The 70,274-nt window shown below is 27.0% G+C and overlaps 4 protein-coding genes across 10 annotated transcripts; 1 reads left to right on the top strand and 3 right to left on the bottom strand.

Annotated features, from left to right (window-relative positions):
* Window positions 1-12,072: 12,072 nt before the first annotated feature.
* On the bottom strand, window positions 12,073-35,404 carry LOC107457526 (uncharacterized). Of its 6 annotated transcripts, none has more exons than XM_016075690.4 (11): window positions 35,223-35,404; window positions 34,855-35,088; window positions 31,504-31,615; window positions 28,106-28,228; window positions 26,600-26,886; window positions 23,772-23,957; window positions 22,977-23,093; window positions 17,652-17,836; window positions 15,051-15,263; window positions 14,252-14,360; window positions 12,073-13,121 (listed from the first exon to the last, which is right to left on the bottom strand). In XM_016075690.4, exons 2-11 carry the CDS (start codon window positions 35,056-35,058, stop codon window positions 12,951-12,953), a joined length of 1,707 nt encoding a protein of 568 aa, XP_015931176.1. In that variant the 5' UTR covers window positions 35,059-35,088; window positions 35,223-35,404; the 3' UTR covers window positions 12,073-12,950. The 6 variants fall into 6 exon arrangements, with proteins under 6 accessions (XP_015931176.1, XP_071039725.1, XP_015931177.1 ...); XM_071183624.2 differs by having other exon boundaries at window positions 23,772-23,927; window positions 35,223-35,401; XM_016075691.4 differs by having other exon boundaries at window positions 35,204-35,380.
* A 227-nt stretch (window positions 35,405-35,631) lies between these two features.
* Window positions 35,632-45,477, top strand: LOC107457528 (NADPH-dependent quinone oxidoreductase VAT1). Of its 2 annotated transcripts, none has more exons than XM_016075697.4 (7): window positions 35,632-35,805; window positions 37,169-37,422; window positions 40,806-41,016; window positions 42,052-42,222; window positions 42,311-42,400; window positions 44,034-44,278; window positions 45,216-45,477. In XM_016075697.4, exons 1-7 carry the CDS (start codon window positions 35,799-35,801, stop codon window positions 45,324-45,326), a joined length of 1,089 nt encoding a protein of 362 aa, XP_015931183.2. In that variant the 5' UTR covers window positions 35,632-35,798; the 3' UTR covers window positions 45,327-45,477. The 2 variants fall into 2 exon arrangements, with proteins under 2 accessions (XP_015931183.2, XP_015931184.2); XM_016075698.5 differs by lacking the exon at window positions 35,632-35,805 and adding an exon at window positions 36,045-36,171.
* A 6,378-nt stretch (window positions 45,478-51,855) lies between these two features.
* LOC107457524 (mitochondrial translation release factor in rescue) lies at window positions 51,856-62,129 on the bottom strand. The gene is made up of 4 exons (XM_043049419.2): window positions 61,908-62,129; window positions 58,046-58,219; window positions 53,842-54,103; window positions 51,856-52,176 (listed from the first exon to the last, which is right to left on the bottom strand). The coding sequence occupies exons 3-4, from the start codon at window positions 54,050-54,052 to the stop codon at window positions 51,950-51,952; spliced, it is 438 nt and encodes a 145-aa protein (XP_042905353.1). The 5' UTR covers window positions 54,053-54,103; window positions 58,046-58,219; window positions 61,908-62,129; the 3' UTR covers window positions 51,856-51,949.
* LOC107457529 (uncharacterized) lies at window positions 59,694-61,914 on the bottom strand. The gene is made up of 2 exons (XM_043049418.3): window positions 61,388-61,914; window positions 59,694-60,729 (listed from the first exon to the last, which is right to left on the bottom strand). The coding sequence occupies exon 2, from the start codon at window positions 60,727-60,729 to the stop codon at window positions 59,854-59,856; it is 876 nt and encodes a 291-aa protein (XP_042905352.2). The 5' UTR covers window positions 61,388-61,914; the 3' UTR covers window positions 59,694-59,853.
* Window positions 62,130-70,274: the final 8,145 nt, after the last annotated feature.

The following is a 70,274-nucleotide window of genomic DNA, read 5'->3' as shown; positions in this document are numbered from 1 at the left end:
ACACTGGTTTATGACACCCCTGTTGACAATGCTGAGGAGCTGGTTGCAAGAATCGCAGTAGCTGCCGGAGAAATTCGAGATATGCCTGGAGTATTGCGGAATATACTTTTCGGAACACCGATCACCTTACATTCTACGCGAAGTTTGCAAAACGCCGCGTTGGTTGAATATTTCCGTCCCGTATGCTCTTTGATCCTCTAATACTCGCCTCTATGTGGATAAATATTAAAAAAATAGTATACTCTGATTCCCTCAAAAATTCACATGGTTTTTTCCTCCGATCATTTTCGCATTTTTATATAGCTTAATATTATGGTTACGAATGATGTTGTTACGACACAATTATGAACTCGTTTAAGCAATTGCGACGATTCCGTTGTAAACCGACAACAATTTCTGACTTCTTTCGGAAATTTCCACACGCTTTTTCAAATTCGAAATTTCGTATTTGAGTGATCACTTTTATCCGAATCGCCCTCTCCTCCTCTTTTCAGTTGCATAGGAATGTACTACGATAATTTCCCTTTTCTTAATATTTTTCCTTTTTATGTAATAAAAATATTTTTTAAAATTTCTATGATACTTTTCTTTAGAACTATGTTTAATGTAGTTTTCAGTTCTATATAGTTTTTTAAGTTAAAAGATTTTAATCTATGTGAAAATCAAGAGAGAAACTAACGTACTTCCTTCCTCTATGACTTTCCACAGGCTAATGGGGAAAGCATGTGAAGTGTTGCCATAGGAAAAGAGTTCTGCTCTACGCCACCTGCAGCCCATTTCGATCGCCAATTATTAGTAAACAAAATAAAAAATATTTACTAAAATGTATTTTTTGCTTGGAATTATTTTTGGACTAACGAATTTTATAATTGTGTGCAAAAAACTTTCAATGCACTTAAAATTTTTTCGAGATATAGCGAAATACGCAAAAAATTTTATTAACATTTCCAGAATTCGTACCCCTCTTCTGACGAAACTATCAGGACAATATTTTCCAGATTGAAGCTATCCCCGATATTTTGGGGTCAAAAATCCGAATCTGAGGAAAAGAAGTTATGTTTATTTAGAAAAAGTTGGTTTTGTGCCTGATATCGTAACTTAAATTATCGTCTGCACTTATTGGCGATCGAAATGGGCTGCAGGTGGCGTAGAGCAGAACTCTTTTCCTATGGCAACACTTCACATGCTTTCCCCATTAGCGTGTGGAAAGTCATAGAGGAAGGAAGTACGTTAGTTTCTCTCTTGATTTTCATATAGATTAAAATCTTTTAACTTGAAAAACTATATGGAACTGAAAACTACATTAAACATAGTTCTAAAGAAAAGTATCATGGAGTATCAAGTACCTTTCTTTAGAACTATGTTTAATGTAGTTTTCAGTTCCATATAGTTTTCCGACTTAAAAGATTTTAATGTATATGAAAATCAAGAGAGAAACTAACGTACTTCCTTCCTCTATGACTTTCCACACGCTAATATCGAAAGCATGTGAAGTGTTGCCATAGGTAAAGAGTTCTGCTCTACGCCATCTGCAGCCCATTTCGATTGCCAATACTTGTGATCACGTTTTGACGCGCTTGAATCGTTACGATTCCGTAAAAATCTCCAGTTTTCCGGTAACTTTCCCAGCTATTATCATTTTTGACAATTTTCACGTGGTTCTTAGATTATTTATATTTAAACATCATGTTAGAATACGTGAATTTCGAATTACAGTTATCACTTTCTGATGCGCCCGATTTGCAACTATGGATGGTGTTTTCTACACTTGGGAAAGCTGCAAACTCGGTACTGCCTAAATTTCCGGGTTACTGTTTCAATTGTATTTTAAAGCCATTTGGCATCATTGTGTTTTGAGATTCTTGTAAACAATGTATTTGATTACTTATGTTTACAATGCTAACAATACTTGTGTTTACAATGCTAAAAGTGTTAACACTAACGTAAGATGGTGCACAGCTTGCAACACGAACAAACAGTAATAAACAAATGGAAAGAGGCCAAATCAAGACTGCCAAAAAAGCGAGTTATTCAAAATCTAGCGACCATATCACCTTTTTTAATAATAAATAACAAAATAACTAAAACAAATTTTCACTCCAAACTCCCCAGAATTTCATAATAACATTAATATTTTATGAAATACGGCAGATTTGAGCTCAGAAATTATCTAATTTATTTCTTTTATTGAAAACAAAATTATCCGTTTGAAAACATCGCCTATCAGAATAACATGTAGTAAGCAGCTGCAAACTATTTAACCGGAACTAGAGTAGGTTCCGAGCTCGAGATTGTTTACGTTTCTTTTAAAAACACCATCCATTCCATTGAAATTCGCATGCTTCTTTTTCTGATCATTTATTTGGTACTTATTAATCGGTTTTTAAATTTCAATATTTACAATACGATATTATAATTACAAGCGATTTCAAACCATCACTTTTAACACAATCAATTAACGACGCTATTTTTCGGCAGTTATTGCTTTTTTGACCATTTCCTTAGTTTCTCAAATTCCGATAGTTTTATAAATAGCAAACCACCTGTTAGACAGCAATTTTTTTTTCTCCTTTTAAACAGTCGCCATTTTTCTAAAAATAACTGCTTTTAACTGTTTTGTGAAAAATAGAAGCAAATAGTCGAATTTTTGTCATCAGTAGAGACCCTGCTGATTCCGTAACTTTATTAACAATTGGTGATCGCAACACTCGAATACGCCATCTGGCCCTTCCCTCTCCTCCTCTTTTCTTAATATTTTTCCTTTTTATTTAATAAAAATATTTTTCAAAATTTCCGTGATGCTTTTCTTCAGAACTATGTTTAATGTAGTTTTCAGTTCTATATAGTTTTCCAACTTAAAAGATTTTACTCTATATAAAAATCAAGAGAGAAACTAACGTACTTCCTTCCTCTATGACTCTCCACACGCTAATGGGGAAAGTATGCAAAGTGTTGCCATATGTAGAGAGTTCTGCTCTACGCCACCTGCAGCCCATTTCGATCGCCAATAAAAAATTAGCCTATTTCAGGTCATCTCTTTAAGCCATTAAAATTGGAACCTATGTAATGAAAGAGCCAATAATTTGGGGCAATAACTTTTTTATTTTAAGCACTGTACTTATATCAAAAACTAAATTAACATGTTAGAAAAGATCCAAAAATTAGTTCATCACAAATTTTATTATTTTTATTTAGACCAAAAACTTTAACAAACTTTGAAACTACAGAAAGAAATTAAAGGCACAAAATATGTTACAAGAAGTGTTGAACTCGTAATCGTGTGTTCTGAGAAGATTGGGGAAAAAATTATATGTAAATGTCAAATAGTAAATTTTGAGATGCTGATTGGTATGAACAGTGCTAGGACATATTGCAAAAACAATTAATCAATAATATAACATTTTAATAAATTTTCTGAAACTATCAATCTTATTTCTTTATATTGGCGACACAAACTTTTTTCAATTCTGGTTTTTACTTGTCCAAACAGAGGGTGATATATACATCAACAATTTGAAGGACAAAAATCAGTGGCCATGGAGCTTAATGTAATTTTTTCCGAAAATATAGGTTATTTTCAAGGTACTGGTAACAGCTTGTGCCATTGGATACATTGTCAGCACCATGCTAAAACATAAATTTTTATTTATTTATTAGTTTTTTTTCTAAGTTTGAATAACAAAATAATTCACATACAAAAAATGCCTGATAGTTATAGTTAATGTGTCAGTTTATATTAAAAATGTGTAATGGTTTTTTTACCGTTATACACTATTGACGAGGAATATTTTAAGTTAAATGTAAACTTCTATACATTAAAAAAAAAAAAAAAGAAAAACATTGTTGCTTTCGTTTCTATAAGTCAGATTTTTTTTCTTCTTTTTATGAATTATTTTTTCTAATTTAACTTGTTTTTAAAGATATACATTTGACAAAAGGAGAGTATCTAGGAAAAACATTAAACCTAATTAAGCTAATACATTTCTTTTTGCGTTTCAAAATGCTTCTATGTGTTTATTAATGTTTTTGAAATTAAGAGGTACAACACCTTCCTTAATAAATAATTCATATATTACAAGAATTCAACAAACAGAAGTCATAGTGAAAATTCCTTGATTGAATTCTCATATTGTCAACACAGAAATTATTTACATTTAAATCTTTCACGAATTAAGACTTTAATAATTACATTATAACTCTAAAATTATGAATTTTATTTAGTGGCAAATTATTGAAAAAATGCAAAATAAATAAACCTTGCAAAAAGAAATATGGCTCCAGAAATATTGCAGTAGTAAATTTATAATCAGAATAATGCTATTGATATAACAATTACGAGCATTAAATAATTAACATTTAAAAAAAATTACCATAGAAGTTGCAGACTAGAAAGTATTCTAATATAAATAACAAACATGATTTCTCAAAATATCACGAGCATAAAGCATATAAAAAGCTCCGAGCATACAGTTATGTATGTACATGGTTTAGGTTTAATTGTCAGAAGCAATTACATTAACATATAAATGACGCTAAACAGATCTTGATGACAAATAGGATTTTAAATGCATATTAGAGCATTTCTCAAAGTATTCTAATAGATTATTAGAATTTTAAAAGGATTTCATAGTTTTTTCAAATAATTGAAAATGTTTTTAATTTTTTTTACTTATTTATTTTATACTTTTTATAATTCACCAGGAAAAGGTTACGTTTTTTTGAATTCTTAACATGCATAAAATGGAAAGAGAAATAATAAATTTTTTAAACTGTTATTAATATACTGACCTTGATGTAGTCTTTAGTTAACGTAATTCAATTAATCACAAAAATTAAATTCGAATTGTAATTTAACACTACACGTTTAAATGGAATCAGTTTAAGTAGAGACAAGCTAGATCAGGTACAAAGCATAATTTTATTACGAATGAGTAATGCTGATTTATGCCCAATTTCATCCTAAATATGTGTGCAAAAGTAATTACAGTCATTTATCACTAAGAATTCTGTTCATTATTAATAACAAAAAAATAGTTTGCAAATTTGAAATAGACGTTTTTGTGATCAATGACAACTGCTAAATTTTTCATTATTTGAAGTGAAATAAAAGTGCATTACTGCAAAAAAATTTTTTTTTATATAAACATAGACTCTTGGGGAATATTTTTATAAACCTATCAGAAGTATCTGATGCTTCATGACTAAATAAAGCATTTATTGGCGATATTATACTAGCAGACAATGTTAAAATGCTTTTAAAGTTCAAAAATTATAACCAAAATGAAATATAAAACAGGGCAGATAAATTGTTTTCTTAACAGTTGGTATTTTTACAACTCTGTAACCATATATATAATATGTATGTATATATATGTAAGTATATATATATAGATACAGTAATACCTCGCTAACTTGAACTCGGTTCCACAAGCTTTCTCATAACTTAGAGAAAATATTTTGGCGATTTCCTGTTGCTTTTCCCCCCGTGATAATGTTAATTTTTTTTTTTAAACTGATACAATAATTTTTTAAATAAAATTTTAATTGAATTTCTTTTTAAGATTAACAAAAACCAATAAAACTGACATTTTCAAAATAAATAAATAATAATAGAAAAATTGTTCAAAAATATGCTATGGAAACTCTTTGTAGCTTTTACTTTTAAAGGAAGGATCACAAGAAAACACTCAAGAGGGAAATTTTAGTTTTTGTTTATTTCTCCCTTACCTATCTTCAGTCAGTTGCAATAAGTATGCAGAGACAACTCGCTCTTTCTACTGCTTTTTATTTTCCAAAGTTATGCCGGTAATGAAATGAATATGAATAAAAAGGGTAACTTGAACTGAATGATAGAATGTTTGTTAAGAGAGTAAGCTATTGCTGGAATACTTTATTTAAACTTTTGCAACTAGAGGTGAAACAAACATGTGAATTCATGTCTATGTCTCCTTGTATTCAAGCTATCTAATTCATGTCTATGTCTCCTTGCATTCAAGCTATCTAGTACCAATCCTGCAAAGTTAGAAATTATTTTAAAACAACATTCTAAAAAGGAAAAATCCACTATGAATCTTTAGTTTGAAAAGGCAAAAAAATGATAAGTGGAAACTCTTATTATTGAAGCAAAGTAAATTATCAATTAAGTGTAAAAGAGGTTTAAAAAAAATTGCTATAGAGAATTGTCAACGTTTCTAAATATAAGGAAACGTTGTTTACTGTGGCTTCTTTAAGAAAAAATCTTCTATCAGCAAAAAATGATGGAATCTTCTTTAAAATAGTTTTTTTTAATGCTAAGTGTTTGTTTCAATATAAAATTGGTTTCTTTTTTACAAAAAGTACGTAAAAAAGATTTTTTCTATATTCGATAATAATAATGTTCTTTCACTTTATTTGATAATAAAGTAGAAGATCTAGATAACAGAATTCTATAAACCGTATTAATTTTACTACATCTCTTGCGTACCAATTTTGTTGAAATTGTTGCCTCTTTACTCCCAATAATTTAATTTTTTCATGTGAATAATAAATACTTAAGTGCTTATTTTTGTTTTAAACTAATGGTATTTAAAAATTATTTCAAATCTAGCTGATCAGAAAAATGATTTAACATTGATCTATTCCAGATATATAATGTCAAGCTTGATAAGTAATTTTAGTGATATGCGAAACGATCTATATAACACAAAATTCTTTATAATCCAAAGCTTCAAGTTTCAGGACTTGCACTATAAATATTTTCTGCTGCAATAATGTTCATCACTTTAATTTTTTTCTCCTTTTAAGCTCGAGATAACAAGGTTTGACTGAGATTCATTATTTGAGAAATAATGTGAATTATACTTTTGAATTTTAAATATAACATAATTTTTCTCTATGTAAGATAGTAACAACAAATAAACAACATTAAAAAATTGAAACCAACATTTTTCAGTAAGTACTTCAATGATATTAGCAAAGACTGTTTGCTTCTCGAAATTAAAGTTAAAAATTCTTTTTTTAGCTAAGACTTCAATTACAGAACTTAAACTGCTTGGATTTAATCAATTTTAATTTTAACCATTGCGTTTATTTTAATTAATAATTTAGTAACTAAATATAAAATTTCCTCTTAAAAAGGAAAAATAAAAGAATTTTTGTTGCATCTTTATTAATTCCAAGTCAGATAAATTTATAAATTTTAAAAAGGAATGAATTTTCTTTCAATCATAAAACTTCCTGAAATTACTTAGTACAAAACGTTATGATGTTCTGATTCTATTGTTTTTTTTAGCTAAGACTTCAATTACAGAACTTAAACTGCTTGGATTTAATCAATTTTAATTTTAACCATTGCATTTATTTTAATTAATAATTTAGTAACTAAATATAAAATTTCCTCTTAAAAAGGAAAAATAAAAGAATTTTTGTTGCATCTTTATTAATTCCAAGTCAGATAAATTTATAAATTTTAAAAAGGAATGAATTTTCCTTCAATCATAAAACTTCCTGAAATTACTTAGTACAAAACGTTATGATGTTCTGATTCTATTGTTTTTTTTAGCTAAGACTTCAATTACAGAACTTAAACTGCTTGGATTTAATCAATTTTAATTTTAACCATTGCATTTATTTTAATTAATAATTTAGTAACTAAATATAAAATTTCCTCTTAAAAAGGAAAAATAAAAGAATTTTTGTTGCATCTTTATTAATTCCAAGTCAGATAAATTTATAAATTTTAAAAAGGAATGAATTTTCCTTCAATCATAAAACTTCCTGAAATTACTTAGTACAAAACGTTATGATGTTCTGATAAATTACTTTGTTTATAAATAGTTTTAGGATATTTCAAATAATTTTTGTGCCATCAAGATCTGCATTTGTAATATACATAATATATGTAAAATTTGAGCATTTAAAAATAGTGCAGCAAGAAAAACATTTACTATTTCTTATGAAGAAACACATGGATATAAATAAACAGTGCATTAAGCAAAAAACAATTGCATGAAAAAGCTTTGAAATGCTCTCATAACAATTTTTCTTTCACTATAATCAGCTCTATATTGTTCACTATTTACTACCAATATTAAACTGATCTATTAATAAGATTTCTTTTTCTTAAAAAGTTTTAATTTCTAATTATAACTAATATTGTAAATGCGTCATTTTCATTGATGCAATAGCAGCCCATTCCACAATGCTCTGTTGCGCATAATGAAGCTCATTGTACAGACTATAAAAAAATGTATTGCTTTAGAATATAACTTTAATTCACTTAAATTTTAAAAATTTACAAAATATATATATTTATTGAAACTTAAGATAAATGTTTAAATTGTCTCATTAAACAATAAGTGTTTCATAAAATGAAGTATCTCATTAATCTACAGCAAGTAAAAAATTTGCGTAAATACAGGTAAATAGTATAATATAATGTGAAAATAATAAAAATGCCAATCAAAAAGAAAAAAAAAATGAACATGTCTGCCATTTTTATTGAGAGTATATTAATTTTCTTAATTTTTAATATGATCAAAATCTCATTTTTAAAAAATATTTCACTTTTATTGTTAAATTATACTTTAATACATAATGTGACTTAATTACAAAAGTTCATGCTAGACTAGATTTAGATACAGTAAGAATTCTGCATCAATGTGAATAAAGAGGAATCTGACTTAAATAACTTTTATATTTTTAAATGTTATATTATTAAATAACTTATATATTTTCGAAACAACTTTTGCAACCACTTGGTTTACTTATTTTCAAGCTTAAGATGAGGCAACAAAAAATTGCTGGAATTTGGACAGTTTTTTAATCCCCTCTCACACTTTTAAATTTTATGCAATAGTTAAAATAACGAAATATTTGTTTCCCAGTATAAATTATATTTAAAATAAACATAAAAAAGAATATTTCTTTCTCTTCACAACAAGTTTAAAAATATAATAATTTCTTTTTTTCTAAAAAAAAAAACATAGTTATTAAGAAAAGAAAATACACATATCACTTTATATTAAAAATCGTAAAGGAGGACACTATTGTTTTGAGTGTTCAACTTTTAAGTTATATTTTGTTTTGGAGCACAAAATATAAGATACTTATAAAAACTTGACAGGGTTTATAATCAAAAAGAAGATTTTGTTTTTCTGTGATTTTTTCAGGCAGATTTACTAAGATTTCAGGATTTTGTTTCTAAAAAAAATAGGAATAAAATTGTAAATTAAAAATAAAACTGCAGCTTTAAGAGAGCATTAATAAATTATTTTTATTTAACAAAATATCAGGTGATTTAAAGAATGGTAACTCAGATTAGAAATAATAATGCGTCAGAACAATAAACGTGAAGGGAAAATAAGACTAAGGGAATTTACTGAGCAATATAAAAAAAAACTAATTTTTTAAATAAATATAATAAATAGTATGGGTATAATTGTTTAAAATCATATTTAATAAACATAAAATCTTTTTTTAAAACAAAAATGTAATATATTAAAACCTAATATATATTATTAATAATATAATATATAATATTATTAATAAAAATATTATACAAATAATCTGTATTTAATTGAAATTTAATCATATTCAAACAACTGACGAATGTTTCTAGGAATCTAGTTAAGATTTTCTATTTAAAAAATTTATAGTAAAATAAGATGAATACATTAAATAATATATTAAAACCTAATATATAAGCATCAATTAAAAAATTAATAATTAGAAGGATAAGCACAAATAAGATTGAAATAAATAAAGAATGATTGATAAATACAGAATCAAAATGTAATATTTTTTATTTTTAGTTGTAAAATAAATAAATAAAGAAATTATCCTAAAATATGAAACACACTAGAATGCTAGAAAATGAAAAAAGTACAAATTATTAATCAATAAAAGAAGAACTTTTCAAAAACCAAGTTATCCTAAAAAATAAAAAAAAAAATAAATTAATAAAAATATTATACAAATAATCTGTATTTAATTGAAATTTAATCATATTCAAACAACTAACGAATGTTTTTAGGAATCGAGTTAAGATTTTCTACTTAAAAAAATTAATAGTAAAATAAGATGAATAAATCGATGGAAAATATAAATTATGATGGTAAAACCGCGAAATTAAATAAAAGAAATATTTAAAAAAATCTTATTTTAATGATAAATACCAAGCAAACACAAAAGGAAACAAACAATACTATAAATTAATTGATGTTATTCATTTAATTAAAGATAAGTCAAATTATGATAAAGTAAAGATTATTGAAATCAGTAAATTAACTAATACAAAACAAAATTGATGATTAAAAATTGCAATATATTTCATATCTAATTATAAAGAAAATGATAAAAAAACAAGGAAAACTTAGTAATCAAATTAAATCTTAAAAGTTACCAAACGGAAACGATAGTTCAAAGAAGAGCTAACATAAATATTAAAACCCGGGTCAAGGCTATAATGAAATCAACTGAATTCAAATCTTTAAACTCATGGATAAGAAGAACTAGTTTATTGAGTACAAAATTTATTGTGATCAGAAAAAACACTCAAAATATAGTGGAATGGAATGTATCACTTGTAAAAAGAGAAAGATGCAATCTGCTTTATCAAATAATCATCTGCTTCAAGTAAAAAATAATTGTATGCTTATATTAATAAATAAACAGTCCTCTGCTTTTATTTATATATAAAAGCAAATGACTTTTAATGAAAGCAGAAGTGATTACACATCAGGTAAAATTTGCAAATGATACTGCACCTCTGAGAAATCAGAATTATAGTTCAATTAAAAAAATATTGTTTCTTTAATAGATATCAAATAAACATACAGATGATAAAAAAGGCGTTTTGTTCCTATAATTGATGCATTATACGAAATTATAAAACAATAATTTGTGGTAATAAGATATCAAAAATTAAAGAACAAAACTGGATTTTTTTTTCCAGGAAAAAGAAATCTGACAATACTCTCAATGCAAAAGTTTCAAGTTCCTAAGTCAGACATCAAACTAACAACACTCCAGAAACGCTTAAGAATAATAGAATTTTGAGAATACACTAAATGGAAAAGTGAAATCTTTCAATCTGATTGGGGGTCAAATTTCCTGACGATTCCGTGTGCATGAACCCTGCATTAAAATGTGAAATTGTGTTGAAAATGTAGAGTATGTAATGAAATTTAAAAAAAAATAATTGATAATTAATATGTGAATTGTAAACTGCAAAACCTGTAATAAGAAATACCGTAAAAGCTGCTCTGCAGCCCACAGAAATGCAATTCAAAGTTGAAATTTGGTATACTGAAAGTACTATTTTGTGTTTAGATATTTAACACAAGTTTCTCTGAAAATACTAAATTGTTCGAAAGTGATTGCAATTTCAATGCTTTTTTCTGAATTTTCTCACTATTTTCCTTTTACCTTGCATTTTGTTTTGTTGCAACAAAACTATAAAACAGTTGTTTACTTTTCAAATCCAGGTAATCATTTATTGCTTTATGATTAACATATTAATGAAATATTTTTACATAAAATTAAATATTTTATAAACAAAATTATCTTTGTTTTGTTTTTCTGAAACATATTGACGTTCAGAATATAAACAATGCTGAATGAGAAGCAATCACAGGAATTTGTGAGTGGAGCGAGGAGGGGATGGAGTCTCCCAGTTTAATTAAAGAATGGTAGTTAAATTTTGTATCTATTTTTTCAGATTAAAGTGAAAAAATTTGAGATTCATTGATTTATGTATAACTATTTAAATTACACAGTTCAAGAAAGTTAGAAATAATAATAATTAGTTGAAATAATTTCTTTCTATTAAATTATTACCAATATACTCAAAGAATATTAGTATTATTTCTTACACTTCTAAAATAAGTAAGAAAACATGTCTCCCTTCAAAATTCAGATTAATGATAAAAACAAATTAACACATTTTTTTCCTCAACTGACTTTTTGGCACATTTTCAGATGAAAAATTAGACAAAAATCTTGGCACTCTTCATTTTAATTTTTTTTTTGTTAATAAGACTGGAAGATAAAGGTAAACTGTATAAATGACGGTTTTGACAAATTCTTAAATGATTTGGTTACAATAATTATTCGGAGTAAAGTACATATTTAAATGTTACTGCAGAAGTTAAAACAAATAACAAAGGTATATAATATTTTTTTAAAAGTTTAGATTATAAAAACAAATACCAAGTTTTATTATTTCAAAAATTAGTTTTAAGTATTATGGTTAGGTATGGAATTTTGACATGAGGGATTCGACTTAGGAACTTATTTTTGATTAACTAATTAATGGTATAATTTGGTTAATTAATGACTAATTAACAAATTAGATTCATTTGTACATAATTATTCAAAAATATGATATGAATTATCAAGATCAAACTCACATTCCATAGTTATTTGTACAATAGCACTCTTCAATAATTTTAGATAATTTACAATTGTCCAATGATAACAGCAGAAATGTACATTCGAAGATAAATCTGAAGATTTTCAAAGCAATCCAATATTCTAGATAATTTATAATTTTTCAATGTTAACTGTAGAAATGTACATTTGAAATTGTTTTGAAAATTTCATAAATAGTACAATATTTTTTAGCAATACATAATTTTGAAAATGATAAGAGTATATAATACTATTAACTTCTTTGGCCAGATTCGAAGTACCTAAAATCTGTGCGCTGTATGCCAACAGCATAGTTATTAAATATAAATATCAAAGTATATTAATGTGAAAAAAACAACAAATAATAAACTAAGTTAACTAAAATAACAAACAAACAATCATTTTAAATAAAACGATAACAAAGTATAAAAGTAAAAAATATCACAATTCTAATCACATAGTATAAGTAATTTGAGTAAAAAAAGTTGAACTAACAATCTACAAGTACACATTAAGTTACAAAATATAAGGTAAAAGATTTATGTATAAACAAATAAAAACTATTTCTCTTCAGAAGGACTTTTAGGTTTCGAGCGAGATATGCGAGGTTCAATACTCAACAGTCTTGACTCTAAGGCAGCTTGTTGACTTCGGCGGACAAAGGAATCCTTGTCTAATCTCTGTCGAATAAGGTCACGTAAATCAGACGCTGCCATAGCCAACTGGCGAGACTGAAAATACGACAAAAAATACTGCTTCAACAAATGCAAAGTACAAACAATTGAGATAGTGAACAAGTGATTTTATACTTTCGTTAATATTCAATGTTTCAAGAGAGTTTAGAATGAAATTTTTTAATAAAAAAAAAACAATGAATTATTTGTCGCTGCCATAGCCAACTGGCTATCAGACGCTGCCATAGCCAACTGGCGAGACTGAAAATAAGACAAAAAATACTGCTTCAACAAATGCAAAGTACAAACAATTGAGATAGTGAACAAGTGATTTTATACTTTCGTTAATATTCAATGTTTCAAGAGAGTTTAGAATGAAATTTTTTAATAAAAAAAAAACAATGAATTATTTGTCGCTGCCATAGCCAACTGGCTATCAGACGCTGCCATAGCCAACTGGCGAGACTGAAAATAAGACAAAAAATACTGCTTCAACAAATGCAAAGTACAAACAATTGAGATAGTGAACAAGTGATTTTATACTTTCGTTAATATTCAATGTTTCAAGAGAGTTTAGAGTGAAATTTTTTAATAAAAAAAAAACAATGAATTATTTGTTTAAAGAAATGAGATTTTGGCATGGTAGGTTTATTAATTTTTAAATTTATTTCATTTAACAAAATGCGACAAAAAATAATGTTTCACAGCACAAACAATTGAGATAGTGAACAAGTGATTTTATACTTTCGCTAATATTCAATGTTTCAAAAGAGTTTAAAATGAAATTTTTTAATAAAAAAAAAACAAACACTGAATTCCTTGTTTAAAGAAATGGGATTTTGGCATTGTAGGTTTATTAATTTTTAAATTTATTTCATTTAACAGTAGTGCTGTTATTTTTATACAAGGTTATATTTATTTCTTTTTATTTTACTACTGCACTAATGTTTTTCTTTAAAAAGAAAAATAACCGACAAACTTTCAGCGGCCTCATTAAAAATTACTCAGTAAACTGTCGGGTTCGAAACAATTGTATTAAATTTAACTGAGGCAAATAACCTTTAATAAACTAACATTTTGTTGAAAATAATGATTTAGTGCTAATAAAAGTTGTTTCCAATAAAGTTAAGTTTCAACACTATAAAGATATAAAATATTGATAAATTTTATAAGCATTCTATAATTACTTGTTCTATGCACGAATTCTTTTCTTCCTTAAATGCTTTACACCGTTCATCTTTCATACGAAGTTTTTCCATCATTTCTTGCAGTTTTGCATAATCTTCAGCTTCAATTCTTAAAGTGGAAGAATATTATATTATACAGAAATATGCTTTTAATTAGACCAAAAAATTTAAAACACAACTTTTAAGGACAAACCAATTTATCTCTACTTTTTAAAATTGTTTTTGAATGTTAGGGAGGATATACAAAAGTATATCCATAAAGACCACCTTTAATATATACATATATATTAAATCTCTTATATACTGTTGAAATTAAAATTATAAAGCATTAAAAAATATTGTAAGTTTCCTAGTTAAAAAATAAAGTATCACTATTCAAAGTTCAAAAACACTTCTAAGCATTCAAATTTGAAAACTGAGGGCCTTTAGTACACAGTAAATTTTTAACAGTTGTTAAAAGGTTGCATAATTGAAACTAAATTTTGTTAGTAATAAACTTTTCAAGTGATGAGCGCCTGAGCAAAATTATACTGTAACTTCCCTGCTACATACTAATTTCTAATTGAATAATAACAGGAAACTGGTTTTTTGATGCTGGAAAGTCCACAGCTGAGAGTTTGAAAAAGGTTGGAACTAACACTCAGAGGTCTAATAGTAATAACTAAATGGTGGTTTAGGTTAAGCTACAATAATAACTAAAATTAAAATAAATGAAAAAAAAAGCAATAAATTAGGAATAAAATAGAAAATATGAATATTACAATTTTGATATTTTAAGTTAAATAAAGTGACATATTACTTCTGCATATTCTTTTTGTGTTCTTCTTCCTTAGAAAGCCTATCTTGCATGGCTTTCAGACGTTTTTGTTGAACAGTTTGAGCAACTTTCTCAGCTGCTCTCATGTTAGCAACTTCTTGGTAGCAAATAACTTGGTGCTGCCACTGTTCCATAGCTTTGTCCATTTCCTGTTGATTTGATTTAACTTGTTTTAATTTCTCCTGGAATTCATCCCTGTAATATATAGAGATAATAATACTTTATTAATGACTCAAACTCTTGAAATTGTTCTAAAAAATGAAAAGCTGTCAGAAAATGATTTTTATCTAGTCTCAATTTGTATTTAAATTTTTGATAATAAAAACTAGATAAGCTAACCCACAAGTATTTCATCAAACATGTAAAATGATCAGCATTTTTATAAGCTACGGACAAACGGTACACCAAAATGGACTGTGGTTGAATGAATTGCGAAATCGTTGAATAACAAAAATGTGAAAATCATGCTTTTTACATAATTTGTGATGAAAATCGACATGCTAAAGAAAAAATCTCTGGAAAAAGAGGAAAATCAAGCAATTTTTAAAAGCACCTTTAAGGGCTTTCAAAAAACAAAACTCGAAAATAACTTTTTAAAAACACTACCCACCCTGTTGATCTTGTCTAATTTGGGTGTGGGGATTTCATATCTGAAATTAGTTTTGCTCCAGAAGCTACAGAGTTTTAGGTGACATTTTAAGTCAATATTTTGTCAAAATGTACAAGTTTAAGAACATTATAAATAACAAGGGTTAGGCAAATGCTGCAGCAATCATCTAGGGGAGTGGTGTCACATCATCAGGATTAAAACTATATATAGAAACCTTGTTCAGAAGCACAAAAAAATTTCATGCGATGTGTGATGACATTTTCAGGCGAGGGATTTTATGCAGTTTTGATTCTGATTCTCTAACTTCCTTAGAAGTTTGTTGCAACATTTACTCAACCCCCTGTTATATATAACATATTTAAGCTTGTACTTCTCGACAAAAATAGACTAAAAATGTCATTCAGAAAAAACTGTAGCTTTGAGAGAAAAACCGAATGCAGATTTTAAATCAACAATATACTAAGGTATCATAAATCTGTTAAAAAATCTCATGCAACAGAAAAAAAAATTAGTTCCCCAGTATAATCAGCAGTTTGTACTTCATTATAAACATGCAATGCAAATAAAACAGAAAAAAAAAACCTGAGCTTCTCCTAGACTTAAGCTTTTTTTCTTTTATTCAATATTTAAAATAAAATAATAACTTGATGCTTTTATAACTCTTTTACATAACTAACAAAAACGATTGCTTAAGTTATACATACAGATCAATTGAACAGTAAAACACATTGCAAAAGACAAGAAAAATGAACTTAGTCCAAACTAGAGTTACAATTTAACTTACAGCCCTTTATTATTATTTATTACTTTATAATTTTATTATGTTTTCTCTTACTTACTCTTTTGATATTCGAGATATCGAAAATTCAAATTATCCAAAATTGCATGTTATCGATGGTAGAATAAAGAAAAATGCTCTTTACATACCTTATTTACTATTCCATATTTATTTTAAAAACACTTTTTACACTTTCATTTAAAAAAAGATTCAATTGTTGTTTGCTTTAGAGATGTGTAAGAAAGTTTGTCTATACTTTCTAAGTGGACTATAGCTTTAAATGTATCCTCTGACATATTCGGCTGCCTCTCAATAAATCTCCTTACAGTGTATACTGCAGAAAGTGCTGGTTTGTTAGTAACATTGGGTGGTAAATCTTCGATTTCCTCATCCTCTTCTTCTGATAGTTCACAAGAAGCTTTCGCTTGAGCGATGATATCATTGTCATCCCACTGACCACACACTGTTACTGCTTCATCTACGTTTACAAAGTCATGAAATTCCATGTCATCAAGCTTCATGAGTCCGGTCAATCTGTTCCAATCATTTTCGGTGTAGTTTACAGAAGAATTAACGATATTGATTGTTTGACTACCTTCGTGATCTTCAATGAATCTAGACTTCTTGGTACCATTCATTATCCTAGAGGAAGACACATCATTCCATGCCTTGTCAGTCATTCTTCTTCTTATTTTTTTGGGGGGAATATTTTTTTAATTTTAGAAAAAAAATCTACACTATTTATGGAAAAAAATTCAAGTTTTCGAGGGATTGGAAAAAAAAAATTCGTGAAATCAAGTTTTTTTAACATTGAGTGCATAGGAAATTTGAATAGAATTTTTTCCCCCGAAGAGATATCGAAAAATTCGTGAAATCGAGGTTCGAGTTAGCAAGGTTTGACTGTATATGTATAAATAAATAATTGTAAACATATTCTTTTTTCAACAAATAGTAATAGACTAGTTACTTCAAATAAAAAATTATGAAAGAAAGTTTTAATTGTAAAATTATGATCACTACACTAATTTAAAAAAATGATTAAAAAAAACGATAATATAATAGAATCCACACATGGAAATAACTAACACTAAACAAAAACAACTATTGAAAGAGAGAGATTTCTGAATCATCCAACAAAAATTTATCACAGGAATCTAAGAGATTAAAAACGAGAAATAACAAACTGGACACCCACGCACTTCGCTTCAGCATATTTTCTCGCTTATGAATTATTTCTAATCTCCTTTTCTTAACCTGTTCCTGTTTCTGCTGAATCTCTTTCAGCTTCTGCTCAGCTTCGTAACGAGACAGTCTGTCGGAAGCATAGTTTCTTTTAGGAGTTAGTGGATCTTCTTGCGATTTGGTTTGATTTCTTGCTACCTGTCATAGATGAAATAAATTTAGAACAAAATAAAATGGTCAAAAACATTTTTTTCAAATACTGAAAGCATATAAAGTGATTAGTGTGGTTTATTTATACATACATGAGGTGCAAAAATTAAGGGGCAGGACTAGTCTTGGTGTGTTGAGGAAGTATTTTTGGCAATGATATTATTCTTCATGTAAAATGGTGTTTCATTTTTTTCTTGTTTGAATCTATTTCTCTTTCTTGTTAAATATTTTTAAAGCTAGTCACTCCTTCCCCTCTAACTTTTCCAAAATTTGATTCCCTCCTTTTTTTGCATTTTATGAAAGCTGTGTTATTTAGAGAACTTAGAAAATTGATTTTACAAAATTCAAATATTGGAAAAACAATACTATAATGTGTAGCATGCAACACAAACAAATTTGTAAACTTCAAATACATTTATCAGAAAATGCGACTTTTAACATCATTAAAAATTTCAACATGTATAGGTAAAATCAAAACAATAAAAACATATGCATCAAAATCATATCAATATTAGCAGATCTTTGTCTTTGGCAATCTGCTATATTTACTATATATTGTTACATGAGACACTTGTACATTCAAAGTAAAACCTGCATTTAAGAGAATACATTTTCAAGAAATTTTAAAGAAAAAAATAAAGATGAAGGTATATTGGATAGTAGCTACACTCTTTTTTAATTATGTAATTATGGAGTAAATTTTTCATATTAACCCAAATTGTAAAATTCATCTTACCCAAATTGGAAAAATATAATGGAAAAAAAGGCACTGTCAAAAAAAAAAAGAAAAAAAAAAGAGATACTAGACTTGCTATTTATAAAATCTTTCTACATTTCTGTAGTAATTGGCAAAGCTGTGTTACCAGAATTGTATTTTTTAAAAAAACATTTAAGGTTATGAATATTTCAAAATTGCTTTAGGTTTTAAAACTGAAAATTAAAAGAATTATAAAATAGTATTAATACAGTCTATAACTTGGGATAAATAACAATGAGAAAGAGACACCAATTTATAAACTAGAAGATACCAATTATCTAACCAACAAATAAATGGAATGGAAGAAAAAGTAAACTGCAAGTTTAAATTTAATGACTAATTCTTTACCAGTATTCAAAATAATTATAAGATTAATCTTTAAAAACAACAGACCAAAATTATAACTAAAAAGAATAAAACATCAATACAATTAAATAAAAATAACTTTATTAAAACAAATGCAAAAAAAAATAGGTATGAAAAAATAATAAATAAGTTTTCAATAAATAGTTATAAAAAAAATAATGAATATAGGTTTTCAATAAATAAGCATAGCAAAATCAATAGATTAATTTTCTATAAACTACGTGTAAGAAAATTAGCAAACAAGTTATCTAAAGAGATTTATTTAAATTCTATTTCCATAATAAATTAATTCCTCAAGAACAGAATGTTTTTAATGTACTTATTTATAAATCTTTAATTCAAAACTAGTTACAGTAAAGTCAAAATTTTTTTTAAATATTGAAAACTTAGTATTTTTGAAAATTTATATTTTTAATTTATAAATATATATTCATTTTGGATTATAATGTGGAAACACATTTGAATTATTTTTAGTGTAAAACCAGTATGCTAGATAAACATAAAACTGACAGTTACAATAACTTATTAGGTATTCTTTACACTTAAATTTCAATATTTTTTTAAAAATTAAATATGAAGCTTGACACAGCAAGCAGAATAAATATCTTCAAAATAAAAATTCATTATGATGCAATAATAATGATGTTCGATAATTTAAGTACATTATTCGGATGCATTGTTGATATGCAATTTCTAAAAGCAACAAATCAATTTAGGCTTACTTTTTAAATACATAAAATATTTTGTAATACATAAATTGTGTCTTAGTAGAAAAAAATAACTGCGAAATAAAAGTTTGTTTTAAAATTGCTGAATTAGTGAGCTAATTTTAACATGTACACAGCTAACAAAAAGTTAAGAACATAAAATAAAACATGTTTCACAGTGGGAATATAATTGCTAACTAAAACATATCACGACATATTTTGTTAAAAACACAAATGCGTAGTATAAATTTACAGTATAACTTACAATAAATGTTTTTCTTTCACATTAATTAAATCACATAGCGTAAATTTGAAGTAAACAGATAATGTAATTACTATACCTTTCGGAAGTTACTATACTTACCTTTAAGCATTACCAAGACTATGATAGCTTGTTTCTAGTGGTTTTATGAAAAAAAGTTTTTTATGGCTCTATTTATTGACTTTTTTAAATTAAAAATAATTTATATTGAATATAGCACTTATATTGAATACCTTTAATTAAAATATAAAACTTTAATTAAATAATCTACGATAAATCAATAACACCTATAATTACTACTATTGTTATCAATATAATCTGTATGAGTTTGTTATTTCGTTGTTTAACAAGATTAAAAACAATAATGCTAATTATTGTTTTGCAGTTGCAGAACATTATACATAGCTACTTTAATACAAATAAAATGTATAAGAGGAAGATTACTCACAGGATAATCTGCAAAAAGAAAATGAGGATGAAAATTTTTGAGTGAATCCTCTGATAAGTCATAATGGCAGGATTCTTGATCTTCAAAATGATCCAAGTAATCAAATTTTAACCAACCTAAATGTCTTGACATCATTATATGAATTATATGACACGATTAAATTTGTATTTAAGTCTTTCACAAAAACCTCAAAGAACGAGAAACACTTGCAATGGTTACCATCCTAGATCTAAATTACCAATGTTTCAGAAAGTTCACCTTTGATTTATCTTTTGTAGCGTCAATTATTCACCATTTTTATGTTATTCAATAGGTTTCAGACAACTGTCTTCCAGTAGATCTTAGTCAGTAGAACATAATATTTCTCTCAGATGCTTTATCTTCAGTAAATTTTAATACTATCTTGGAAACGTAACATTAATTATAACAAATAATATAATTTCCTTATAAATAGCAATTTTTTTTAAAATAAAATTATTTATAATTTGAATATAATTCCATTGTACTTTTCTAAAAGTATTTTTTAAAATTCAATAATGATACACCATTCTCTTAATAATTTTGAAAGAAATATCGATCAAGTTTCCAATCTTGAGCACAATATAGAAAAACCCAAGTTGATGAAAATTTCCTACTCTTCTACAGCACTATCCAATTCACCAATTAAGATTTTCCATGAAAATGATCATAATAAAAAAGGGAGTGAGTTTTTGGCATGCTGCCAAACACTTAATAGATATGATTCTAAAAGTGGGTATACTCCCAGGAGATCATCCATTGATTTGTGATGAGCATGCTCTAGTTGTTTTACTACCTTTCTTTGAACATTTATGCAAACACAAAAAGTTTTATCTGTTTGAATCATTAACATAATTAGATTTTAGCCAACCTAATTATGTTTGTCTATGAAACATTAAAGCAGAAATTTAGTGGAGGGTAAAAATCAATGAAAAAAATGTGTACAAAACAAAAATAACCTACAACCTACATGCTCTTCATATAAGTATGACAAAATAAAACTTTTCATTTTCTTTGCTTCCACAAATTTTTAATAGTTTTAAGAGAGACTCAAAATTTAATAAGCTCGACTGAATAGATCATAAATAGAATTGGATGACTGAACAGAGTATGATTATTCAAATATAAAGAGTTTTTTTTGGAATTATTGTTTTTAAAAATTCCATGCGTGTCTATCTCAAACAAGAGTTAAATATCAATAAGAATCAAGGCTAATAATATGGCTAAAATTAATTATTCAAATGTCCCTAGCTAATTAAATATAAAACTCAATATTTATTGAACTTATAGTAAATATTAAATTGGAGCAGCAATAAATATTAAACAGAAAAATGGTAGGTGGCTAAGGTATTTATCTTTTGTATCAAAGTTAGTAGCTTTGAAAACCACTTCATGCACTTCACTATAGTATTAAGTGAAATGATAATGTAGGACCAAGCTTACTGTTTATTCTAACTACATTATAATTTTCTTGTGTAACTACAATTTGAAAACTAGATATACCTTAACTATTTGCAATATTCTAATTATATGCATTGCAATTTTTTTAGCACATAAGGATGGGAACTAATCATAATAAATTACATGAAACAATTATCATTCACAAATATTCCTACTCTGAAAAGAGGCAATAGAAATTGGTTGAGATTTTTTTGAAAAATAAAATTTTAATCTTATTTTAAACCCACACATAAATTCTGCTCTGCTAATTATTATTTTTAAAATTTTTTTTATATCCATCGTTGAACAGTCGACCCAATTTTGGGTTTACGACTACTAATGTTCAAATCTGTAGCCTTGTAATTTTGAACCAATCCAGAAGACAAGGAAACTCCTAGATCAGTACCTCCAGAGGTATTAATTTGTTATGGGAACATGAAGGACTTTGCGACTCGACAGATTTAACGTGCATCAGTCACCATTTACTACATGGGAAGTCTTCAGTTGGTGGGTATCAAACCCACGAACTCTTGGACATGGGCCCACTGCCCTACCAACTAGGCTATCCCGGCAGCTTATTATTATTCAAAATATTAATTTGCTAACCCTATTGCTCATTTTTCACATAGATCCACAAAAAATAAAATTTAACAATAATCTTTACAGATACTGCTTAGTAAAAACTTTGGACATTAATTGAACTCTTTAAAGTTTAGTTCTTACAAATTATCTTATGGTTATTTATTCGACAAAATGCTAAAAAAATATTAAAAAAAAGGAAATAAGAGCAGCATTTAGAATGTTAAAATTGCGCTTTAAAGATATGAGATATTTTAAAAGATGTTTAAATTATGATGAGAAAAAAAATGCCTAAAACAGAATAGCTTTACTGGAATGAAAAAAATTCTTTATAAATCAGACAATTGGGACTGAACTAAGCCTAAGAAAGAGGAATAGAAGTTATAACACATAAATGAATTTATTAAGCTTAAATTATTTCATAAACTAAAATATTTCATTTATAGCACATAACATCCTTGCATGTGTGATATCAAAACACAAGAATAAAAATCATATCCCTCCTCATAAATGTAAAAAAGTATGTGAATTTAGCTTAAACTTAGATTTACCTTAAAGCTATGCCGCTTTTGAAAAATAGCCTTACTATCACTACTTGACATTTCTGAGGCTGCATAACGAGAACACAGGTGAGTTGGTGTGCTTTTCTCTGATGATATTTTCAAATGCTAAAAATTAAAAACTAACTTAAATATGAATTTTACAAAAAAAAACACTTAGAGAAGAATTTTTTTGGCTAACAAGATTAAGACAAGAAAAAACAAAGATAAAAAACGTTGGTGTAAATTTTTTCTAAAGATATTTTCAAATGCTAAAATTTAAAAATTAGCTTAAATATGGATTCAACAAAAACCAATTTAAAGTGTAGTAGAAGTTTCTTTTTGTGGCTAAAATAGAAAATCAATTATATATTGGCAATAATATTGGCCAGTTTCTTTGATAACACAACAGCAGCATAATGAAAATAAGAATGTTATACTAAATAACAAACAGAAGTAATTATATAGGTAACAAATGATGATAATAGGTGTTTTTATCAATTTATTTATATCCTTAGACAAAAATAAGTTAATAAAAAATAAAAATAAGTTAATCATTAAGAATATCTACACTTAAGAATTCTGGCATCCTCAAAACACTCATTTGGAACCTTTGACACTTTGGGATCTTAGATTACAAATTGCTTTAAATAAATTAATAAAAACTAAGCAAAATTAAAACATTTTTAAAAAATATTATATTACGTTCAAGTCAGATCATTTACTTAAAATAAAACTCTAAACTAAAGGTAAAAAAATACACAAGTAACAGCATTAAATTATACCATGATAGAATATGAAATTTACTTCAACAGAGCTACTCCTTTTTTGTTTTAAGGCAAAGTTTTTCCACCTTTCCATTTCAGCCTCTTCTTTCTTCTTGTCACGATCTTCTTTCTCTTTATCCCAGTTCTTCTGAGCTCTAGCCTTTCTATCCTCCTCTTCTTCCAGTTTTTCATATTTCTGCAGAATCACCTCAAGAATTTTCATATCCTATAAATTTTTATAATTACTAATATCTACTTAATTTAAAAAATTACTCAAATGCGATAAAAATGAAATAATTCAAAACTGAAAGAAATGACAAACATGAATTTAGCAGACAGACCTTGTTGTAATCAATTCTGATAATCAATGAGTCAGCAACATTTAATTATGTCCTCCATTATATTAAAAAAGAATTTTTTAAAATTAGATTTTAGAATATAAAATGCAATAAAAGTACAAAAAATTTTAATTTCTCAATAAAATAAGCTTTTTAAACACTCATTTGATATTTATATACAAGGACTATCTCACAAATCTGCATCAAATAAGAATTTTGTCACTATCACTTCATTCTATACATCAATTAAATAATCTCCATATATATTTAAGCTAGATTTTCAACATTTTGTGCAACACATAATAACCTAAATAATTGTTACAAGTTAAAAATTTACAGCTACATTTTTTGGCACGACGCCTGGTGGCTGAGCGGTAGCGTTTCGCGCTGTCGTGCACAGGTCCCTGGTTCGATCCTCGAGCCGGGCAAGGTTGACTCAGCCTTTCATCCCTTCTGTGGGTCGATAAATGAGTACCAAGCATGCTTGGGAACTAAACACTGGGGGTTCCGCATTCGGCTGACCACCTGACCGGAACATCTGCTCCTGCACCCCAGAGCCTAAGGTTAAGAAAACTGAGATGGACACAGTAGACCTTGGCCCCCTACGGGCTGTCGCGCCACTGAGTTTAGTTTGTTTTTTCGGCACAGGGTATTCAAAAACACTATTTTCCATTTGTATTTTATAATCGGTCCCTCAAACGCCTAAAAACTTTAAATTTCATTGATAAGTATGAAAAATTGCATAACCACTTCTAAAATGATTTTTTGAGAAAGGTACAAAAATGTGTTAGCATTATTTAGTTTAACCCCTGTAATCTGCACTTACAAAACAAATCAGGAACCCTACCATGAGCTCCATGGAATGAAATTCCATCTGGGAATGACGTCACGTTCCAACGGGAATTATTTTTCCCCACCACGAACACCTTGGAAAGAGTTTCTTGGCTGGAATTGGAATCGGTTTCATTCCAACCAGTCTCCGGCACCTGGAATCGTCGTTCCAAGGAGGGAATGATGAATTTTTAAGGACTAAATACGATATTTCGTCGATGAATCTCAACTTTTTTCTATTTCATAAGAGATGATAACAAAATTTCTAAAAGATAAACGTGCCCGAGCCATTTTCAAGACGGAAAACTAAAAATAATTATGCTCTCATTATATAATAATTGTTACTATTTCTATGTTATTATTACGAGACGTATTACTTGTCCAATATCTTTTTCTGAAGTTCCAATCATTTCTTTTTTTAATTTTCTTTCGATGAACTTTTAATTCAACAATATTTAACTTCCTTTCGAACGATAGTTCTTTATACTATACACCAATGGCAGCACATTTAAAAGAATTTTTTACAGGCATGATGCATTATAAAGTAAACAATTGATTTATAATAAGAAATACAAAAAAGAATAAAAACGTTTCAAAAAATATTTATGAAATTTGTATTTATTTCTTCTCTTACTCATTTTAAAAATTTTTATTCTCATTCTTCCATTAAAATAAAGCTGCGGAAGTAATTCCCTGAACTATAATTTTTAAGTATTTCATACGTAAAATGATTTTACAAATCACGAAAAAAATTTTACGCAGATCTAGAAATTAATTTCTTGTGAACATATTTATTTAACTATCAGTAAAAACAGTCACTTTTATAATGTAACAAATAAACCAAAGTAATAAGCAAAGTAGTAACTTTTTAGTCATTCATATTGTTACAATTTTAATTGAAAACTAATGAACTTTTCTGAAATTAAATTAATTTCAAAGTGATCAAGGTAAGCGTTAATGGTTTTGTCTGATAAAATTTGAATTCTTTCTGGAAATTAGTTTAGATTTAAAAACTAGTATAATTAGTAATCTATCTATTTGCAGTTCTCAGGCACGAAATTTTGAATCTTAATTCATTAAAATATGATCATTATTTTAAGAATTGTACTTTTTAAAAAATATTTAAAATAAATAATGAAACGTATTAAGGGATATATCAGAAATATTTATTATGAAAAAAGGATTTTATTTTATGAATTATACATGATAAATATGATAGTTTTTAATTAATAAAACTATATGTATAATAAATTGAATATTTCAAAGTGTTCGCAGTTCATGTTTTTTTAGTCTAATGAAAACAAAAAACATTATAAAAATAAAACAATAAGTAGTCAAAAATATTATCTAAATAGCAGAAGCTCGTTTCGTTTTACTCATGCTAATGCTGCCAAACTCAAAAAGAAAATCTAAAGTAAATTGTGTGATTGGTTAAATTTTAGCCACGCCCTGAGAGCGAGTTATCGTGGAATGTCTGATTCCAAGGGAGTGTTCATGGTACGGTATTGAGCATTCATGGAACCAAACTTTCCCAGTTTCACTTTCCTGCCGGGAATCTTCATTCCATTCCCGGTAGTTCATGGTAGGGCCCCAGTATTAGATCAAAAGTATTTTCAGGACAACGTTACAATAATAAAGTAAAGTAACAGATATCTCTTTAAATATAAAATTAACAGTAATAGTAAAAAGAGAAAACTACCTTAGGCGGTAGTCTCATTTTAGCTTTAGGAAATGTTTGAAGCTTGGCACATACAACTGGCGATGTAATGCGAACAAAGAGGTTACGTGAACCTTGATAATATGGAGAGCATGGAGTTGACCAACTGGTGGGCCTACCACTTCGATGAAGATTCTTCACAGAAGAACTTCGGGAACGCTGGAGTGAACCACTAGCATGATCTGCTGAAGCAGTTAGGATATCATCATGAGATTTTCTCCTCGTTGATAATTTGAATGATTGGGTTAATGTTCGATTACTTTGTGGGTCTAAAAGTGAATAAAAATATCATTAGAATTTCTAGATAAAATGAACATACAGTGAAACCTCGGTTAAGCGGAGACTCTTGGGACCGAAAAAATTCTCGGTTTACGAGAGTTGTCCGTTTATGGGAAGATTATCTCAATAATGAAGTTTAACACCATAAATTGTTTTCAGAATATTTGCAATGACTTATAAATGAATAAATAATCTAATAACTATCTATAAGGATATTTATTTAAATGTAATTTTTTTCTATACAAAAAGAATATATGGAAATTTTTTTTATATAAATACATAATTCTAGATGTAGCTACAGATAAATGAATATAATATTCTTATTAACACAGGTATTCAAGCTAGTCATATGATTCTAAATAGGAACTTTTAGTGCTCAGTCGGTTTCAATTATTAGGTTTACACCCCTAACACCTAACCATCGCTTGATAGGAAATGTGGTTAATACCTCTTTTAAAGTAAACCTGCCGCGATTAACAGAAGAAAAAAAAAGCAATGCATGCCTGTAAGGCACAAGAACCTATGGAGTTGATATATTCAAAATTGATCCATCAAGTGTCTGAATAAATGTTTCATTTATATGAACAACTCAAAGATTATTTCTGTTCTCTGCTTTTTACCCAGCTGTGTTAAATACAGCCTTCAAATTGACAGGAAAATGAAAAATATTTTAAGTGGGGTAGAAACATTGAGAGCACTCAAGACGTCATTTCAACTTGTGAGGTCTCATATCCTGCATAGTCCCGATGAAAAGATGCTGCTGTCCGAATTATTTCACATGAGCAGTATCATTTTCTCTCCTTTCTTTGCAAAGATAAGGCAAGGTGACAGGAGAAATACTGATTATTCAGTAGTGAAATAGCTTATCAATAATTTTAGTTATTGATAAAGCAAAAAATTTGCATGCTTTAAAAATGGATTAAAGTTGAATATTTTTTTTCTCGGAATGTAAAACAGAAATATTTATTTTTCAAATTTAGAAAAAAAAAATGGTGTCCGGTTTGAAGAAATAGAATATACCATTTCAGGGCAAAAATGACTGTCGGCATCCGCTCTGCAGAGATTGTACATAATGATTTTATTCATAGAAGATTCGTGGGAAATAAAAAATATGTCCGTATTGAGAGGTGTCCATTTTGTAGGAGTGTCCATAACATGATGTTTCACTGTACATAGAAAAAACAAAACATAACAGGCTCTTTTTGTCACCTTTCTTCTTAAATTGTCTATGTAGTTTATCACGACAACCTGGTGAAAGTGAGTGGGCACGCCGTTTAGTTGCACTTCTCCAGATAATAAATTCTCTCTCAGCTTGACACTTTTGTAATAAAACTAAAAGAGAAATTTTATTATTTTTAATTAAAGCCCTATACTACATTTCTTCCAATAACTACAGAATTTTTGTAGATTCATGAAATAGTTTTTCTAGTGGAGCAAAGTTAATGTATTAATATTTTAACAAACTAGAATTCAAAGAATTTTTCCATCACTACACATAAATAGTTTATAAATAAATAAACATACAAACACCCACACACACACACATATATATATATATATTAATCTAAAGAGAATATTAATATCCCAATTACATAAAAATTTAAAGTTTTAGTATGATATGAAACAAAGTAGTACAAATCTGCTAATTCTGAAATAATAAATGAAGCATTGAAAGATAATAAGTTTTGTTTCAAACAATTGGTTTATATTTCTGGCATATAAGAACAATGAATATCTAATTAACCCTAACTGCAACAAATTTTCAATCATTTACCATCTAAATCTAAAAAAAAAAGAAAAAATTTAAAATTTATTTACAGAAGGTTATAGAAAAGGTGTTGATATGTTTGCTTTCTCCATAAGTCTGTTCCTTTCATTCATACTTTGTAAACAAATTTAACAATCTATAAACTAGACTTGATGGAATGTAATAAGTTCAGATAAAAAAAAAGAGTATAGTAAATGATTACAATTAATATTATTTTTTTAAATGTTATTTTACTTTATTTATTTTGTGAAAATATTTTGGTTATGTGTTTAGATGTCCAGTCAAATTTGTAATACCAATGGTACCTTTTCCAATATTCACTTAAAAAACAATAACTAACCCTTTATATTAAAATACATATTAAATACCTACAGGAGGCATAATGATCAATAATTTTATTTCAATGTTAATTGAACAAAAACCAATATTTTTTTTGTCAAGACTTGAAATATAAATATTTATTAAAAAGTTCACATAAAGTTCTGAACTGTGCAATACAATAAAAGTCTAAATTCATGTAATAATAGTGTAAGCAAGATAATGAAATAACTACATCTGACAAATTTCATTTATCCTTCAAAACACAGGAATATTTTATCTGTAGTATTTAATAGGCCTGATACATATTTCAATATTTATGAAGCAAACAACTGTTAAAATAATGGGTGTGTTCTTGGCACAGAGCAGTGATTCTGCAAAACTTAGGACACTACAGCTCTTTTAGGACCTAGGACAGGGAGGGCGAACCAATGGCACGTGACACTATATTTTGGGCACACACCGATCACGAAGTTCACATGAAGCATAACAAAAATTAAATTAAAATTCACAAAAAAAAACAATTATCAACAAAAGAATTAACAATTAATGCCAAAAAAAAACAATTAATAACCGTAAAAACAAGCTAATAATAAGTGACCAGCAAAAAAAAATTAACAGTCTTGCTTAAGCTAACATCTTACAACCTAATATAAGTTATTTGCCATCGAATCTGCAATAACAGAAGTCACACTGATGTTACTTTAAGTTGAACTACGCGTATAACTGAGACATTGCAAAATGAATTTTTTTTTCATACTGAATAAAGAGTTTTGAGTTGACACTATTTTGTACAGTAGAGAACCGATTATCCGGAACGATCGGGACTATCGCTATTCCGGATAACTGATTTTTCCGGTTTTCTGAATCGCTACAAAAAGCCGTTTTTTTAGTGTTAAACCCAACTAAAAAAAAGAAAAATATTTGGAAATATTCTTAAAAATAAGAAAAAACAATGAGGTAATACACTAATGATTATTTCTGAAATGATGGTAAGGTAAACATCTTTCAAAAAAGAAACAAAAATCCTAAAATCTTATGAGGAAAATTTTTTTTAAAAAAAATTGCGGCAAAATGTATCGAATTTCGTTCCGGTTTTTTGGTTTTCCGGTTTTCTGATTTCCGGATAGCGGGTTCTGTAGTGTATTATTATTTTCCCAATAATCACGAAGTCAAAATTATTTAACCGCACGTCTATGACCTCATTAAGCAATTTTTTTGAGAAAATGGCACGTTGGTGCATAAAGGTTCGCCATCCCTGACCTAGGACTTCCAAAAGTTTTCAAAATAGCAAAACTCTACGTAAATTAAAGTCTTTAAATAACGTTTCAAAAAGTTCAAAAAATAAAAAAGAGAAAAAATATTTTAAAAAATTATTGGTGATATTAAGTAGATGATTAATTCTCTACCTTTTTTTTTTATCAAACTATCAATATGCACATTTATAAGGATCCAATCAATTGATAAACAAAACAAAGAATTTCAAAGCAAAGAAAAAGTTTTATACAAAATTAAATTTTTTATTTAAAACTGATCATATTTTTACACCAAGGAAACAAGCAATATAATATAAGCAACAATATAATTTGATACTCAACATTATTTTAATTTTTTTTCCATCTGTTATCATTACAAAAAAAATCTTTAAAAGTTAGACTTAATTCTGCAAAGATGAATCTGCTGGTTCGCTAGTCTTTTATTTTTTGATGCAAAATAACGCATACCAAAGGACATGTCATAACTTCTTTCACGTCCTCTCCATGATTCTCGGCAAATTTCATGTGCTATAGAACATAAGCGGAATCACTGATAGAGCCAGTAGAGTATGCTCTTCACCTTTTAAGTTGTACACATTTACTAAAAAACTCACTTTTAGAACAATCGAGTTAATATTTTTTATCTGACATCATAATCTTTTATTTAGCAATATCATTTGTTCAATATTTCAAAAATATTTAAAAACTATTCAAGAAGAAAAAATCATTATAATATTACGGATAAAAACCTTAACAAATAATAATATTTATCAATTTTAGAAACTCATTATTAGATTTGACTTAAAGTGATCTGCCTTTAAGACTTATAATTTTCCAATGCATCTTTCATATGAGTTTTCATTTCAAGTTTTTATTGTAAGTTACAATGACAAAATACAATCAGAGCTGTATTGTATAATATCTTTCATAACAAATAAAAATTAGTTCACAAAGAAACATTTTTTTTTTTTTAACATTTAATAATTTTAGTACATTTAAAGAGAGATATCACCAGTGTCAAACATTTAAACTAAATTGAATCCTTCACAATTGAAATAGCTTTAACTAATTGGAGTGTAATCCACATGTTCTGTATTAGAAGAACCTAAGTATATGAATAAACTAAATAAATTTTACATTTTTATTCCTTCTTACTAAATACATATACATATACTAAATACATCTACTATATAAAAAAGTATTTATCCTAAGCAAATGAATTAATTACAGATAAATATAAAGTAAAAATTACAAAAACAAATTACTTATTCTCTGCTGTTCAAACTCATCATAAAGTTTTACTATATCTTCCAAAGGTTTGTTAACATCAAGATCATCAGAAAATTCTGCTAATGACTTATGAAGAAGGTCAACAGGCTAGAAACAAAAACAAGAAAAAGGAATAACTATTACAGTTACAGCATGAAAAAGTTAAGAGTATGTTTACTACTAAACAGTTTTCTAGTGTTTAATATTTCCATACAAGAACAAGATATCAATTTTTTTTAATCAATCAAATGTCAAGTTTTCTGTCCTAGCAAATAATGTAGACTTTAAAATTAATTTGACACAATAAGTCCCAAAACCATACCCAGTTTTATATAATAAATGTGACTGAAATGAAGACCAAAGACATTTTTAAATCAAACCATCAAATATCAGGTTTTGCGCCCTTGCAAACGAAGTAGGATTTAGAACAGATTTAGCACAATAAGTCATAGAATCAGATCTAATTTTATATTTCTAATGCAAATTCATATGGTTTTATAAGCTTATGATAATTTGTTCTTAACAGGGTTGGCACAGTATTTACCATGTGAGGTTTTTACCATGGGTTTTAATGTTGATAAAAAAATTTCCGTTCTTCAGAAAAATTTCTTTTTTTTTCTATTTCTGAAAACATTCATAAAGACAGTATTGAAATAAGAATTTGGAGCATTGTTAAAATAGTACATATCATACTAAACATTGCAGAACAATATATGATCATTTTAAGAACTAGTGTTCTAAAATTTTTTGTAAGGGCAGGGTTTAAGCTGAGTCTAAAAATTCATTAGCAAAAAAGCTAAAATCTGAAAAAAAGTTTTAGCAAAATGCTAAAATGCCATTAGGCTTATAAAATTACTTTATATCAAACAAGTACTGTAAGTTATCTGACAAAGAATAGCTTAATGTACAAGAATATCAAAAAGAATACCTATAACAAAAAAAAAAAAAACACATTTATTATTTATCAAAACATTTTGGTTTATAATTAACAATCTTCCTTTCTTTCATGTTTGCCCATTTTACAAATGCTTCTTGAAAGTTAAATGCACTTTCAAGGCCCTCAATATTAATCATTAACAAATTGTTTACATGGTTGATTAACAACCTGTTTCGAATATTAGTTTTAATCAAATTAAGGCAGCTAAAGCCCCTTTCACAGTCAACAGTGTGCATTGGTATTGTTGCACAATACTCTATAACAGAAGTTATTAATGGGTACTGTTCAGACACATCATTGGTATATAAAAATAAAAGTAATTCATTAAATGACATGTTTTTACAGCGTTGCATTAAGATGTGTTTAAATAATCCCCATTCACAAAGTAATTCAGTTTCTGTAAACTGAAAATCTTTTCTGGGAGATTCCGAAAACAAATTGAAAATGCAACGGATTTCCTTTACACCATAATGCTGTAATTCTTCCGAACTATGGGGCATCCTGCTAGATATAAATATATTGAACATTTCGATTTTATCCAAATCTCCCAATCTATCAGTAATATTTTCAATGATACAGTTTAAAAAATTGTGCATCAAATTACGGAATCTTTCCCTCTGTTTCAGTCCATCTAAAATTATATGGCCCTGAAACTCAAATTTTTCACTTTCCTTCTTAGGCACATCATCTAAAAAACTCATATGAGTGCCGGTGCCATTTTTTATTTCTTCTAAACTTGAAACTTTCTTCTGAACATGGTTTTTCGCAGAAGCTTTTTTTTAAATGGAATTTAGTAAAATCCTTTAGCAAAAATGCGAAAATGCTTTGTTGAATTTTAGCATTTTTGAGGTGTCTTTTCGCATTTTGCGAAAAAAGCTACCGTAGCGGAAACCCTGTGTAAGGGTCTAAAATTTCTTCATATTCCTAATAAAAAAATATTGTCCTGATTTTTTTTTCTTGATTTTTTGTTATTATTATAGAGCATTATTATGACTCCTATAATACTGAATATAACAAGTGCATATTATGAGATCCTGTGCTAAATGGTTACATTAAATGTACAAAAACTGTATGTTCGTAACAAGTTAAAAATTACTAGCCTTCCGCTATTGCAACAATTTTTAAGCGAGCAATTTTACTGGAAAAAAAAGAGATAAATAAAAGACATTTAATAAATAAATTTCTGGCATCAATATAGAAAAATGAAAAACAAACATTTTGTTTTGTTCTTACAATCTTAACCCAAAATGTTTATTTTACAAACATATGTAGGCAACCACCAGCTACATTGTCTTAATTCCTGAAAGAAAAACATCTCTGCTGTTTTTGGAAATTCTATTGCTTACATCAAAAGAATGCACCTTTATTTATGTTGACCACAATCTATTATGCTGCCTATTTTTCATCTTATAGCTAAATATTGAGATCAACATTCAGTGTTATCAGTGAAGTCAAAAGATATTGAACTTCGTTTTATTTTTTCATTGCATACCACAAAAACTTATGTTTTTGCAATTTGTCATTAGTTATTAACTTGGTTGAGTTTTAATGCTAGTAGAAATGTAGTGTGTGGAAGAGAATACAGTACTAAATAAAAACTATAACATTGAGCAGTAAATGTGTGTAATTGCTTATATGACTTGTTATTTAAAAAAATTTTTTCTATCATCCAATCTTGTATTATATTTGTGACAATAAATTTAATTTTTAAAAATTATCAATAAATAATGTTTACACTAATTGAGTATCTATGTTATGATCTAAAATAGTGAAAGGTCCAAGTTTTTTTTTTTTTTTTTTGTTAATCTTTTCTGCAAATTTATTCTTAAATATGCAGATGCTGAAACTATATTAACTTAAATTATTTATTCTCATCAAGTTAAATAAAAAAATTTTAAGTTTAGTGACCACAAAATAATATGAGTTTTTCAGTAATCTAAATGTTAAAATATGATGGGAAGAAATAAAAATTTACTATAGAATGGGGTCATTCTGAAATTAAAATAAGTTTATTAAATTTTTGAAGTAAAATTTAAGTTTATCAGTTTTAATAAAGTTGATAAATTTATTTTTTCCCTAAGCAGACTATAAATTATAAGTTTTCAGATAGGTGTTCAGTTTTGTAAATTATAACTAAGTTAGTTTTTCTTCTTGCTCTGTTTTTTTTTTAAAGGAATATTGTCCTAAAATTGTGCTGATTTTGTCTAGTCTATATTTGGCCAAATATTCCTTACATCTGGTAACTACCATGCAAAATTGCGAAAAATAAATAAAAATCTAAATTTATATTTTTTTCTTGTTTACGTAGATTTTTTCTATAGCTAACAAAATATTAGTACATAAAATTGAATAAGCTAATTTTAACCTGCACAAGAGTTAAATAATGTGATCATATTAAAGAGTAGTGCACCTTCACGCCAACTCTGGAACAAGCTTCTAAAGATCGAGGACTTGTAAGCACATACTGACAAGATTGAGCATCAGGCGAGTCGTAATTATATAAATCAAGATTTAAAGAGAGATCATGTGGAGGAACAGGTGGTGAAGAAGCAGCTTTTTCATCCTTTTGCTTTATTGTGACATTTTCTAGAGAAACATCAGGTCCTTCCGACATGCTACTCGTCAATTTTGTCAACCATCAAACCTTATAATTAAAAAAAAAAATTAAAGTATAACACTGTTTGTGGAACAAATTTCATTAATTGGAAAAAATTTAAAATAAATAAAATATATATGTGATTGAAGTAATATAAATTTACTTCTTAGGTATTTCCATACCATTTTCTTAAACAATCTAATATTTTTTAATTCAAACGAATCTTCAGAACAAAATCTGATTAGTTATTGTTACATATAATTATTTACTATTATTTAACATTATTTACTACATTTTTCTCGGCTTTCACCGCATCAAATTAGCGCATCTCCATGAAAACAAAACTAAAACGCTAATAACCTCTAACTAAGATATGGTTTCTGATGTAGAATATTCCTCACCGAATGGGCCATTTTTGCTGTATTCTATTCACGCAACTCTGATCGTGGTCGATGGAGATGAAAACCTGATTGGTAAACTGACATAAAAACTCTCAAACTAGGCGATTGAAGGTGCGTGAATTGCATACAGCGTCAACGGTCCTTAAGTAAATAAAAGGCGTTGTTTTGTACTTTCTAGCGTAAAGAAGGTAAATTTTCCGCGGGAAAAAATAATAAACAAAACCACGTGAATCTTGGAATTTTAGCCCTAGGCCAAAATATAACTTATCTTTATCTTTCGCCAAGAAATATGTGGTTGTTATCTTTCTGCTTAACTTGAAAACTTTTAGCAGACCATTTACCACGACATTCATCACAATGGAAGGTATTTCATTTTAAAAAATTATTTCATGTGATCAGGGCTAACAATTAACTTTTAATACACAATTTTCGACTTTTCTAACACAAATATTCCAGGCAGTAATTAAAAGAAGTTATTTTTTCTTATAAAATGACTGCTTTTATTTGGTTCTAAATGCATGGTTAATGGAAATACAAAATTAAATACTCTTATCAAGATTTTTTTTACTGCCTATAACTCTCGAATTTTGTCATGTTTTCTAAATTCTTTAAAAACAGTTGCAAGTAGAATGAGAATCTTTTAATGATTGGTTTTGGAGACTGATTTTCCCTAAGAATTTTCTTAATTGTGAAAGCCTTGTTGACTTAATTGCTGATATATTTCCCCTAAGTAATTTTTTTTCTTTCTAATCATTTTTCCGTTGTTAATGTATTTATCGTATTGTAATTATTAAAATATTATATAAATTGTTGTTTATTTGATATATTTAATTAATTTCAATGTAGATGATAGATGACAGTATGTAATAGAATGTGAACTTCAAAATATTCAAATAGAATGACAACTAATATTGACTTAATTTATTGATAAATGTTTTTAATTATTTTGCAGAATTGATGATGATAATTCCTTTTGTCATATTAGTAAACTTATTCACCTTCAAAGGATTTTTGTAATGATGAAGTGATTTAATCTTAGACTATGTAAACCAACATCTATCAAAATGACTTGTTTTTAATTAAAATAGTGAAACAAAACTTTTATGAATTCATTGAACTGCAATCATATTTACTTACACTAATTAATTAATAAACAGTTAAAAGAGCTAAAATTTTTTATTGACTTCGCAGAGAACAACTTTTGCGTATAATTGAAAATAAAAGGTTATATTAATAATAGAATTTAGAAGTGTTGTCATTGATAAAATCTAAACGTAATGAATGTATAAAGATAATTTGTGTCAAATTTAATTTATGTAAGTTTATGATTAGTTTTTATAACAAACTGTCCCTAATAAGAGATAATAACCACTTATAAGTTAAAGTTAATATTATTTTATAGTCTATCCCATAATTTTATTTTGAAAGCTCTATATATGGATTTAAATAAATAGTGTTTAAAATTTAAGAAAAATATTATTTACTACAATATTTATATCTATATACTTTAAAAAAATTTGAGCTTAAAAAGTAGGTATTAAATTATACCTAGGTAAAAAAGGTATAGGTATTATTTAAATATACCTCTAATTCTTTCTATTAATAGTTTTTTTTCCCCTCATGAACATTGGTTTATAATTTAAAGTTTTTTCCCCTCAAAATGCTTGTGTCCACTTATAGTTTGAACTGTTTTGAAACATTTACTGACTTAATTACCTGTTTTGTAGACATGGAAACAATGAGAGCTATAATGTTAACTGGATTTGGTGGCTATGATAAAATTAAAGTGCAGCAAATACCTAAACCAAAGCCAGAAAAGGATCATGTTGTGATTGAAATTAAAGCCTGTGGCATGAATTTTGCTGACTTATATGTTCGACAAGGAATATATACTTACAAGGGAGTTAAACCTCCATTTTGCATGGGTGTTGAAGGTGCTGGTATTATTTCAGAAGTTGGAGAAAATGTTACTGAATTCAAATTAAGTATTTATTCTGATTTTAAAGTTAAAAAATTCTTTCTTTTTTTTGTAAATTATATATTTCTTTTTATTTGTTACAGTTTATTTATTACAGTGGAACCTGTCCGAAGTAACCACACTCGAGACCAGCTTAAATGGTCACTATATATAAAGTGGTCACTTAATGTAATCTCTTTAAAAATGGTTCATAAAATACAAATTTATGTTTATCCATAATGGAGAATGACATTTAAAAAAAAGAAAGAAATCTGAATGCATACCTTTTCTTACTTTCAAATGCATACCTTTTCTTACTTTCATTTTCTTCTCCAAACCTTTTCTTACTTTTTTTAAAAAGCTACTTATTAAGTTATTTTTAATTAAAAAATGCGCACTTTCATTTTCAGCTAAAACATGAGGTCTTATGTTTCTCAAACTGACGTCACTTATACTTATCTGCAATTAATTTATAACCGCTATGCTATGCATTGAAAGCCATTGCATCCTTTAGTTTAAATTTTCGTAATTAAATCTATTTTAGATTGCAAATAAATATATTATGATGAAAATATGTGTATTAAATTTTGCAATAATGTAGCTTATTGTAAATGTGGGCTTAATATAAGAAATTTGTATATGATCATTAAATTTGAATGTTACCTTCTGATCTAACTGATAGTAAATGAAATTTTTTAGCTCTGAATATTTAAGATTTTTTAGTTCAATAAAGGTGTAAGAATGAGTTTTGGATACTTGATATTACTTGTCATATGATGCCTTATAAATGCAAAATAATTTTATTCCTTCATTTTTTTTTTTTAACCATGTTAAGTTTATTTTTAAGGAAAGTTTAGATTTTTTTCCAAAAATTTATTTTTATGTTCCATTTTAAGTAAAATAAATGTTGGAATAATTTTTATTTTACTAAATAGTTTGAGATTTTTAAAAAAATGTATTCAAGCTTGAATTTAATGTAGGAAATTATCTTCATCATAGTATTAAGGGATCTTTAAAAAAAAATTTGGGATCTCATTAAAACTTTTAATTGAAACTTTAAAAAAGAAAAAAAAAATGCTGATTTTACTGATTCATCATTATGAAACCAGAAATTATGATCAAAATTACAAAGAATAACAACAAATCTTTTTTATTATTAAAATATTGTTTTATGGTAAGTGAAGAATGAGAAATTTGTATATGTCTGTATTATTTCATAACCTATGGCCTGTAGGCCAATAGTGGTCCAAAAGCCTTTTAACTAAATCTGTTTAAATTGTTAATTAAGATACCACAAACAAAAGTGTCAGAATTTTTTTCTGCTTGTTATATATAAGTTACTACCGTCTATTCTGGTGTATGAGTAGCCTTTTCAACCCCCCAAAATTCTTGTGAAAATCAAAAGGTCAATAAAGTCAGACTATTGCTGATTGTGAAATATTGATGCTTTTAAAACAATGAGATGGATATGAATAACTCTTCATCAATTTACCCCTTCCTAAAACTATTTTTATATATAATTTTACATTTTATCTCATATTTTCTTTACGTATAAAGTATTTTTGGTAACAATACTTTAAATTATGTTCTAAAAAAATAGGAATAAGAATAGCTGCGATAATTTATTCAAGAGTATTTCACAATATATAACATAATGAAGCTTTAAAACACATTATAAAGGTATGATGTTAAAGATTCCGGAACATCTGTATTTGATTCAATAACATTGGCAGTGTCATTATAAGTGTCCCCTTCTGCAATTGATTCTACTTCATCCCCATCTGCAAAATCCCCTCCAAAAAAAAGAATCGTCACCCCTATCCAGAGGATTTGAAATTTTACACTTATAAAAAAAGATATTACAACATTTGGATCCACATTTTGCCTCATGTATAGTATCATTTGATGTGTTTAGTTTCGTTATATTGAGGGGTCATCCCATAGCATCTTTATTGCAGCACAAAAGTATGATATTCAGAGAGGACAATGTGAAATATGTTTAATTTTAAGAAATTTTTATAATTCTTCTTTATATTTTGTTTCAGTGGGTGACTTACTCTCCCTACGTACCAGAAATCCACCTCATAATCAAAAGTAGAGGGTCAACTTATATACCAAGATATAGTCTAATTCAATTCAGTTTTTATCAAAGAATCAAATTGAAATAATTTGATTTTGTAAGCTTTGTTTAAGGAAAAATGTGTAGTGTTTGTAGGGAAATTAAGTTTATTACATATTTGTAACATTTCTTATTTCAAAATTCTAATCACAGCCATCACATAAATTTGATTATGTATTAGTAACAGTGACAAATTTTATGTTCTGAATTATAGAAAAAAATAAATTTTGAGATAAATACAAACTTATCAGAGATCTGTCCAGGCCAAATTTACTACCGTTTAGCGGTACCTTCACAAATTCAACTTTAGGAAAAACGGTAGTTTCACAAATTCAACTTTAGGAAAAATGGTAGTTTCACAAAGTACTTTTTCTTCAAATTTTATTTTTGTATCCCTTAAGAAACGGTATATCCATATTTTGAGCATATTTTTGCGTTGATTTTTTAATATAATTTTTAATTTTTCACAAATTATGTCTAAATTTTCACAAAATAGGTACCTCTCTGTAAAACCTAGACAGACCCCTGCTTATATTTCTGCTACATTTCTACACGTATAAATTTGTTATGATAATTTATATTGAAATATTGTAATTATATTTGTATTATTTACATTAAATATATTTTTTTTATCTGCAGAGACTGAAAATTTTAGTTATGTTTGTATAAGTAAATCATTATATTATATACTTTCAAGTAGAATTTACCTTACATTTTTACAATTACAGCTTTATTTTAATTTTGAACCCTAACATTGTGCATTTTGTAACTTAAAAATGGTTATGTTCCTCGGATAAGAGCATTGAAATCGAAATCAGGCATATATCATAAGCAAGCTCTAAACATAATTAAAAAAAACATACCTGTGGTAAGTAATTTAAAAGAAGCCCAAAATTTTTTTTTATGAATAATTTTTGTTAAGTCAACATGAATACCTGTAATTTTTTAATTTATTTTCATATTTTTTGTTAGAAATATATTATTGGTAAACAATTTTTTTTTTTTTAAATTTTTTTTCTGATAAACAGTATAAGAATTTATTATTTTGAAGAAATAGGGTGGTAGCAAAGGTGTTTAATCAATTTTCTGAGAATCACATACACATGATGATGTATGTAAAATCCAAAAAAAAAAAGAGGGAAGGTAGGTAACAACCCATTGCTCTATATGATTTTAGATAAAAAAAAACTTTAAAAAGGGAAAAATAGTTTTGATAATTATAAACTGAGATGTGATTTTTTTGTTTGTTTGTTATTATATCTCATTAAAAATTTAATTTCTATTTCAGATGGGAGATCGTGTGCTATGTTGGAATTTTACTTATGGAATGTGTGCTGAATTTGTCTCTGTGCACAAAAACCAATGTTATTCTATACCTGAAAACATGACGTATATGGATGCAAATTGCCTTATTACAAACTATGTGACTGCATATTTGGTTGTGATGGATTTTGGTAATTTAAGACCTGGACAGAGTATATTGATTCAAGCTGCAGCAGGTACTACACGCATAAGGTTATTTATTTTGTTTTCCTTGGATTTGTAAAAAGCTGTTTGTCACGCTTACCATTAAAATCTGAAGAACTGGAAGTAAAAGATATTGCAGTATACCGATTTTCTCCAATGGAGACCTTATCCGTTAATGCCAAAAATTTAGCTAAAGCCTTTCAGTTCGATGAACATTTAAAAAAAAAAAAAGAAAAACAGTACGGGAAATAGTCGGAAGAGAAGAAAAATTATACCTTATAGGTTTGGTGAATTATGTATGAGCAATGAGTGTGTATAGATTAGAGTGTGTATATGCTTTTTATAAATAAATTAATGTTAAGTAATGATCTTTTCTAATTTTTATCTTGACACTACATTAAAAATCATTTGAAAAGTTTGTTTTGAAACTTCAATTACTTCTGATATAAGAATACTTAGTGAGGGACTTAATAATCAATAAAAGTATTTTTAATAGCATTCTGTGTAACACAGGTTTAGAAAATGAAGTTTGACATTAATGGTATTACATATCAAGCTAAATACATGCAAATGTTTGATTACCTGGAATTACATTCTGAATAGATATTCACTTACACTCAATAATTCAGGTTTTCTCTCTCTCTCTCTCTTTTCTTCTTCCAATAATGACATTACATTTTGCATAAAGTAAAATTTTTAATTTCTTGCATTTCGACTTTTCTTTTTAGAATTGTGTTACAGATTGGAGAATATTTTATTTTACATTAAAAATTTTATTTGTTGTATTTCTTTTAAGCTAAGAACTTGAAATATTTAAATTTGTGTAAAGAACATAAATATAGCAGGAACTGCTTTTTTCTTGAATTTAAATAATTTTCTTAATATCTTTTTAATAATTTTCTTTTGTTTTTTAAAAGTTTCAAAAATTTCAGTTTTATTAAATTTAATTATTATTAAATAATTTTTAAATTGTTTTTCATATAAGTTAAAAGTTATCTTGCATTCTATTTCATAGACATTTTAGCAAGTAATACTAGAGTATTTTTAAAAATTAATTTGCTGTTTAGGAGGTGTTGGCTGGGCTGCAACCCAGATTGCCAAAAGCATTGAAAATGTTCAAATTTTTGGTACTGCCTCATCTGGTAAACATGATGTTATTAAGGAAAATGGAGTTAATCATGCCATCGATTATCGAACTTGTGATTTTATGAGTGAGGTTTTAAGAATATCGCCTTCAGGTAATTACAAATGGTGATCATTTTCTTATACATTATTTTTCGTATATTGATTTCATGATATTGTTATTTAGAGCTAAATATGTTCTAGGTGTTCATGTTGTCTTGGATTGTTTATCTGGAAATGACTTCATAAAAGCCCAAAGATGTTTGAGACACATGGGGCGTATAGTTCATGTTGGTAAGCGAGTTGTGAATTTCATGCCACTGCGCAAATTATTTCCACACTTTCTTGACTTGCTGCTCATTTAATTAATGCAATTTAAAGAGATATATGACAGTATATGTATAAATTTGGTTTAACTATATGTTTAAAATATGTAGAAATTAGTATAAATATAAATGTGTATAAATTGTATATATTTAGAATATATATAAATTTAGTTTACCTATATTTAAGAAAATATGGCAGTTAATGCCAACATACTTTTAAATGTAATATTTTCACATAGTTACTATGTCAGGCAACTTGAATTCCAAATGTGTATTCATATTTTTTCTTGAATTAAGATTAACATCATGAACGTTGTAATAGAAATTTCTTAGTTTAATTCGTTATTAAAAGAGGGAAAATGTTAATATTTAGCAAGATATCTTGCTATTTACAAACTTTTGTGTGTTAATGTGGCCTTTTCTTATATTTTTGTTGCTAAGCTCATCCAAATAAAAATCTATGTGAATTAAACTTTAAATTTTCATTTGTCTATGTGTTAATATATATGCTTTTCCCATAACCAGTTTTCTTGTTATATAAGAATAGTTTGTAGAAAAGACCTATTTGATCTGCCAACTTGGACAGTTGCAGGTTGTAAGTGGGACCAAAAGGTTTTGTCCTCCTTTTTACAGTTTTGTCACAGTTATTTTATAAAACCATTACAATGAAAAGAACTAGAGAAAAAAATTCTTGTTTAGTTTTAATTCATGATGGTAAGCATACAATTTAGAAGCACCACTCTATCAAACGATTCCTTTTTTCTCTTTAATACACAACTCATTTTGGGATAACAGTTTTGTCATAGCATTTGGAATCAGCATGTCCAGTAAATCAAAAGTTTAAACTTGAATTTAGAAAGAAATTATTAAGAGTGTTGAAACTTGAAATTTTGTTCTACATATATTTTACTTTGTTTAAAATTAACATTGTTTTGTTTAAAATTAACGTTGTTTTAAATTAACAAATAACATTGTGACATTATATTATAATAGTAGTGGAATGTATCAGAGAAGTGGCTTCTTTAGTGTAAGTTACATGCAAGTGTATTTGAGAGTGTTTTATTTTCTTTACTCTTGTGATTGTCTAGAAATGTGTTTTTTTTTTTTTTAATTTTTTTTTAAGACAAAATAGTTTGTTAAAAATAATCAGCCTTTTCTGGACTTAATAGTAAATAAATTAAAAATTAAACTTGTCTTTTTAAACCTAATTATTTAAAAATATAAAATAGATTATGGCTTTTCTGGTTTAATAAGAATTGCAATCAAAATATTAAGCATATGTTTACTATGAGAAGTCTCTTTTGAGATTGAATTAAATAGCAATAGTTTAAGGAATGGTCTTAAAGGAATAGTCCTTAAGGGATTTTAACGAAATTGTAATGTGTTGTAAAAAAAAAGAAAAGAAAAAATGGTTATTAACTAAAATATTTTAAAAAGTATTTTTATTTTAGAAAATATATGCATTCTAGTCCCCCCTAAACTATAAAGCTTATCATTAGTGCATTGTTGAAAAGGTGTAGGAGGATTAAATTTCTTTTGAATCTTATATTTTTATTATTTTAGAAGGCTAATTACGCGTTAATTTAAATTCTTTCTATTAGGTATTAGCAGTATGATAAATGGAGAGAAGAGAAATCCTTTAAAGAACTTTAAAGTTTGGTGGCAGACCAAAAATATCAGCATTTACAATTTAATCCAAAAGAATAATGCAGTATGTGGTCTAAGTATTAATACAATCTTTGAGGAGGATCCTGAATGTTTCAGAACAGTTTTAGATAAATTAATGGTTCTTTACAATGATAATGTGATCAAACCCAGAATTGACTCTGTTTGGTCTTTTGACGAGGTAAGTTTAATTGCATGTGTCAAAAATCTTTTTTTTTTTTTTTTTTTTAAAGTTTATTTTCTTTAGATTATTACAGTTTTATCTAGAAACTTTTTCCTGTCTTATGTTTTGCATAGCATCTAATAGAATTAAATTTTATTACCTTGTGTATAATGTATTACTGTAAGTTTTTTCTTACTCTAAGTTAGGCACACCATAGCCCCATCTGGTTCTATGGTCATTAAACTCAATCAACATCCAATATTTTTAGCCTACAATCAATATCTTTTGTTATATCTGTATATAGTAAAAGCTCAACTAATGAAGGTTGCGAGAATCTCAAATAGTTGTGTGTTACTGTATTTTCCTAAATAAGTAACACACCACATTAAAAATACTGATAAAAACCTACATTTTTCAGAATTGCTACTTATTTAAAGAAATTAAGAATATAAGTAAAGATATAAGTGATAGTTTGAAAATCAAACTATAAATAACAAAAATGTACAGTGAAAACTAAATAAATCAAAATAACATTAATTGAAATATTATATATAAAACCTAGATAAAAATATGGGATGATATGAGTTATAGTTAATGGATTTGTAAAGTAAGAAAATTGAACGATTCATTTGGTATTTTATGGAACAATTTAATTCAACTATGTTTATTCTTCTCTTTTATAATAAATAATTGTAAAGAATATTTGATTTGATAAAATAAAGTGTTTTGCCTCCATGTTGCATCGAATTCCGAGAGGTTTCTGTTGAATAACTAGTCCAAATTTTAAAAGTTTAAATTAAATTTCAGGATTGTCAGTGAATAGCTTTTATTTAAATCAAGGAGTGTGCATATATACATCTTTTACGCATATATGTACTACTTTAATAATTTTAATCTCATCTAACTTAATTTATATTTATACATATGCTAAAACTGAAATACTTTATTTTTTCAGGTTATTGAAGCTACAAAATGTATGGTAGAACGTAAAAACATTGGAAAAATTGTTCTTGTTCCAAATAAAGAAGAAGCATACAACAAAGTGGAGGCATCTTTTCAAAACTAATATGGGGAGTAACTAAGCTGTGTTTTTAAAAAGTTATTTTCTGTTTTACATTTCACAAATGTTTATTTTTGTAAGAAAAATTATTACTATGAGAGCCATTTTTTAATGTAGATATTTTTTGGTACTGGTGCTATTATTTTGCTTTAATATTTACTAAGCAACATTTTTCTTACTTTTTACATTGTGTAAGTATCTGATGCCTTAAAAAAATCTATATATGAATGTGGAAATGTTTATGGATAACACATGTTTTAAAATATTTTTAAATGGCCATAAAAATCATGTAAAATTTCTAATTGCATTTTTAAAGAGATTAATCAACATTTATGTTGTTGATTAGAAACAACTTTTGAACTCAATGATTTTGGAATAGAATTTTTATTTCAAAAATCAATAAGTGTCTGAAATATTGAGGTTTTATTAACTTTCCTTTGCATATCCATGACTTATATTAAAAAAAGGTACTAGTTAAGTGCTTTTTTCACCCCCTTCAAGTACATCCTTACTGACACTATATTTTGTAAAAATTTTGGAAGAAAAAAAGAATCTCAAGCAATGCTAAAGATTCAATTTTAGTTTTAATTTTTATGATTAATGAAAAATTTGGTTTTATTTACATGTTTTGCGATTCCATAATAGTTCTCAAAATTTTTCTAATCTTGATGAAATTTGTTACATATGATATTTTTTTCTAAAGAATTGATATCTATTGTATTATTAATTTCTTTGTACTCTATTTTTAATATTTATTAGATTCAGTGGAAAGCTTTTTCCTGTATGAAGTTAGGCTGAAAAAATGCAACAGAACATATAAATTAAATTTTATTAAAAAACCCACTTGCTGTTTTAAGAAATGAAGGAGTTGCTTCATTTGCACTAAAAAAATTTGTAAAATATGAATTTATAAGACAGTGGTGAATTTTTTAGGTTAATTCCATTTTCAAATTAATGAACTGTACAACCATAATAATTTCATTACACAACACATTTAATGATTAAAAAATTTATTTAAGATTTATTATAAATTAACTGTTTTAAAATTTTCTTAAATCATTCAAATTATTACTCATAAGGTTTTTATTTATAAGTTTTGTTGTACATTTATTTAAACTGCGGTCTTAGATTTTAAGATTTATTTTGAGAGTATACCGTACAAATTTTTTGTTACTATTATGAAATAAATTATTATCTGATGAATAAAAAGCTCTCTTTAAACTTGATTGTTAACTACAGAACGTACTGGAAAAACTTTTAACTCAATCTAATATTTTAACTTTTTAAATTATATTTATTTAATTTACAAATATATTTATTGTTACTACTACTTTTATAGTATAAAATCTTAAAATATACTTTAAATTTAATTGTTTTTTTAATTGAATTTTAAGTTTAATTAAGTCTCAAATTTGGTTATGTATAACTTTAATCTTTCAAAATTCTTATAAATATCATATTGAATGAAATTTCAATATAGAAGAAGAAGAAGTAAATCAATAAAATTCACAGCTTTCATTTAAACATATCATTGTGGTGCTTCTTGGATTCATTTGCTACTGAACATTGTTCATTATAAATACATACACATAATAAATACATTGGTTGTGTCTGAGAGCAACAGTTTATCCTCTCCTTTTAAGAGTGTTAAAGGATATTAATATTAACTAAGCAATGCAGTGATTTTAATTTAGATACAAATCTAATAAGTTTGGTGTAAATAATAAGAAACTTAAAATATTTTTGTATATTGTATTTTGCTAAAATAATGAAATACCTTCAATCTATCTTGGGTATTGCTTTTTTTAGGTTAACATAGGTTCCATGAGCCCAGTGATCTTTTCTTGTCTTTTTTTTTTACTTCTATCAACTACATTTTACTTTTAAATCATTTATCACATTATGTAAAGGTAAGAGATTTAAATTGAGCTTAAATATTCCAAAAAAAAAAAAAAAAAAAATTACTTTAAGAAATTGTGCAATTAATTTCAGAAAGTGGAATTGAGTGAATTTGATCTTATGTATTTATTAATGATGAAAAGGAAATATTTATTTAAATGAAACTTAGAAATGAATTATATAAATGAAAGAAAAACAGGTTTTACAAGTGTACAAATTAATTATTTTTAGATACAATTCTATTTACAACTAATTTTTTTCTGAAATTGTTGTACTTCTTGCTTTATTTACTTGATGATCTGATATTTTTTAAAACTGTATTTATGACATAGTACATATATAACCATATTTTATCATATGAATTAATATTTGTTATGTTTGATAAAATTAATAAAAGAATATGTATGCATTTTTCTTACAACTATTTCCTTACTTTTTTAATCAATTTATGTTGTTGTAACTGAACATATTAAGTTTATTGTGTAAAAAAAAAAACATTTATGTTTGCTAAAAATAATTTACTTGTGTATGGGACTTCAAAGTGTATATGTAGATATTTTATAATTGTTAATCTCCTTTACTTCAATGGTGATTTTTTTTTTAAATGTTAAGTGAAGTATAATGCACTTTCAATTATCTTAACTAATTACAGAGAAATGTTACCTAGAAAATCAAAAGCCCAGAATAAATTCTATAGTATGTATATAAAATATCAGAAGTTATTTGATATAATTTCTTTTTTTTTATAATGTTATTAATATTAAAATATATTTGGTGATCACAAATATAGTTTAACACAATATCTCATTTAAAATAACGACTTAATACTTTTTATGTTATGTTTTACTTCAATTCCTAATTTTAACACTTTTTAGTAATAAATCTTATTTCACCTGCATTTCACAGCTGACCAGGGGTGATTGTGCTCTGGAAAAAATCCGGATTTTTCGCTAACTGCGATCCGAAAGTTTCCGGAAATCCAAATTCCAGAAGTTTTAAGTAATCAACAATCACATTTATATATAAAAATTCTTGTATATTTTATTTAAAAATATTAGAACTAGAATTTATACTTGGAATCTCTTTCATTCGTAAATATTTTTTCTGGAAGAATAATAAATGTGATTAGAGATATAAGTAAACTTACACATAATTATTCATTTAAATTATGCTGCATATAACTCATTTAGAATATCATGTTATGAAAATTTCAATGATTTAAATTTAAAAAGATATAAATTTTTTTAAATGATTTTACTCAATAAATTTTCAGGATTTTTGAGTGGACCCACAATCACCCCTGCAGCTGACATTTTCTTCACTATTTTGGGTTTAACAATGCTATATTCTATCCACACTAATTTTTTAAGATTGAAAACTATTTTGAATACATAAGTTATTCACTATGTAATCATTATGCGATTTCACTTCTGTTTCTGATAATTTCTTGAGCGAAGTCTTAACTTTTCTTTGACTAAAAACTCATACTTTAACAATGAGACATTTTTTCTCCAAACATATACTTTTTACATTAGTTAATATAAAGCACATATAATTGATAGTACAGTGCGAAGTATTCAAATCTCTGACCCCCAAACTATAGAGAGTAGTTGCAATTTGGGAAATGTGGTCCCCATACTTTGGTCAAGAAAGCGATCCAAAGTTTGCACCCCTTAATTTTAATTATATTTTTTGCATATTTTGCCTTATCTTGAGTACTTTTTAAGTGAATTGAAAATTTTTTGCTCACAATTATAAAATATGTTAATCCGAAAGATAATTCCATGCATAATTTAAAATTCGATTTCCCTAGAACTATTCAACCCATTTCGTTTAAATTTTGCTAAGTAAAATTACGTACTTTAAAATGATGTAAAAATTTTTACACCGTACAATACAAATTTTTTGTTATTATTATGAAATAAATTAATAAATATTTACTAAAATTTATTTCTTGCATTTTAAGATAAACGAATTTTATAATTGTGTGCAAAAATGTTTCAATTCACTTAAAAGTTCTTGAGATATAGGAAAATACGCTAAAAGTAAAATTAACTTCATGGGGTCCAAACTTTGGATCGCTCTCGTGATCAAACTTTGAGGACCCTATTTCCCAGATTGCAGCCACCCCCTATGTTTTGGGGTCTGAAATCCGAGTACGCCAATAAAAAAATATGTCGATTCAGAGAAAGTGTGCTTTTGTGTCTGATTTCGTAACTTTAAATATCATCACGAAATTATTAGCATATTTGATGTCATCACCTCGAACCATTAAGTTCGAGTCCTAGAACGTGAAGATCCGATTATTAGAGCAACAGTTATTCATTGTGGTCCGTTTTTTTGTTTTGTTACACTGTTATTGTCACTTTTATGGTGAAAAAAAGCTAATAAACTTAGACACAAGATGATTTTTATTGCATTTTTCTTTCGTTTCAATCTTCTATTCTTTATCTCTTGTAATTGATTTATTACGTTAAGCTTTTACCTGTATTTTAATTTTAATCTTACACATAATAATTCATTTCTCGAAAATTTTCAATTCATGAGCTTTCTAGAATTTTTGTTCAGCATTCCATCTATTTTAATAAGTTAATTGTTGATTTATGCAAAGCAAAAATATTGTTAAACATAACCTAGAAAATGTGAACTTTAGTAATTCTTTGTATTTGGTCCAGAAAAAATTCAATGATTTGATAAAACAATTAATGATTTAATTATTGTACATTATTTGCAAAAATGATTCAAAACTGTAACATGAAAAATTCTTTTTAGATAAAAATATAATTAATATTTCATAAATATTCGTTCTAATATCTTGTACAATTTATATTTTATTCTGCAAGCTTTGGTATAGTGGACTTAAAATATGGCATGAATCATTTTGCGATGTATATGTCACACGCTAGTTGGAAAATCCGTCACTCCACTATGTACATAAAAGACTCACTGCAATAAGCTTAATTATAAATTTTGTTGGTAGTTAGTAAAGGGTCAGATTTTCCAATTAGCCTACTACATATACACATCCTTGACGATTAAAAGTAAAAGGATTTTTGAATTCTAAGAAATGCTTGAAATTAATAATGAACTGAGAATATATATTTTTTAAATGTTATTTTTATACTTTTGCTATCTACACAAGCTACATATATAATAAAAAACATTGTATTTTACAATTTATTTTTTTAATAAATGAAATTTTCAAATTACATGTAGTGTAAGTTTTATGTAGTTTGTTCAATGATTATATATATACAAATGAAGAGCTTAGTGCAAAAACTTACTAAGTGATATTTTTATAAAAATTCATATTTCTCAAGGAAAGCTCTCACTTTGTTCTAATTTAAATGTTTAACGTTCATTTATATTGCTAATATATTAATTCCAAAGATTACACAATAGAAAAACCAGCTAAGTGATTTGGCGACAAATAGTCAGTAAACAACCCTAGAAAATCACTAGCTTGGCATTGAATGGATAAAAAAATTGGTGAAAATTGAAAACTGCTACTTCCATGCATTAAGGAGGAATTTATATATTAAATAGTGTTTCTTGAGAGTTTAAATAAAACAAAAAATCAATATATCAGCAATGTTCAACATTACGAAATCATGCAAAGTTGAAAGAGTCATGTTGACACAAACACAATTAACTTTGAAAAAATACCAGTTTTTTATTTGCTTCTCTTCCTGATGGCTTTACATAATTAAATTAAGCAAAACCTGCTTTTAAAAGTTTGACCTTCTCAAACTAAGATCAACAATGTTTAATATCATTTGGCATAATTCTATTGCTCAAGACAAACTTCTGATAGTCAAAAATTACCATAATCAAAATTTTTTTCCGGGACTTATCCCGTTCAGTCGACAGATTAAGTCTACATATGAACGAATCACAGAGTTTAACTTTATTTTGTTCCCTCCCAGCATAGATTGTTGTGCTGATGGATATTATACTTTGCTAAAAACATATCAGAACTCCATTGGCATTGGGCTAACAACGAGAGGTATACATGGTTTTTCACCTCCATTTTGCTCAAACGCTGATTAGTTTCACATAAAAGAATTCTTTTTGAAGGTGACTTCTAGATGCAACAAAATGACATTAATAAAAAATTGCTGAATTCTCACTAATATAGCAATATATACTATGCTGCCTCTGAATCATTTTTCAGCCTAACAAGGCTAGATAAAATTTGATGACAGTTTGTTCCAAATTAAGGTTGCTAAAATTTTATTTTATGAATATAAGCCTAAATATATTTATATTTATTTTATCTTTTCAAAAAAAAAATTATCATCTATGAAAAACATTAAAAATTCTGTGAAAACAAGCAAATGCTGTGCACAAAAATCATTAAAATTTTCCTTTATAAAAAGAGTTAGAATCAAATAAAAAGACCCACAAAAATTTTGTGAGTTATGTTTTCTATATCATACTAAAGATAGAAAGATTGAGCCAGAAATCAAAAAGGAACGTATAAACTGTAATACTTATTTACTCAAATTCACTAAAATGTCACTTAGCTAGTTCTTCCACTAAGTTTATATAAGATCAACCTGTGCTTTTAAATATAATAGTGGAATTAAATTATATGATTTAAGAATGAAAATTACGCAATTAAAACTAAAAACTCTTCAAAAAAAAGTTTTTTATTGAAATAGAGCAAATGTGATGGAATCAGAAATACATTATTGCATTTAAGTACACAAATGAGCATTTATGCAAATTCATGATTTACTTGACTTTCCATGTTCTTGAAACTGTCTTTTCATTTCCCTTAGTTTCTCTCTTTTTCTGTCAATTGAAATTTTTTTGGCAGTCTCAATTCTTTTCTTTTGAGCTGAAACACTCATTTCCCCATTGTAGAAATCATCTAATTTAGTGAGTAAACGTTCTCTTCCTAGTTTTTGATTTTCTTGTAGGAGCCTAGATTCATGGCACTTAACTACAATTCCTATAAATATTATGCAAAAATTATGCTATAAACTTTGCTAAATACCAAGTTTTATATTTATCATTTTATGGGCTTAATATATACAGTATTTTTATGATGACCAACACAAAGGCTTTCAATTCATAGAAAAAGAGGCATCTTTTGATGATTTCTATTAAATATGGTAATTTTATTTAATTTGAAATATGTCATTTGTTACGAAATTTCCTTAAAATATTGTACTTGGGCATTTAAGTTGCTACACTGGAAAGGCTAAATGCTTCTCTCATTATTTTGTTACAGTTAATAGTCCACAATTTTAAGAATGCACTTAAACCATTTCAAATTCATAACTTCTACTCAGGGCAGAAAATTTTTTCTCCCTCCCAGGAAATGCATTTTAGTCTGAAACAGTGGTGTAAAATATTCTTTTTTCTCTGAACATTTATTTTTAACAATAAAAAAATATTGTTGCTTACAGGATAAATAAAACTAGAAAACAGTTAAAATATTTAGATACCATAAATTTTGTACCTTAATAGATACCAACGGAATATAGAGGTTAAAAGGAGGAGTATAAATTACTGTGCCTGCAGCATCATCTAATAATTTCATATGAAAGTTCAGAATTCTTTCAAATAATGATTATTAGATCAGAATGTCAGAGAGCCCCAACTAAAGAGTAGTTGGGGGGGGGGCAATAATAAAAAAGAGGATTAAAATGAATTACAGTCGGACCTCTATATAACAAACTTCCATTTTGCGAATTTTTTCAAGGAACCAAGAATATTTTGGACATTTCTGCGTAAAATAACTTCCAAGTAGCCAAGTGAATTTTCTATTTACCGAGCTTTTTTTCGAGATCCACGTTCCCTATCTCCCAACATTTCAAACTTGTTAACGCATTTTATGGGGGAAATGATCTCAAATTGATTTTCGAAGCCACTTCACTTTTAGAGAAAGTAGTAAAATCCCTTTCCCTTTTTGTTTGCATTTCAAACAAAAAACTCAGACAAAATTAACGGGTCTTATCAGTTGCCATTAAACTTAAGAACGCATGTTGTAATGTATGTTTAAAATTACTTTGCAATTATAATTTTATACAGTAAATAGATGCAGCTATAATTTTATATATAAGTACAGCTTTTCTTAGTTGAAACTGTTATAGCATGGTTGTCTAACACTGGATAATGTTTTGCTCTATTCTTGCTTTCCAAGCAGATTTCTTTTATGGCTAGGATTTATAAAATAAATAGTAGAATGATTGATTGAATGTAGGGTTTAGTGGCACAAGATCCAAATGAGGCCATGCTGCGCCAAACAGTACGGCAAAATAAATCAATAGTAGATACTAGTTTACAAGATAAATGTATATCGATTGCTATTTTAATTATGTCTAGTGTTTATGAATTTAAAACCTGTTTTGTGTCGTTTAAGTATTTCAAAAGGTGATTTTCTATTTAACGAATTTTCCATATAACGAACTTATTATCGGGATTTAGCGACATTGTTAAATAGAGGTCGGACTGTATTTATATTTAATTAAAGCAAGATAGCTATGAAGACTGTTAAGATAACTAAGAACCTAGCTATGACTGGACTTAACAGATACCCATGCTCTGTTTATAATACACTGCCTTCAAACTATTACATCTATAACATATAAATAGATTGTTCTATTATTACCTGTTGGAAGATGTTTTAATAAAACACAGTTTGTAGTTTTATTGACATTTGAACCACCAGGACCGTGACCTCTAATAAACTGCTCTTCAATTTCTCCTTCATGAAGTTTAGGAAATTTAGAATAATCTATAGTACTCTTCAACTTTCTAAATATCAAAATCACCGGTGCAGTGATTCGTTGCTGATTTAGTTTTTTAAATAAATATGTCATGGTTTGCAGTATTTACTGTAGTCTCCTCTTTAATAAAAAATTTCTTCCTCTCTGAAATAAGAAGAAAAAAAGTTACTCCTAATTTTATCATATACATATACTAGGGGGCTAATCCCCCTGTTCGCTGCCGCTCACCAACCCCGATGATTGCTTCGCAATAATTGTCCTTTCTTGGCAGAAAAAAGTTTTTCTACTAAATTTAAAATTATTCACTTAACACATATGTATTAAAAGGAATTCTGTTTGCTTACGCTTGTGCCTCGACTTCAAAGGTCTAAATATTACTATCTATTAGTATTATATACATTTAGATTTCTTGGTGAACAGAAGTGATTTTTCGAAGTAATCATTTTTTAAAAGAACATTTATGTTCTTATAACATTATATTGTTCAAATAAATTTGATGAGTTCACAACCATAATTTAATATTTTTGTTAATAATAGCAGTACTGGAAAATAAATTAGGGATACAAAAATATTTAAAGGGAAACAATACCTTTACGACTTTTGTTAATCTTATGCTGATGACAACCAAAACAATATTGAAATGAATAAGGAAAAACTGGATTATTAAAAATTATTACCTTTACACAGATATGCGTTTTCAATTTTAATTGGCTGTTTTGTGCGTTACTAACCGCAAGTGTTCCGTGATTGGCTATTTGTTATTTCACACTCTTCCTATATTATATAAAGATATATATACAGACAGACCTCGATATAAGTTCACCCTAAGGGTCATCGCAAAAGTGACCTTTTAACCGATTCATTAGCAGTTCGTAACTAAGCACGTAAATAGTACACATTATGACTATAAAAATGGCAATACGAACGAAAACGATCTGTCATAAATTAAATATTTAAGTCAATAAATTTTAACATAATTAGTGTAGAATTAAAGAAAGTTAGATTTAAATTTTTTTTTTTAAATTTAAAATAAAGCTGTTTGCAAATTTCCTCAAAGTGTAGATACATACATTACATCTTACCTTATTTAAAATAATTTATGCAGGTCTGTCTCGTTTTTGGTTTCAGTTTTCGAACAATGTTTTCTAGATTTTGTAACTTCTCAAAATGTTCCTCAACTCCCTCATGGTTTGTAAAAAAATTTCGTATGACATTTATTGCATTGAAGGCTTCCTCTTGGCTTACAGCTGTAGTCTCAGGATCATTGTCCTCACTGTCCACAACTTGTGAAACAATTTCAGAAATTGTAGCTTGTTCGTTGGCTGCCACATTTTCCTAGAACTCGAGAGGGGTAATTGCCTTGTAAGGAAGTTAAATAGGCTTTTGTTAGTAAAGAGCTTCCCTCGCCTCAGATAAAAATGACCTTATATGCGATAAAGATTTTTAAAACTTGACCATATATCCGATAATCTGTAACAAAGAATTCCTATTCAGTGAGCCGGGACTTTGGAAAAGTGACCTTATATGCGGATGACGTTATATCGAGGTCTGACTGTATATATATATATATATATATATATTGAAAATTAGATTTTTTTGTCAACAATGATTGCTTTTAATTTTTTTTCTTCCAAATTTAAACTAGTAAATATTGCACATTAAGTATATCTTAGTTGAACTTGTATACAAATTGAGAAGTTCTAAAACATTAACTTCCAGTTCTGGAAATTTATGCAGAGGTATAATTATTGATTTCATGAAATTTGAGAAAACTTCAATTTCACAGATCTCTATCAACAATTAATAATATTATTGCTTTTATTTATAATATTTTGACAATGAGTTAAAAATTAACAAAAAATGGATTAGTGATTTCGGAAAAAAAGAAACATTTGAAATATGACAATTTCAACTTTTATTTCTGACTGCAAAACAAAATTATTTATAAAGACAGAAATAACTAAATATTGTTTACAATTTTTAGGTACTGTTCTGTTTTTATGCAATATTTAAAAAAAACTTAAATAAAGTTGATAAATGATGTTGTATTTAACTAACAAAATCTAATTTTTCAAAAGCTTTTTTTCTTAAAAACAAAATGAAAATTTTAACTTTCAATGATATGAAAGATAATTATAAAATATTTTAGGATTTATTTATATTAATGCTAAAGCAAACCCTGCACAGGAAAACTGCGAATTTCTGTAACAAATATTTCAGAAAGTTGAGCACAAATTGTGGAGCTATTTTTTAGTTTTTGAAATAGCTGACTAGAATCTCTTTATTGCTTAATTATTTCAGCAGCACAATTTTAATTTTTGTTAATATAACCTTAAAATGAAGCTCTGATGTTATATAATAGGAAAAAAAAAATATTTTAAATTTAAACTAGTAAATATTGCACATTAAGTATATCTTAGTTGAACTTGTATACAAATTGAGAAGTTCTAAAACATTAACTTCCAGTTCTGGAAATTTATGCAGAGGTATAATTATTGATTTCATGAAATTTGAGAAAACTTCAATTTCACAGATCTCTATCAACAATTAATAATATTATTGCTTTTATTTATAATATTTTGACAATGAGTTAAAAATTAACAAAAAATGGATTAGTGATTTCGGAAAAAAAGAAACATTTGAAATATGACAATTTCAACTTTTATTTCTGACTGCAAAACAAAATTATTTATAAAGACAGAAATAACTAAATATTGTTTACAATTTTTAGGTACTGTTCTGTTTTTATGCAATATTTAAAAAAACTTAAATAAAGTTGATAAATGATGTTGTATTTAACTAACAAAATCTAATTTTTCAAAAGCTTTTTTTCTTAAAAACAAAATAAAAATTTTAACTTTCAATGATATGAAAGATAATTATAAAATATTTTAGGATTTATTTATATTAATGCTAAAGCAAACCCTGCACAGGAAAACTGCGAATTTCTGTAACAAATATTTCAGAAAGTTGAGCACAAATTGTGGAGCTATTTTTTAGTTTTTGAAACAGCTGACTAGAATCTCTTTATTGCTTAATTATTTCAGCAGCACAATTTTAATTTTTGTTAATATAACCTTAAAATGAAGCTCTGATGTTATATAATAGGAAAAAAAATATATTTTAATAAAAATAAACTCACACCTTGCAAAATTTAAATTAGTTAAATATATCAAATTAAAAAAAAAGATACCTCAAAATAGTTCATAATCTTTGTATTTGTGCTAGAAATTGACATTTCTCCCATAGTGATGTGAAACTGGGCCCAGAGTTCCAATGGGGCTCCCGAAAAGTCTGAAATTTCATCACATTAAGTTTTTTCCCCCATCCTAACTGATTCATAAAAAAATGGGTTAAGATTGAGATGATATATTAAAAGAAATAATTGGTTCAGCCATATGGCTCATCAATAAAGACATGTTGCAAATGATGGAACAATACGTTCGTATAAATGTAAATGTTCGTATAAATTCAATAAAATCAGTCCGGAAACGTGAGAGAAAATGTTGGCAATTTTTTCTCTGAGTGTTTGTGGCCACCCTGAAAAAAATTTCTGTGTATTTTATTGGTCAAGATTTAAGAAATACAAATAATATTAAATTTATATATGCTTGTATTTATCATATTGTTTGCATAACATCCAGGGATCTGTCAAGGCCCCTGGATGCTAGCGGTACCTTCAGAAATTCAACTTTAGGAAAAATGGTAGTTTCAGAAAAAACTTTTTCTTAAAATTTTATTTTTGTATCCCGTAAGAAGCAATAAATCCATATTTTTGTGTTGATTTTTTAATATAATTTTCACAAATTAGGTATCACTCAGAAAAACCTAGACACACCCCTGACATCATCAGTGGATTACCAATTTTAATGACCATATAAAAGTTAACTTCCCATCTTCCTTGTAATTTAAGATTTGAAAAGTTATGCTTATTATCTGGGAAGAAGGTTGGTTATAAAACAAATATAACTTTTCAAATTAATTTTTCTTTTAAATCTCAAAATTTTTCTTATATCAAATTTCAAGGTTTTAAAATTATATTGTATCAATGAATAGAAAATGAAGAAAGAAAAAATAGCAACATACTTGATATTGGAAATTTATTTCTTTTTCACTAGTTGTATTTTTATTCTCAATAAATTCTTTTTTGACCCGGTTTCTGTAATAATTTTTCTCAGTGTATTTTAAAGTTTCAGAATATTTAAGTAATTCTTTATATAAACTTAAGATGTTTCTTCTTGTTATAGTCATCATTGAACACTATAAAAAAGAAGAAAAAAAAAGACATTAGAAATCTAGAGCAAAAACTTAAAAAAAGAAATTGAAAACTTAATCAAATCATCTGTGGGCACCATTAGCCTAAAAATTCTTAAAAAATACCAAAAAAATAAATAATAAAAAGCCTCTAAAAACCATTAAAATGGCATTACAATAAAGAATATTATCCTTAAAAATTTTTAAAAATCTGTTTAAATTGATTTTTTTTAAAATTAAAAATTATAACTTGTATTTATAAATTTAGTAACATTTAAAGTAATAATTAAAATAAATATTTAATATGCAAATTAGATAAACTGTAAGTAAATATCTGAAAAATAAAAATTTATTATTTTTTGGAACATCTTCAAAAATATCAGAATTACATTCTATTATCAAATGCTTTTTAGTATTCATTAAATTGAAATATTCATTTAGTTTAAAAGCAAATTCTTACATCTTAAAATGAAAAATATCTGAAATTCATAAAAGACCTTAGCCATGAAGAATGGCCAACTAAGAAAAAAAACAACCTGACAATAAAAAGTACTTTGAGAAATGCTTGGTCTAAAAGCAGAAACATTCTGAAATGTTCTGCTAATGGATCAAAATGATATTTTAGGTTAGCATACATGCTAATTATAAAAACTAATCATACATTTGTAGAAATCTAATTTTCTAAGAATCAGTGTCATTAAGTACTTTAGCTGTTTGTTTTTCTCATGTAACAGATATATGAAAAAGTTATTATATTAGAATAAACATCACTATTTTAACAACTAGAAAGTAAAAATTGAAGTGGTTCAGAAAATACTGTGATAAAAATGTCTAAAATACTTTTCCCTTGTGACCTGTTTTATTATTTCAACTTAATATCTTTAATTGCTTTATTTTTTTTGATGGTTGGTGAAATAAATAATTTAACTTTAATACTTTTAGAACAAAATAGCATGAAAGTTTCTTTATAGATCTTGTAGTTTTTCTTTTCTTTTGTTAACATTAATTTGATAATTGTTATATCTTTTTAATCTGGCAAAACTGCAATCAGTAAAAAAAAAGTTAAGAAGTCAATAAAATCCTATTAAGTAAACTCCACTTTTGCTTGAATTTTTAAATAAGAATGAGGAAATAGTCTTTTTTGTTGTGAGCATAAAGTTGAAAGAATCAATGTTTGCTTGTGAAGGTATTTTACGAAATAATGTTTTTCTTTTAAAGATAAAAGTCATTAATTTAGTAAAAGTAAGCTCATAAGGCTTAAATCATCACGAAATATTTAAGAGGTACTAGCCAGAAATCTTTCGTACGGTTGAGAAATTAATTTTATAAAAATGGAATACCCATAATTTTAAGTAGAGCTATAAGGCTGCCCTATCAATGGATATTATTTATTAATATTTAGAAACTTTAAGTTCAGATGCCGCAAGTCAGTGATTTAAATTTGAATTCTTATTTTAATATAAGACAGAAGGCAATGATATTTCAATAGCATCAATTTTTATTGCAATAAATAAGAAAATATCACAAATCAAGTTATTACATTTCCAAGAATGAACACAAAAGTTGTTAAACAATAACAACTATACCTTCCGCATAATTTGTTAAGCACTAATCTATTGTTTTTTATTAATTTTAAAGTTTTAATCATCTAAAAAGCTGTTTAACCACTCATCAACATTGGTTTTTTCACTATCATTTTGCTTTTCTTGTTGAACAGGATTTTTTAAAGACACATTTAATGATAATAAAAAATCTAAATCATCAGGGAAAGACTGAGTTTCTTTTGCAACCTCTTCTTTCAAAGCACTCTTCTTTTCTGGAAAAGTTGTTTTTAAAGATAAACATGAGGCTAAAGATTCAATAATACTCTCGGTTTTATCTTCTAACAAAATAGGCAGCTTGGTGGGCACAGGTTCATCAACGTCGTCGGAGGCAGAATTATCGATGATATTTAAGCTTGAATCTAAATTTTCCGGAATTTCAGTTTTTACATTTTCGACCTCACCAGGCATTACTTTTGAAGAGTAAATTGGGGTATAAGATTTCTTCCAACTTTCAGCAGCAGAGTTAAACCTAGCTAGTTGGGATTCAGTGAAAATGTCTGTCGGCAAATTTAACTGCTTATGGAAAGGAACAGTTTTTACAATATGAACTAAATCTTTAATATCTAATGCAATAGTTTTTTCATTCACAGCTTCTTCCCAATCCTTTTCTTCCTGTAACTGCAACTGTGATTCAGAACCTCCAGAATAGCTTAATAAAACTTCAAAATCTTTACCTCTCGTTGTGTCAGCATGTGGGTCACTGGGTACTTCATCATATTTTTGCCAATTACTTGAAACACTTCGCTTGCTAAATCTTTTGTCTTGATCAAGTTCTATATCATGTTCTTTGGTTGAGTGATTTGAAATACTATCTGGCTTGTCTGCAAAATTATTCTTGAAATTCTTTTTACCATCTGGTATATTATCTACAGTTCTCCTATTACTATTCTTCTTTTTTGCACCGGGAGCCATCTGCAATGACAATTATTTAAGAACATGCTGATCATAAGATTGAATATTTTGGAAGCTGGGACACAAACAAAAATATTAGGGCAATCAAAATGAAATATGGTTGCTACATTCAATGTTAGTTTTTTAAGTATAGGTTTGTGCGCTTAATTGAATACATTGTGATTTGAAATAGAATTAATAAGTATCAATGAGAAATGGGCATTCATAATTCGTTAGCTTCATCAAATAGCAGTTCTTACAATTATATAATGCCAAAACATACAATTAAATGTACTTTCCAAATGTTTATATAAAAAAAAGTACCATTTCATTAGGGAGAAGTCAATAAGACAGATGTTTTAGCCTTCACATGTTAAAATTTTGCACAAGCTCTATAGAAAATTGAGGTTTTTTGTGGTAAAAACCTCAAATGATTTTATGTGATGGTGGCTATAGGTAATTTAGTTTTTTTTAACTTGCCAATTTTATTATATAACATCATGATGAGTGATAAATACTAAATTTGCCCCTTTGTAAGTAGATGTTTTCAACTGTTCAATTAACTACTGGAAAATATTTTTCAGCATAGTTTAGTGGTTTATATGCTCCAATATGTATAAATCAAAGGAATAGCTGCGTCTAAAAATAAAGAGTGATAATAAATAGGTAGATTACTTACTACTTTTAACAATAAATCATATGATCGATGCAAATTCAGTCGGCCAATTGTGTACACTATCAGCTGAGCCTAATTTTTGAAGAATAGCTTACAAGAATGTAATACTCAATGCATTCACAAACTTAAAATTATTAAAATAATTTGCAATGGAAATTAAATCTTTTCTCAAGTTTACATATTGAGTATGGTCAAATTTTTTATTTGGGATGGGATTGATGCTATTTCAAAAATAAAGCGCGCATACGTGGTAACTTAGCGCAAATTTTTTTTTTTTCCAGTTTAACGGAATTGTTGATTCAATAAAGCTAAATATTATAACTCTTGAATTTTTTTTAAAAAAAAGTCGAAACTGGAAAACTGAATCGAAAAGCCGAATAAACAACGAACATTTATAGGAAGTAAATGAAATTCAAAATATAGATCAAAACATGTACTATGTTTTAATTTTCGAACTTTCAGTAAAAGTGCATAATAGAATAGTAACTCTTTGGTTTTAAAGTTGTCCTTATGATAAACTTACCAGTAAAATTTATTTATGCAGCTTACCACGCAGGCACTTTAATCCCACGCATAATACAAGAAAATTTTTGCTTATTTGCTTTATTTATTTATATTCTCCAATAAAAACGATTTAAGCTGCTTTTTTCTGTATCAATAAATGTTAAGTATCCTTTCACTCCCTGGGTCTCTATCTTTTAAGGAATTGGTAACTAATTTTAAACCATAGTTTCTACTACAGAATGGCAACAAGGAAATGATAACGTCGGATCAATGGGCTTTTCGCATTGTGATTGGCTGTTGACTATCACTCACGGTTGCAAGAATTTGGGAAGTTATCGCGTTTATTGTGAATTAAAATAAAAATTTCAATAATTTTGTGCACGCCTGTCTGTGTTCTCGCGTAATCTCGTATTTGGTGTGATGAAACAATTGGTTCATTGATGGATTGTGTTTACATTTATTTCGTAAACAGACACTGGAAAAGAGGAGATTTGTGTTTAAAAAAGATATTAGGCGAAAATGTTTTCGAATTTTTAGATATTTATAAATGTAACAATAAAAATGAATGTTTTCTTTGCTATGTTTATTATTTGTTTTTAAATAAAAGTATGTCATTTTGATATTAAGAGTATGTTCTTAATACTTTGCTCTTAATACTTTTAAATTAAGTATTCTCTTATAAAAGCTTAGCTGCAATATTTATATAATTTTCTTACATTCTGTTGTAAGGAAAAGAAAATTCGGATCTAAATTAAAAGAATAATTATGCCATGTAATGTCTAATCATCCTATGCATATTTCCTAACATTTGTACTTAATTATTAAGCATTATAATTGTAACATAAAAAATAATTCTGGAGTAAAGTTCAAATTGATGTTTAAGTGTTTATATATTATGTTTATTCGACATTAAAAGTGTTTCTACTTCTAACATTTTATAAATGAATTTGTAACCCGCAGTTTTAATAAAATAAAATTATCGCTAGTTAATAAAACTATGGCAAGAGAAAAATTATCGGTAAAATTTTTATGTGGTTATCAATTATTATATATTTATTTGGAAGTAATGAAAAGTAATAATATATTTGTGAATCTAAGCACATCATGATAAGCAATAATATTGAAATGATAAAAATTCTGTGGAATTAACAATAATATTGGAAATGAAAAAAATTCATGTTACATGAAATATATTTTCGAATAGTTGACTACTTACTTTCATGATGATAGATTAGATTTTTGATTACATATTATTTACTGCTGTGTATTAAGAGTTAGGTCAAATGTGCATCAAGTGGCAGTATAAAAATGTTGCTTTTTTTAAACTTACCACTGCTTTATTAGAAAAACAATTTTGTAACAATCAAATAATAAATATATAAAAATCTATATTTGAAGCATATAAGAGTAAAATTTTTTATTTTTTAATTTAGAAACTATCAATCAAAAAGATTAAAATTTGAATTATATTTATATAATAAGTAGAAAGAAATATTAGCAAAGGAAAAATTTCATAATGAGTCATTGAACAATATATCAATCACTTTTGAACTGACCCCCCTACTATTTTAATGAAATTTGGTGGAACATGCACACATGATAAAGTAAACAATTCGAACAGTTTTTAATTTGAAATTTGTCCAAGTTATAAACACTTGAAAAAATACCATTTTCACTGAAAAAACCACTAACTTGCATACATATAAATAACTGTATTTTTTTTTTTTACTTAAAAAAAGTTACTTTAAGAACTTTTATTTTATAAGTTACTTTTTTTTTACTTTAGAAGAAAGTAAATGGTGTTTAAAAAAAGATTTGAAACACCATTGCAATAAACCTTTCATTTGATACCTTATATGACTTTCTGAGGCTAGGTCAACTTTCAAAGCAACCTGATTTGACCTGTGATATGTGGTCTCAAAGAATTATGAAAGAAATATTTTTTTTTAACTACAACATTCTTCTACACCTTTCAAATTTGTAGCATAGAAATTTAAAAAAAAAAAAAAAACATTAATTATTGCAAACCAAAATTTTTATTAATTGAAAGTGGTATGCTGTACAACTTTTTTCCCCTTTAAGATATTTCATACAATATACATGGAAAACTGAGAAAAAAGCCTAAAATTCTTAAACCAATATATAAATCAATGATCATTCATACCAAAAGTAGTATTTATCCCATACTTTTGTCTCCTAAAATGTATCGAAAATAAAATTTTTATTTTTAGCAAGTGTATTATATTTTTCTTATTAAAAAATGGTTTACCTTTTGATATGCAAAAAATATGTGAAATAGTTACAAGATATGAATAACATTTATTTCATAGAAAATATTTTTTTAAATTATGATTATTAACTCTGTTACAATATGTTATGAACAGAATTAGTAATTTTTTAAACATATAAGCATTATAAAATTTTATGAAATAGTTAGGAATGATGTAGTGCTATTTTTTTGTTAATTATTTTTATCTCATTAGACGGTATGAAAAAATCTTAACCTGTTGTTGTTAGTACTTCAACCTTCTAAATGATCTGTGATTTATTTACTTTCAATATCAAAGGCTTCTGTGGGTACGAGTATGACAGTGAGGGTCCATGAGGCTGTAGAAAACGTATCTTAACTTCTTCGTAGTTTATATTTACATCTAAAATACATCGTATCCACCATTGGCTGTACTGCAAAATTACAACATACCCTCTAATATCTTCTAAGAGCAGTTCTAAAGGATGTAACACCACTGACTGGATCTTACTTTCAGATGAATTTTAATACATTTTCGTTTTAATTGATGTGTGGCTTTCGTGTCTGTTTTCATATATTTTTTTGTGTACCGGAGATTGTGTGGCTTTTCAAAAAAGTGTCTCTATTTCTCACAATCATAATATGATTTTATAATACACAAAATTTGTTTATTGAACACAATATTAAAAAGTGTAAATAATTTACTCTAATTTTTATTTCATCAAAGTTTTTTTTAAAATTTTTTATAGGATTGTTTTGTGTTGAATGAATATCTAATTTAAATTGGTCTAAATGTTGCTAGCATATATATATATATATATATATATATATATATATATATATATATATATATATATATATATATAGATAGATTTTTTTTTCTGAAAAAGTTATGTATGAATGCTGAAACATGAAGGAAGAAATTTTTTTTACAGTACAACTATCGTTTTATGTTAAAAGGGCATTTATTTTTTATGCTTTGTTTAGAAACATAAGGAGACCAAAGAACATCTTAAGGGATTGTGGATCTCATTTCAAATCAGCTTAAGTAAATAGAATTAAATTGTTTTTTATTATTTGAATTAACAGTATTTGTTTATGCTTACATGGTTACTGCTACTTTATAGCCTAAAATAATAATTTCTTGTTTTGTAATCAAATGGAGAAGTGTATTATTTCTTCTTAGTCTAAATCAACTACAGTTTAAATGGTCATAAAAAGTATATTTAATTCTTAATTTATTTACCATTTGTATCAATGTTAATGTACTCAAAGTTTGGTATGAAATAAAACCTAATATAAAAAAGAAGCTGCTTTTGTACATAGTCTTAAAAAAAGCTACAAGTAAAGTAAAGTTTCATTTTTTCATAACATGTTACACATATATAATTTTTTTTTTTTCATTTTTTTATCATGGCTAAAATAAATTTTCATAAATTTAATACAGAAAATGAGATTTGTTAAATATTTAGTTAATATTTTACTCATGAAAAAAAAAATATATATATATAATTTTTATTTTATTTGCATGTATAGAATTGGCCTTTTATGTATAATCTGCACTAAGGCTCTTTCTCATACTGTTTAGCAGTTTTGGAATTTTGACATTTTTTTCAAAAAAATTATTGAATATAGCTTTTTTTATTTTATTTATTTTTGTCATTTCTTAGATGACCCTTTGACTATCCTTGGGCTGCAACCCGCAAACAGTAAGCCTATACTTATCCCCATGATTCATGCATAGAATAAAAAGGCATACCCCATTAATTTAACAGTACTTTTTATTATTTATTTTTAATTGTTTATTTGTAAAATCGCTGTTTGAACTCTAATGCACCATTGAAAAAGATTTTCCTTAGAGCATGAGTGGTGAGTTTTCATTGCTTATTACTAAGGAAAATAGTGAGGTTAACTGGTAATCAATAAATAATGTTTCAATTTTGATTTGCTACGTTTTATATATGGATTAATTGTATTTGAAGAGAAGTGTGCTTTGGATAAAGCTCAAACTGGACTGACTCTTTCTAGATGAAATTTCAGTTATAGTTTAATGACAGCATTACCAGAATCGACTACACTGTTCCAAACATCAATGATATTAAAGAAAGCTCATCAATATTTGCAACATGCCTGATAAACCTAGTATGAAACACAAGGATAAAAGCAGCAGAATTTTATTTATTTATTTTTTTTTTTTCCAGAGTGCCTTCGACATTCTAAATGCTCCTCAATATCGTTTGAACACTAAGTTGTTCTTTTTTTCGTAAAATCTATGCAACTTTTTACAATAGCTCATTCTAAAGAGCGGTCGAAAATATGAGCACAAATGCTATGGCAATTCGCATTTCCGTCGTATCTATGAAGTTAAATTCAAGAATTTAAAAATATTTTCACATTACAGTAAAATTTATTTGTCCAAAACTAATGTTGAAGTTCCTTTAAGAATTAAAGATTATTTGTATTTTAAGTGTATTTTAAAAGGTATGAAACATTTTATATCATTCTTAACATCATAATTTTTCAACATAATTTTGAAGAGACGTAGTAATTACAAGAAGTTAAAAAATTATATTTTTAAATTTTAGGTATTAGAAAAGCTATTTATCTTATTAAAATTTAAATTTGATTGTGAAAATTACCTAATTAATAATCACGTAAAATACTGTATATCATACAGGGTGTTCTGTAATTACATCTAACACGTTGTGAAAGCTGCAAATTGATATTTCATAGAGGAGAAAAAATGACAACTTCATCGTATCAGTTAAATTAATTGGTAAATAGGCGGTATGAAAAATAGAAAACCAGTTTGAATGGCCGATGACACACGAACGTGTTAAGTTTTAATCGCCTTCTAAGTTTTGTTTTCTCTAGTAATCACAAGTTTTTAGTCAATCCCACCTTCATCAGTCGTGATTCATTAAATTTTGATTTTTTTTTCCTTACCTAAATATTAATTTATGACCCTTAATGTGTGTACTCGTTTTTTTACTTAAATTTCATCAAGGATTTTAAAAATATACATTAAGGTTGAACTTTATGAAATGCCCTGTTTAAGTTGAAACCTTTTATTGTTTTTAAATGAAATTATTACGACAACCAGTTTCGACAACAATGATTGTAATAGGATGATTTGAATGCAGTCATCCAACTCCATCCAAACTCAAATATGTTATGCAGTTTAAGTAATGATATTTAAGAGCTTTAAATCTGACTCTCAAAAAAAAAAAAAAAAAAAATCGGGATATTACTGAAAAATATTGTGATTGGAGCGCGTGGTTTTTATTTTATTTCATAATCGTTGTTCAACAGCCGACCCAATTTTGGGTTTACTGTTACCAATGTTCAACAACGTCGCCTTGTAATTTTGTACCCAATCCAGAAGACAAGGGAACTCTTGGATCAAGTGTTGGGAAATTTTTTTATTGAAACTAACCCGCGTTTGCGTTACACGAAGAAAAAAACCACGAAATCCTATAATCCGTCTACCGTGGAGGATATTTTGCATCAGCACTGTAGTAGGTGCAAGCCATTATTGGGATTCGAATCTGGTTCACCTCATTCGGAGGCGAATACTCTTTCCCTTGGTTCCATCTTCACTGAGTATTAACTCTACAGGATGTTCCAATTTTATTGATTGGTACCAATTTTATTGTTTTGTCTAAATTTAGTCATCTTCAAAATGTAAATAGCAATTCGATCGTAATTTAAGGAAATAAACGGTTTTTTTCTCTTAATCCGCAATGATTAATGAGAAGCAACCATGAGGGTTGATCAGCAACGTAAACAAGGGGCGGAACTTTCCAGTTTTTAATTATAAAATTACAAAACTACGGAGTTGAACATTACTGGTCGTAAACCCAAAAATTGGATCAGCTGTTCTACGACGGATATAAAATAAAATAAAATCTATCTATTATAGGCCTGGATAGTAGGGCACTGAACCCATGCCCAAGAGTTCGTGGGTTCATCCACAGCCGGCCGAAGACTGCCTGTGACATTAGGTCACAGCCTAATTTATAAATATCCTGTTTTTTTTTAATCAATAATACTAATTCTTTTAATTTTGTAATACATTCTTTTATTTCATCATCTTTCTTTAGCCCCTTAAGCGGTAGCGCATTTTGGACATTCTCCCCCTAAAATTCCTTACAGCTCCTTAAAAGAGCCCCTTTCCTTCGAAATTTCCACCCTTCCTTTTTCTGAGAATTCCAGTGGTCGTCGGCACCTTTTCATCTCCGCGTGTTTGTTGTGTTTCTCAACCGTAACTTTTAACGCATAATCATTTTTTCATCTCAACTCGTGATTTTTAGGTAATTTAACTTTAACTTTTACAACATGCACTACAACTTCAATTGTAAGTTTTTGTATCTTATAAAAAGGATGAGCGCGAAAGACGATGAGCTTTCGATAATTTGATGTCATATAGGTTGCTGCACTCCGCTTAACGGAGTTTTTATTTTTGCTCCCACCTCCCTAAGGTGGAGAAGCTTTTTTTGAAGAATGGCCTCTCTGCGCCATCTTCTTTTGATATTGGGAGTTGCTCGCTGAAATAACTCACCGTCAGCCATGCTGTCCTTTTTTTCATTACCTCTGATGAATTGTTTCATAAAGAATTTTCTTGACAAATTGGATTAATGTTTCGTAAAGAATTTTTCTGACAAATTGGATTAATGTTTTCATAAAGAATTTTCCTGACAAATTGGATTAAGGTTTCATAAAGAATTTTCCTGACAAATTGGATTAATGTTTTCATAAAGAATTTTCCTGACAAATTGGATTAATGCTTCATAAAGAATTTCCCTGATAAATCGGTTTTCAATGCTTACTAAAGAACTCTCCTGATAAAATCTCCAGTTTTGTTTTGAAGGATGATCCGCTGACCAACTACCGTCCGGGATGGAAATCCCCCACAGTCCGTTCGAACTCCTGTTTTCCAGTCATCACTAATCCCACATCCTTGGCATGAGCCATTCCTAAAATGATGTAGTGCCTCAAACCTAATGATTTGTCTAGTTTGTTTTTCCTCCAATAAAACAATAGTGATTTTTTCCAAAAAAGAACTGGACTGATTAACTTTTTTTTACCAGCCAAAAAGTTTTTGTTTGTGTTTTTCATCCTAAACTCATCTCCGATCCAGGACTGGATATCTTTTTATGGATAAAAAAGAGGTACGTGCTTTAAATATACTTGGTATCTTCTAGAACTGTTTTTTGAAGAAGAAGAATTGCTATTCTTCTGGGTTAGCCAAACTTCGTAAAATGTACAACTAACTATGTTTCACCCGGCCATTATTTTTTTTGTTTTTTTTCTATTTTCTAAATGGTTTTTTTTGCAACATTTTCATTCTTTCTATACCCAACCTTAATAGGGCATCTGGTGCCGTTACGCTTTTCGGTTGGTGTATATAGTTTTTAAATATATTTATTTTGACCAGGGAATCTGTATTATTTCAAATTAAATTTTTACTATAAGTAAAGTAAGATATTATTATTCAATGTTTAATACATTTAATTTCAATAAATTTCTTTAGGTTTGGAGTAGGAGATGAATTGTTTATTTCAATAGTTTTTGATATTAGCCAAATAAACAATAATAAATTATGCAATGTAATCAAAAGTTTTTTAATACACTTCATGTTTTGATTAGTTAATTAATATCTTGTTGTGGTTATTTACTAATTTGTTTCATACAATAACCAAATAGATAATTTTTTTAAGTTGAGTAAATAATAATTATTTGTCATAATTTCTGTAATTGAATATTACAATTGTTTTATAATAGTGATTAAAAATAACGATTTTGATTAGGATGATTAATATAAATATTTTTGATTAAATAATAAGTAGTAATTGGATAAGGTTTGGTAAATAATTTTTCATATAACAATTTAAAAATAAGAATCCTTTTAATTTATAAAATTGATGTTTACATAAATTATTGAAAATTTTTTTCACAGCAATTGGTTAAAATAATAATCAGTATTTAATATTTGGTAAATTTTATGTGAACTAAAGTTTGCTTATTATGCTTTTGAATCAGGTCATGTTTAATAATTTAATTGATTATTTTGTTGAAAGGTTATTGAATTGATTTTTAATATGTATTGCCAATGTCTTACTCTCCTATATTGCTAAA

Source organism: Parasteatoda tepidariorum, chromosome 7 (genome assembly GCF_982258835.1).
Source record: "Parasteatoda tepidariorum strain Cologne lab strain chromosome 7, Ptep-v5.0, whole genome shotgun sequence".
Taxonomy (NCBI): domain Eukaryota; kingdom Metazoa; phylum Arthropoda; class Arachnida; order Araneae; family Theridiidae; genus Parasteatoda; species Parasteatoda tepidariorum.
The sequence above is the reverse complement of the archived record's forward strand: the minus strand, read 5'-3'. Positions and strand labels throughout refer to the sequence as shown.

Excerpts from the sequence above, each read along its gene's own strand:
- LOC107457529 (XM_043049418.3), bottom strand. The coding sequence starts at position 60,729 with ATGGCTCCCGGTGCAAAAAAGAAGAATAGTAATAGGAGAACTGTAGAT.
- LOC107457526 (XM_016075690.4), bottom strand. The coding sequence starts at position 35,058 with ATGTCGGAAGGACCTGATGTTTCTCTAGAAAATGTCACAATAAAGCAA. Across the intron at positions 17,837-22,976 it reads AAAAGCGGCATAGCTTTAAG|GTAGCAAGAAATCAAACCAA; the intron begins GTAAATCTAAGT and ends CATCTATGACAG. Across the intron at positions 15,264-17,651 it reads AATATGCTGAAGCGAAGTGC|GGATGAATTCCAGGAGAAAT; the intron begins GTGGGTGTCCAG and ends TATATATTACAG.
- LOC107457524 (XM_043049419.2), bottom strand. The coding sequence starts at position 54,052 with ATGACATATTTATTTAAAAAACTAAATCAGCAACGAATCACTGCACCG. Across the intron at positions 52,177-53,841 it reads ATTAAAACATCTTCCAACAG|GAATTGTAGTTAAGTGCCAT; the intron begins GTAATAATAGAA and ends TAATATTTATAG.
- LOC107457528 (XM_016075697.4), top strand. Across the intron at positions 37,423-40,805 it reads AAAATGTTACTGAATTCAAA|ATGGGAGATCGTGTGCTATG; the intron begins TTAAGTATTTAT and ends TTTCTATTTCAG. Across the intron at positions 44,279-45,215 it reads CTGTTTGGTCTTTTGACGAG|GTTATTGAAGCTACAAAATG; the intron begins GTAAGTTTAATT and ends TTATTTTTTCAG.